This window comes from Choloepus didactylus, chromosome 22 (assembly GCF_015220235.1).
Source record: "Choloepus didactylus isolate mChoDid1 chromosome 22, mChoDid1.pri, whole genome shotgun sequence".
Taxonomy (NCBI): domain Eukaryota; kingdom Metazoa; phylum Chordata; class Mammalia; order Pilosa; family Megalonychidae; genus Choloepus; species Choloepus didactylus.
This window is the reverse complement of record NC_051328.1, coordinates 41,202,577-41,273,519: the sequence shown is the minus strand read 5'-3', so window position 1 is coordinate 41,273,519 and position 70,943 is coordinate 41,202,577. Positions and strand designations below refer to the sequence as shown.

Below are 70,943 nucleotides of genomic sequence, written 5' to 3'. Positions count from 1 at the left end.
TTGCTTAAAGTCTTCATTAACACTGTCATCACCACCATCACCATCACCACCATCACCGTCAGCACCATCACTATCACCACCATCACCATCACCTTCATCATCATCACTATCAGCATCATCACTATCACCACCATCACCATCATCACCATCACCACCATCACCATTACTATCACCACCATCACCATCGCCATTACCACCATCACTATCACCATCATCACCATCAACATCACCACCATCCCTAGCACAAACATCACCATCACCACCTGTCACCATCATCATCACCATCACTATCACCACCACCACCATCACCATCACTATCACCATCACTGTCACCATCATCACTATCACCATTATCATCATCACCATCACTATCACCATCCTCACTATCACCACCATCATCAGCAGCAGCACCATCATCATCACCACCATCACCATCATCATCACCATCATCACCACCACCATCATCATCATCACCCGTCATTATCAGGTACCAGGTACTGAGCATTTGCCATGTGCCAAGCATCCCTCCAAGTGCATTACACATACTGACTTATGTTAACTTTTGTAAATATAATTGTAGGCTAAAAAGTTAGGAAGATCATGGTTAAAATATCTTTGCAAATTGAGTGAGGATGTGGACTTTGCAGAATTACAAACTCACTCAGTTCCTGTCCACTGAGGTTTCCCACCCACTAGCAAACGTTAACATTGGTCACGAGCCCTCACCTCGGTGTGAACGCTGTGCTGTGCACCCCGCTGTGCCAGGGGCCATGGGAGAGGCTGTGCTGTGCCCGAGTTGCTCCTGGCCTGGTGGGAGAGTCTGATTGAAAAACAGGGTCACAGCTGACGTGTGACAGGTGCTGGGTGGTGCCTGACAGCCCAGGTTGTAGGCACTAACTGGGCCTGGGTTGATTTGGGGAGGGGCAGAGGGCAACCATTTCTTCCCCCATCTCAGTTTATCCATAGTAATCATACCTGCGAGGGTTTGGCAGACAGGTACCCTCACCCATCCCAACCCCTTCTACTCTGGAGTGAGGCGGAAAAGCTAAACCCCACTTTTCCCAGATGCCCTTGCCGCTAGAGACCCAGAGGCAAACCACCTCCCACCGACGCGATTTGGAAGAGGAGAGGGGCTCTGCAGCCGTCTTCTGCCACTCCGCCGTTCCTCCTGGCGAGTGAGGTCACGGGGCCATGGGCCTTTCGGGGGCAGCGCCGCAGTGCCCGGGGTGGGGGTGGGGGGGGCGAGGGCGGCTTTGAAGGTGCAAAGGGGCAGTGGTGGCATCAGCAACCTGACCCTGGGTCTTGAACCCCAAAGCGCAGCTATGGAGGTGCGTTTGTGAACTCCACAGCCCCAGCATCTGCCCTCCGAGGCCCTGCCCTCTGGACCGGAGCAGATGAGGGGGCTTTCCTGGAGGCTCGGTCCTGACATGTTCTGGGAGCGGAACGCCAGTCCCTCCAATAATAAGTAAAAACAGAATCTCTTATACGAAACCCCTTTCTGCTTACAACAGCGAGAGTGACTTCTGTTTCCTGCCTTGAATCTCGAGTAAAGCGGTGCCTTATTGGAGATGGGGCTTCATATCTAAGCCTTCTCCACATCATAATCCATAAGATGCCACAGTTTGCAAGCCATCTTCAGATGCAGCAACTCATTCAGTCCTCCTGGGACGTCCACAACCCAGGCAAGGGTGGTGTTACCTGCTCATTTCACAGGCGGGAGACAGAGGCCCACACAGGTGCGTATCACCTGGGCCCACACAGCCAGACCCAGGCCCGGTTCCAGCCTGCACGGGGCTGGCCTTCCTCCCACCGCCTCCCCCAGGGAGCCCGCTGGAGGCATCACATCCAACATCCCAGCCCTGCTACCACTCGCTCTGTAATTATTCAGAGGAAATAAGGACAATCCGAGGCTGCCGTTTTAACACATTTGCTTAATCGGAAATTTAAAACTCGTTCTGAACGATTTGACTGGGAGCACCGAGCTGAGCTTGTGAGAAGTGAAAGGGGTCCCCTGGGGAGGTCTGGTGGCAGGACCCCTTGTTTGGCGTCCCAAGACCCCTGCCTCGTCACAGGAAACGCGCAGCAAGGTGAGGGCTGTGCTTGCTAAATCTTTGAAAGCTGTTCCTCCTGCCAGGAGGGGTTCCCCACAGACCCACGGCTCCCCCAGACCTCCCGGGGCACCTTCTGGAAGAAAGCACTTATTCTAGAGCAAACACAGGCCCCGGGGTTGATACTGCACAGCAGGACTGAGACCAAATGATGCTCCGACTTGGAAAATAAGCTAAGTCACTTTGGAAAAGAGGTTTGGTTAATAAAACAAGCACCTTGATTCAATGCAGCCCAGCCATCTATTGAAAAATTCTGTTTTAGAATGGTATTTAATGGTGTGAGAAAAATCTTGATGGCATGCAAGTAAGTGAAACAAGAGTTTATTATAAAATGGAGGCTCTCAACTGGGGACAGTTTTGCCCCCTGGGGACATTTGGCCGTGTCTGGAGACATTTGTGGATCACAAGTCAGGCAGGGGAGTGGGAGGGGCCAGGGGTGCTGCTAAACATCCTACAAAGCCAGGACAGCCCCCACCCCAAATAACCATCCAACCCCGATGTTGACAGTCCCGGGGTTGAAACCCTGTTGCCAGGGAGAAAATCCAAGACCTCTTGTTAGGGAGTGTGCCCAGTTTTCTGGGGGTCTTAGAAGCCTTGGGGTCTAAAACTGGGATTAGGTACATGCTCGATGAGTCCTGTCCTCTGTGGGACCCGCCTCCAGAGTTCTTGGAAGTGTGTATACTTCGCTGTCTTCTTTCCAAGCTATAAAAGCTCAGCTAATGGAAAGGGTGGACTAATAGAGCTGAAAGCCCTTGCAGCCTCGGGGGAGCTGGGGAGCGGCTCTCCTGCCTTCCTGACAGAGTTCCTGGAGTTTGTAAACTGTCACATGAGTGTCAAACCACACGTCAAACCCCAGGGGCCCCGGCCAAACCAAGCGGTTGGGACAGAGTCAAGGAAGAGAAGGGAAGGTGCAAAAGTAACAGGCAGTCGGTGCCAGAGTGCAAATCGATCAGAAGCAGGATAATTGAGTGGCGAGAAGCAGCCGCAGGCAGAGGTCTCTGCTCAGCTCTTAAAAGATGTGATTTTTCCTTAATCTTTGCACACACTGAGTTGCTAGGATGCATCAGCCCCAGGACCCCGAGGAGTGAAGAGACTGAGGCTCAGAGAAGGTGAATAACTGGCCTCGTCCATCGGCCAGGGTGGTCCAAGTTAGGCTGTAGTGACAACCCCCGAATCTCAGTGCTTGAAGGAACAGCTTTGATTATGCTCACACTCTGCGTCCACCGTGGGTGTCAGGGGCCAAGGAGGACGGAGAAGCCGCCACTCTGAACACTGCTGGGTGCTGCGCCAGAGAACAGGGAGTTTGGAGGGTCTGGGCCAGAAACTAAACAGCCTTAAATAGTCCGACTTCGTGACTCACTGGCCAGGACTAGTTATAGGGGCCAGGAAGTGCAGTCTACCACGGGCTTGGAAGGGCATGTGTGTGAGTGTGCACATGTGTGAGTGTGCACGAGTGTGAGTGTGCACATGTGTGAGTGTGTTGTGTGCCTGTGTGTGAGTTGCTCATGTGTGAGTGTGCCTGTGTGTGAGTGTGCACATGTGTGAGTGTGCCTGTGAGTGTGCTCATGTGTGAGTGTGCTCGTGTGTGAGTGTGCTCGTGTGTGAGTGTGCCTGTGTGTGAGTGTGCTCATGTGAGTGTGCCTGTGTGTGAGTGTGCTCATGTGTGAATGTGCCTGTGTGTGTGTGTGTGTGTGTGTGTGTGTGTGTGTGTATGTGTGCCTGTGTGAGCGTGCCTGTATGTGAGTGTGCCTTGTGTGTGCTCATGAGTGAGTGTGCTCGTGTGTGAGTGTGCCTGTGTGAGTGTGCCTGTGTGTGAGTGTGCTCATGTGTGTGCGCCCGTGTGTGAGTGTGCACGTGTGTGAGTGTGCACGTGTGTGCCTGTGTGAGTTGCTCGTATGTGAGTGTCCCTGTGTGTGAGTGTGCTCATGTGTGAGTGTGCCTGTGTGTGTGCTCATGTGAGTGTGCCTGTGTGTGTGTGTGTGCTCATGTGAGTGTGCCTGTGTGTGAGTGTGCTCATGTGTGAGTGTGCCTGTGTGAGTGTGCCTGTGTGTGTGCTCGTGTGAGTGTGCTCATGTGAGTGTGCTCGTGTGTGTGTGCCTCTGTGAATGTGCCTGTGTGCGTGTGCCTGTGAGTTGCTCATGTGTGAGTGTGCTTGTGTGTGAGTGTGCACGTGTGTGTGTGCTCATGTGTGAGTGTGCCTGTGTGTGTGCTCATGTGCGAGTGTGCCTGTGTGAGTGTGCCTGTGTGTGAGTATGCTCGTGTGTGTGTGTGCACGTGTGTGAGTGTGCCTGTGTGTGAGTGTACTCATGTTAGTGTGCACATGTGTGAGTGTGCACGTCTGGCGGGGGCAGGAGGAAGAACTGGCAAGAATTGTCAGGCAGTGGCCAATGACTTCCATTGTTAGAAGTAGAACCCAAGTTTGAACCCGTCTCTGATCCTGCATCTCTATGTGCCTCCCATAAAAGGGGTTTTCAAAGGCCACCGTCATGCATTTCCACGGGTCCCCCCCGGACCGCTCTGCCATGAACATGCCAAGTCAACCCGTGCTTCTCGAAGGGAAATGAATGAGCATGTGTAGATGGCCACGTGGGCACCAGAGTGGGCTCACCGTGCCTCGGTGAGGAATAAAGCTCATCTTGCTTGCCATGGTAGCCGGCCCTCAAATGCACAGCCATCCAAAGAAAAAGGCAAAGTCCTTTCAAGGCGAGGAGGACAGAGCTCCAGGGAGTGAATTCCTTCTGCTTCCTGCGGTTCCTGGCTCCGGTGGGGAAGGAATCACCGCTGGGAGAGCAGGCGCAGCCCCAGGGGCCACGGGTGGGCTCTGATGACAATTACAGCCGAGGCTGTGCCTTAGCGCGGGCTCCCGGGTGCAGAGCCTGAGGCAGGTATTGCGTGCTGGCGACTTATTTGGGAGGTGAGTCCAGGGGATGGGGTCAGGGAAGGAAAGGAGCCAATCCAGGCATCGGGGGCCCCACTGGGTGGAAACTCTGGGCAACAGCTTGGGACACACCCCAGTCGTTGTGCCCAGGGGAGAGGGTCTGGGTGCTCACCCCACACTCCCGTCCTCATGGGTGGAGGTGGCTCCTGGCGCATTTTGCCTGCCCCCCAAGAGTGCCGAGCCCACCCTGCAGCCTGGTAAGACCCTCTCGGTGCGAGGGGCCCATGCCGGCAGGAAGGGGGCATTGGCAGGCTCAGGAGCGGTGAGCACTGTGGGGCAGGGGTGGGCGCGGGCAGCTGGCACCACCACGTGCTGGGTTCTGTGACAGCATTCCACACGCGTGAGCCCATCCCAGACCCATGAGTCTCCTGAGTCAGCCGTAGAGCTTTCCCAGCTCACAGACAGGGACGTGAGAGCTGCGGGAGGCTGGCTGACTTCTGACGGCCACATAGCTGGTGGCCTGGCGTGGGCACCCGAGCCATCCCGCCTCCCAGCTGGTGCTCCTCGACTGTCCCTGTACCGCCACCAAGTCAGCCGGGCCGCAGAGGCTGCTGTCGACCAGGACCCGCTCTCCCCTGTTCCTTCCAGTCGCCGAAGCACCACGCACACCCCCGCCTCAGTTCTCAGCCGAGCACAGGTCCACCCAGCGTGCGCTGCAGGGCTGAGTTTGGGCCAATGGGGTGCGGGAGGAAATATGTGTGCAACTCCCTGCCCTGCCCTTACAGGGAGCTGCTTGCCCCCCAGCTCCCCTTCCCTCTCCCATGGGCCGGCCTGGGGGAATGGAGGGACCGAGCCGGTCTCGGCCAGCAGGGAGAAGTCGCCCCTTAGGAGACGACGGATGGAGCAGCGAGGAGGAAGGACCTCAGGCTCCCAGGGAGCAAAGAGGGCCCATTGCGCGGTTCAGGTGCTCACACAAGAGAGACGTCAGCCTTCTGTCTTGTTTGTGCCACTTCATTTCGGTTTCTATTGAAGAAACCAATCGTACCCCACTAATGCAGTCGCTTTGGGGTCCAAGGTTGACCTCACTGACCTCGGACGTGGGCTTTAGTCTATAACCTCTCGCCTTGTTCCTTCAGAAGAAGCCTTGTTTCCAATTTCTGCTCTGAGTCCTGGACATCTTCCTTGGGTCTAGGGCATTGTAAGCCTTTTCTGGATTTGCTCCTGGGTCCTAGGAGCAAATCCTCTCCTCTCCCTGCTGCCAGACTGCCCTACCGCCAAAACCATCCTGCAACAAAGTCACCTCATGTATGGGTCAGGTTCAGGCTAAGCTGCCGTAACAAATAGTCCCCTCGGTACAGGGGTTCCCACGGGTGGGGGTTGTTTCCCTCCTGTAGGTGGATGGTTCCGGGTGGAGAGATAGCTGCGCACCACGGGCCATGCAGCGCTCCGGGGTCCTTCTGTCCTGCTCTGCCGTCTCCTGGGGTGACAGTCTCGTCCACATGGTTGTTGCCGAACCAGCGGCACCATCAGTGCTCCAACTGGCGTAGGGGGAAGAGGAACGGTGGGTAGACGACCCTGCGGAAGGGGGAGATGTGGAAGTGGCACATCCCCTGGGTGGGAGCTCCATCCCATGAGCAGGCCCAGCTGAAGGTGCGGCAGGAAGTGGACTCTGTAGCTGTGCGGCCCCGTGTCCTGCTGCACTTGGGAGAAAGGCTCCTATGAGTAAAAGGAGGGAGGGGAGAACCTGGCCTCCGTCCCATCCTCCTGTCGAAGGTTTCTGACACCCACTGCCTGGCACGTCTCTCGGGCCTCTGGGCTCCCCCATGTGAGTCTCCGGGTGTCCAGCCCCAAACCCCATCCAACCCCACTGCCCCTGGAGCCCCGTTAGGCTGAGCATACCCGCACGCAGCATGGGTCTATTGTTCCTGGCAGGAATGGAAGCCAGGCGCCCCGGGCACCAAATTCCAGCCCCCGGTTGATGAATAAACCTCTTTTCCCCGTGGAGCCCTGGCGGATCTGATGTCCAGGAACGCACATTTGTCACAAGCCGGTGACTGTCTCCTGGCTGCACCAAACCCGCCCCTGGCTTCCCCCACCCCCTCCAGCACCCACTGCCAAATTAAACACTTGCCTCCCCTCGGTGGAGGTGCCCCCAGACATCCCAGGGTGCCAAAATAGCAGGAGCCCGCCAGCGCCTGCTCCCACAGAGCAGAGCGGCCCCTCCCAGGCAGCCAAGCAAACCGGGGCTAATGAGGACCCCGGGGCTGCTGAAATATTAGTCACGGGCTCAGCCTCCGACCAGCCTTGGGAACATATTTTGGGGACTGGGGGATAAATGGCTGCTCAGAAAGTTTCCCACCCTCTGCGCAAATGAGATTTCACACTTGGCGCAAAATGCCCCGGGAACCTCACGATAAAAAATGGGCGCTCAGACGAGCTTCCCCAGTGAACGGCTCCTTGTGCCTCGGGACCGGGCCGCTTGGAAAAGCTGCTTCTTGTCCTTCCAGGAGCTTATCTGACGGGCTCGGTCTTCAGAGCTGCGAGCGAAGCAGGCTGCCTTCCAGCCGAACGGCCTGTTCACCGGGGGCCTCGGCTCGGGCCGTGCCTGCACCTCGGAGCCCTTCCTTGCTGCCCGGGACCCCCGACCCCGGCAGTGCCTCCTCTGCCTTCCTGCCTCAAGCCCACGCCACCTCTCCCTGGAAGCCCTCCGGGCTTCGCTCGGCCCCTTCTCACCTGCCCTTGTCTCCCAGCCTGACACTCCGGGTGTATTCTGGGCAGGCCCGTCTCCCAAGGGCCTCCGAACGCTGTGGGGAGAGGCGGCCTGCGCAGACAGACAGAACAGACGTTGGATCCTGGCTCTCTCAGAGTTAGCTGTGTGACCCTGGGCAAGTCACCGCCCCTCTCTGTGCCTCGGTTTCCTCGTTGGTGGGAGGGTCAGATAAGTAAGTGAGTGAGAAGCAGAGGACGGGGCCTTGCTCCAGGCTAGCAGTGTCTGTGAGCGCAAAGCCACGCTGTGACCCTGCTCTGTGCCCCCCGCCCCGGCCTGCCCCCTCCTCTCCTGGGAGGGTGGGACACAAGGAAGAGGATGGTGGAGAGCGAGGCAGGAGGGGGTGGTGGTTTGGGGACCAGTCTTGCAAAGATTAAGGCACCCCAATTAAAGAGCTAAGTCTTTATCCAGGTGACCGGGGCAGGGGTGGGGTGGGGGGCAGCCAGCGCAGGATTGGGGGCTGGGGAGCGACATGCTCAGAACCGCAGATTAAAAGCTCACGCTGGCAGTGATGGGCTCAGCGGGCTGGGGGCTGCGCAGGCACGGGAACCACCAGGCCTGCAGGCAGAGCCCCAGGCACAGGCCCAGCCTGGGGTCATGGCCCCTTGCCCTCCAGCTCCTTCCCCTGACACTGAGCAGACCCTCCTCAAGTGTGAGCCACCATCCTGAGGGGCCGTGGGAGGGAGGGGCGCGGCTGGCCACTGCCCAGGTGGCAGTGCAGGCCCTGTGCTGGAGCAGACCTGGGCACGGAGGAGCCCAGCCTTTCCTTGTGCACGTATAGCTGAACCCTGCCGTTCCCTGGGTGCACGCCCAAGAACCCGGGAGCCTCTGAACTCGGGGATGCCACCGTTAGAAAGGCCTGCTGCTCCAGCGAGGGCTGGGCAAGGAAAGTCCAGGCAGCGGGCCCTGGTGGCTCAACCTGGTGAGGCTGCATGGCCTTGGGTGAGTCACTTACGCTCCCGGCACTGGGTCTCTGAACTGGAAAGCGGTGCCTGAGTTTGGGTCCTCCTGGCAGCAGGCCCTGAGATGAGGGCTCAGGGGAGGCTTTATTTGGGAGGTGGCCTCAGGAATCTCCAGGAAGGGGTGGGAGGTGAGACGAGGAAGGCAGGGAGCCAATTCAGGGTGCCTTACTGTGCCTTATGAAGGTGCTTACCCACAGGGGTGGGTCACTGGAGCATACACCCACTGGAAAACTCCAGAAGCCAAAAGAGAGCACGCCCCTCAGACCCACCCAGAGCGGCGAGGGAGCTGGGGTATGACATGCTCACTCCCCTCGACCGGTGGTGGAGTCTGTTTCTGCTGGGCCTTGATTTCCCAGCCCTTTGGCCTGCCACGTGGGCATCAGAGCCAGCTCTGGTGTCTGGAGAAGCCCCTCGGTCCTGGCGGGCAGGTGCTGGCCCTGGAGGTCGAGTCAGGGGGCTTAGAGTGGTGGGGAAGGGGCAGGGGGTATCCAGAGCACCTGCCATGGAGGGGCTGAGTTAGGTCTCTAGCACCCTCGCTCAGGAGGCGCTGGCCGCCTCTGCCTTGGACTGTTGGACACGCCATGGTGCTGGGCACTGTCCATCATACCACGTGTCCACTCTGCCTTCTCCACCTGCTCTCCGCCCTGAGACTGGCCTGGGTGGGGGCAGCACCGGACCCTCCCCTCTCTGGCTTCCCCCTGGGTTAGGCCAGTGGTGGTCGGGCAGCTACAGGGCAGTGGGAGGAGGGTGGCGGGTGGGTGTCTGTTTCCTCAAGGCCCCCCCGATGGTGGCTGGGGTTGGCTGCTTCCTTCTGCCAAGGTTTCCTGTTGGGTGACCCCTCTGTTCTCCTCTTGGGATTCTAGAACCTGCCTGTGCTGGTTTGGATGTATTATGTCCCCCAAAATGCCATTGTCTTTGATGCAGTCTTGTGTGGGCAGGAAATGTACTGCTGTTGATTGGGTTGGAGGCTTTCGATTGGATGTTTCCGTGGAGATGTGATCATGCAACTGTGGGCGAGATCTTTCATTGGCTAGTTTCCATGGAGGTGTGGCCCCGCCCGTTCAGCATGGGCCTTGATTAGTTTACTGGAGCCCTATATAAGCTCAGACAGAAGGATCGAGCTTGCTACAGCCAAGAGGGACAATTTGAAGAACGCACAGAAGCTGAGAGAGGAGCTGCAGATGAGAGGCAGTCTGAAGACAGCCATTGAAAGCAGACTTGCTCCGGAGAAGCTGAGAGAGGACAAATATCCCAAGTGTAACTAAGAGTGACATTTTTGAGGAACTGCAGCCTAGAGAGGAACGCCCTGGGAGAGAGCCATTTTGAAACCAGAACTTGGAGCAGACACCAGCCACATGCCTTCCCAGCTAACAGAGGTTTTCTGGATGCCATTGGCCATCCTCCAGTGAAGGTACCCGATTGCTGATGTGTTGTTACCTTGGACACTTTATGGCCTTGAGACTGTAACTGTGTAACCAAATAAACCCCCTTTATACAAGCCAATCCATTTCTGGTATTTTGCATCCCAGCAGCATTAGCAAACTAGAACACTGCCTCCCCTTCCCCTTGTCCAGGAGTTTGCATTATGGGGTACACATTATGGGGTGTGCGTTATTACAGCCCTGAGCATGTGCCTCCCTGGGTTCCCTGCACCCACCACACCTTGTGAACCATCTCTTTTTAGAGCCACTGTCCCTGCTGCTCACCTGGAGTGTCCGTCTGTCTCCTGCTGGGACCCTGGCTGGCCACCAGCTCCCCCCACAGCCCCACAAATGAGCTCCTGCCCTTCTCTGTGACCCACCCCCCTCCATGCCTGGGGTAGGGGTGGGTGTCATCCACCTTCTGTGTCGTGAAGGGAGGTGGCAGAGCTTGCTATAGACGTGGAAGATTCCAAGCAGCCTCCATCCCAGCCTCCCTGACCTCACCAGGCCCCAGCACTCAGACACATCCCCTGCAGCTTAAACTGGGGGCCCGTGGCCCCGAGAGGCAGAGTCCCAGGCCCGTTGTCCCTGACAGGGGATGCTGGGCATGATGGCTTCTAGGTGAGGTGGGTGCTGGGATGTGCTGCCCACGAGGGGCTGTATTGTCCCCTGGGGCTGAGGGCATGGCCGGAAGGTGATGGATGGCCTCAGCTAAAGGGGACCTCCCTTTAGATGGTAGCTGCCTCCAGGGACCCGTCCACAGGGTGCAAGCCCCAGCCCCTCACTGCAGCTCAGGATAGCTCTGAAAGGCAGGGCCATGGGGGTCAGCATCTGGTGCTCAGTGTCTGCGGTGGGCAAGCCACTCCAGACAGCCATGGTGCCCCAGGGGCCAGCACAGTGGGGACGTCTAGGGCCTTACATGCTGCAGAGCTTCTGTGTGATTCCCCAGCCCTCCTAGCAATGGTGAGTGACAACAACATTCTCCAATAAATCCCTTTCCCCTTTGATTAGCCAGAGATGGTTTCTGTTGCTTTCAATTAATAACCCTGCCTCCTGGTTGGTGCCTAAGAGTTAAATCCCCACATGCTGAAGGGCCTACTGTGGGGCCATCACAGAGCCCACAAGCCAGCGTCTCCCACCCTCCTGCAGGTGTGTATGAAGCATGCAGGGTACTGCGCAAATGTCAACTGTGCACATCTTTTCCAGGAAGGGGGTTCAGAGCTTCTATCAGATTCTGGAAAGGCTTTTTGTTCCAGCTGTGTCCACCCCAGGGATCCTTCCATGACCCACCTGGGGCCCTCAGTTCCACTCAAGGAGGCCAGTCCTTGTCCAGTAGCAGCCTTGTGGGTAGGGAAGTCAAGTTCCTTGAGCTGGAGCATCACTTTGCAGTGAAAAATCTACTGTCTGCTGGGATGTGTAGCCAGGCTATTATTTAGAGTAACACCAGCTGCTATAACGAATAGGCCCTTGCATCTCAATGGCTGAACTCAAAAGACATTTATTTCTTGCTTGGATAGAGTCTAAAACAGGCAGGCTTCTGTGTCATGAACCAAGGGCCCAGGCCCCTTCCTCCTTGTGGCTCTGCCATCCCCCGGGATGCTGGAGTCCTCTCCACTCAGCGAGTATATAGGGAAAAGAACCTGGGGAAGACATTCCTGCCTCTAGGTTCCTGGGCTCCGTATCGCTTCTCTCTTGCTCTGTTGGCGAGGGCCAGTCCAAGCCCCAGGCTCCCCCATCCTTGCACGTGGGATGGGCAGTGGGTTCCTCCGTGGCAACACCACGTCACAGCAGGTGTCAGATGATGCTTTGGCGGACAACTGGCTGCCTTGGCCACCCCAGGGTTGACAATGAAGCAGGAGCCCCCGCCAGGGACCTCATTTCAACACAATCCCCCAGCACAGGGTGGTACATCTCGAGCGCACATTCAATAAACACCATTGAATGAATAAATGGAGGAATGAAGGAATGAATGAAAAAAAGCCACTAGGCTCTGTTACGTCCTGGGACTATTTCCAGGTTGTTCTGGCTGTTTGGAAAGCACTCCCAATATGGCCCTTCAGTTGAAAAGGAAAAGGGAATTGGCTGAACGGAGGTGCCATTTTTCTCCGAGACAGTGGCAGGAAGCATTCTGACTCTTGTCCGGGATATCCGGAGCCGGGCGGATGGATTCCTTTCCCCAGGCGGCCTCATTCCCCAAAGGTCGTGTGTTTATTTTGGAGGGGTCTGTTCCTCCAGCAGGACAGGTGTCCCGAGCTCAGCCGGCGTGATGTGGCTGCAGACCAGGTTCCTGCACGGGCCCTGCTGCCTGGAGATTGATGGCTTCTCTGCTTTTTTTCTGGTGGGAACTGGGAGTTTCCCAGCAAAAGGTAACAGAGTCTGTGGAATATTATTTCCTGAGAAGCACTGGCCCGCCCCCATATTAGTCATCATAGAATGTATATTATTTTAATTCTTGGAGCTAGACTTGAGCTTGAAGCACTTAGGGCAGGATGGAAAAACGCCGGTGGGGCCAGGTGCTAGACGACTTGGGAGTGGGCGGTTCCGACTTCCTCCCTTGGAGACGCTGAAGGCGCGGCCCGGGCCCTGACAGGTCCAGGGCTTGGCGGCTTCTCAGAAGTGGGGTCCCAGCCGATGACCCCGAGCCTCCTGTGGGCCTGAGTGGAGGGTGCAGAAAAGGGGGGTTGGTGCCCGGTCAGACTCACCCCCGTTCCTCCACCTCCCGGGCCAACTCCCACAGCTTTCCTGGGCCCGCCTGGTGACGGGTCCTGGGGCCCAGGTGGACAGAGCTGGTCCCTGAGGTTGTGGAGACTCATAGAGGGAGACAGACGTGGGCACAGACGATGTAGATGGGATGGGTGGACGTCCACACCTGGTGACTCAGCGCCATCCCAGAACCCGGGCAGCCCTGACCGAGCACTTGCTTCCTGCTCTCCAGGGGCAGCCGGGCTCCGTCCTGCTGGGGCCCCTTGGAGGAACCACATGGAGCTCGCCTGGGCTCAGCGGAGGTCAGCGGGTCGGTGGTGTGGACGCACCGACTCCCATTCCCCATGGGAGGGGTCTACCCTGGGGCAATAACCCCCCACACTTCCAGGTTGAGCCTGTGGTTCTGGAACACCCTCCAAGGTGCCTGATAAACCCTCTTTTAGAGAGGACCTGGGTATCGAGGTGGGAGGCTGGGAGCATGCTTTGACCGCAGATTCACTCAACTGAGGTTGGCCAAGGGGATGTCGACTCATGGGCCAGAGACTGTTATTAGCCCCAATTTACAGATGGGAAAACCAAGACACACTTTGATCTGCCAAAGACACAGCTCAAGAAAGAGCAAATCAGGCTTGAATCCCATGACAACATGACTCCAACAGCCAAGCTTCTAGCACAACACTCCATTCTCTCCTGCTTCAAATGAGCAAGGCAGCTGTCCTCAAGGACCTCATGCAGCACCCCATGTGGGAGAGGAACGCAGATCTCCATTTTACAGATGAGGAGACTGCGGGTCAGAGGGGCAATGTGACAGCCAAGACACAGACGCAAGGAAGGGGCCTGGGCTGAGGTGGAGCCTGGTCCTGCACCGAGGGTTCTTAGTAGCACAGAGAGGGGACTTGCTACCCAGCCAGGGCAGCGGCTCTGTGGGCATCTTGGGCAGACTGAGCCTCCAGGCTGCCTGGGCTCTAAGTGGCAGCCATTGGAGTCCAGAGGATGGAGTCTGGTTTGGGGACCCTCGACCGTCACGGGGTGCCCACGGCATTAGGGGCTGGGGCCAGCAGCAAGTCTTCCCAGGCAGGGGTAGGGAGTTCCAGGCAGGTGGAGGCTCCACCAGGATTCCGGAGGGAATGGAACAGATCCGGGGGCCGGTCAGGGAGGCAAACTGAGCTAGGAAGAGTAGGTGGACGTGCAAAGATTTACAAACTCAGAGGAAGCGATGGCATGTTCCTCAGAGAGAGGAGAACCCTCAGATTGCAGGGGTAGCCAAATGAGGGTGCCCCAAGCATCTGTACAGGCCGAGCAAAGCCCTGGAGGCTGGGCATGGACCCCCTGGAGCCGGCCCCGCGGCGGCACCCCCGCCCCTCCCAGTGCCCGCTGCCTGGCCGAGTGCTGGCTGCCTTGGCGGGAGGCCCTGGGCGGCTGTCTGGCAGAAGCACTGCAGGCTGGGAAAAGACAGTGAACTCAAGAGTTCTCCTTATTGGTGGGAGGAGTCCAGGAAGGTCCGAGGGAAGGCAGAAGGCAGCAGGGGAGCTGGGAGGCTATCAGAGGTGGCCTGGCCATGGGTCGGACAGGGTCCGGCCGTGGACAGCCAAGCGCAGCTTGGCTGGGTCCTCACCGCAGCCAGGTCCACCAAGTCCCTCCAGGCTCCTGGTTCCTTCCCATCCGTGAGGGCCCTGGGAGGGCTACAGACAGACTCTGTCCCCCCCCACCTGCCTCTCTGTGTCTGCAAGAATCCTATCGGCAACTGGCTGCCGAGGCAGGTGCAGCTCGGCCGGGCGGTTAGAAACAGTGCAATGGAGCCAGACCGCCCGGGTTCGCATCCCTGCCCTGTCATCCGCTGGCTGTGTGTCCTTGAGCAAGGTGGTTCTCAGCCTCGGTTTCCCCATTTGTAGAACAGGAATAATAATAGTGTCTTCCTGGTGGCATGGCTAGGACTAAGCAAAGGAGCAGGTAAATGCCTGGTACATTTGAGCTGGGGTTTTGAGCTATTTTGAAGAAGATAATGCTTTAGGATTCTTGATCTTTCCTATCAGGTACCTGTCCTCTTTGTCTTCATTTGCCTGCTCTCTTTCTCTCTCTTCTGCTTTTTTGCCTTCCCATTCTCTCTCCTCCTTCCCTGCTTCTCACTCCTGCTCCCAGGGGCCTGTGCTGTTTAAACCTCTTCTCCAGGAGGAGCTAGCGCAGTGCTCTGTGTTCCTGCACCCCATGGGATTGGCCTGGAGCCCCATTCCCTAGTCAGAGCAGGGAAAAGTCCAAAGGAGGCGCCCCTGCTGAGGAAGGTGGTGGGGCCCAGCTGCAGATAGGCCCTTCCTGCCTCTCCCGTGAGCTCCTACGCAGTTCTAAGGCCCAGATCAAAAGTCCCCTTCTCCAGGAAGCCTTCCCAGACTGTCTCGAGCAGCCGATGCTGCCTCTGCTGCTCACCCAGGGCACTCTGGCCATCCCTGAGCCGCTGTCCCAGTCGGGATCCCGCATTCCCCTGCCTGTGGCCGTGGCAATGGGTGGCTTCCGGTCTTCCTGCTGCCTGCAGAAGCGGCTCACAGGAGGAGCCACGAACCGCAGCTCACTTTATAACCCGGGCCAGTGGAACACCGGTGGCTAGAGTAAAATAATCGAATAAATACTGAGGAGGGAAACAATAAAAACACCCACACCTGACAGTGATGGGGTCCAGGGTTTAGGTGCCTCTTCCGCCCCGCCCTGGCAGCCCGGGCCACGTTTCAAGCCACATCCCACTTGGGAGCACCTACTCCATCCCAGACGCTCCTTTTTCATTCTTAGCTCACACTTGCCACTACCTTCTCTGTCACTCAGTTCCTTTTGTCCAGGGCGGGGTCTCCCGATGAGTGTGTTATCTGTTGAGCACAAGCCACGCACCGGGGCGAAGTGTTTACGTTTTGTGACTCGGACACAATCCTGGGCACACGTGGTTGTGTCCCTGCGTGAAGCAGATTTCCAAGGAGCATGGCCTGGCTGCAGAGGACAATTCAAAACAGAATTCTAACTTTCATGTCATGGGTAGCAGACAGTTTCTGGAAAGGGGCAGATAGTAGATATTTTAGACTTTGTGGGCCAAAAGGTCTCCTTTGCAATTACTCCTCTCTGCAGTTGTGATATGAAAGCAGCCAGGGAGGATTCATAAACTAGCAAGCATCCCCGTGTTCCAATAGAATTTGAGTCACAAAAACAGGTGCTGGCCTGAATTGGCAACCCCTGCTTTATTTGCATCATTTAACGTCTATCCTTCAATTCATCCTTGATAAGCAGCAGTCTTCGTTCATATTCCTCCCTTCTCCAGTTCTCTTTGGCTCTCTCTCTCCAAACTCTCTCCTTAGTCCCCCCATGGGCTTTCCTTCCATACCCCTCTCACTCACCCCTTGCCCAGCCTGTCTTCTGCAGGTTGAGCTGGGCACTCTGTCTCTCCCTCTTTCTCCTTTTATCCATCTCTCTCTCTCTTCTATGCACACATGGAATTTGGGACTTGTGTTGGCACAGGGGAGAGAAGTGAAGGTGGAGGAAAAAGGAAGGATGCCTATTCACAGGTTGATAAATGTTGTCACAATTTATTAACTCATTTCCTTCCCACAACCAGCTCGTGGTTTAGAATTACGATTGCCATTTTACAAAACAGTAAACTGAGGCTCAAACAGCATATGAAGCTTGTTCAAAGCAGGCTGAGGATAAGTGACAGGGAAGGAGATTAACCCAGCTCCCCCCGACCCCAGAGCTCAAGCCCCTACGTGCAACCACACAGACACGCCACACACCCCTGCACCCCCATCTCCTCTTCTCTTGAGCCCCTCGTCAGGACACAGCTTCATCTCCTCGTGCTCTCTAGGAGGATTCGCATCTGGGACAAAGAACATCAGTGGCTGGTGAGGCCCACGGCTCCCAGAGCCTCCCATATCATACAGAGGAAGCCGCCCAGATCTCAGCAGAGGGGGAAACTGAGTCCCTGAGGAAAGAAGCTGAGGGCAGGGAGGTGGTGGACAGAGGCCACAGAGATGGAGCGGGGGGCTTGCCACAGCTCATGTTCCCCCTGAACACCGTGGATTAAGAATACTGATCACGAAAGGCATGTCCACATTCAGATAGCGTCACTGGTGAATTCTACCAAACATTTCCAGAAGAATTAATACTAATCCTTCCCAAACGCTTTCAAAGAATTCAAGGGGAGGAAGCCCTTCCTAGTTCATTCGGTGAGGCTGGCATTACTCTGATACCAAAGCCTGGTAAAGACGTCACAAGAAGACAAAATTAGAGACCAATTTCCCTTTTACAAAAATCAACTAACAATGGATCAAGGACCTAAATATAAGAGTTTAAAGTACAAAACTTTTAGAAGATAACACAGTGTCAAATCTTCATGACCCAGGACTCGGCAATAGTTTCTTAGCTATGACAAGTTGATTTCATCAAAGTTGATTTCATCAAAGTTAGACACTTTCGTGCATTGAAGGGAAGTATCAAGAAAATGAAAAGACAACCTATAGAATCGGAGAAAACAGTTTTAAACCATATATAGGATAAGGGTTTAATATCCAGAATATAGATAAAGAACTTTTACAATACAACAACAAAAGGACAAACAACTCAATTAAGAAGTGGGCAAAGGACTTGAATAGACATTTTTCCAAAGAAGATATACAGATGGCTGATAAATACATAAAAAAATGCTCTACGTCATTGACCACTAGGAAAATGCAAATTAAAACCACATTGAGATACCACTTCACACACACAGGGCTGGCTAGTAACAGAAAATAAGAAGTGCTGGAGAGGATGTGGAGAAATTGGAACTCTAGTGCACCATTGGTGAGAATGTAAAATGGTGCAGCCACTGTGGAAAACAATATGGCGAATCCTCAAAAAAGTTAAATATAGGCATCTACCCAAAGAGAGTGAAAACAGGGTTGCAAACAGACACTTGCACACCAGTGTTTATAGCACCTATATTCATAATAGCCAAAAGCTGAAAACAACCCAAATGTCCTTCAGCAAATGAATGGATAAACAAAATGTGGTACATCACACAGTGGAATATTATTTGGCCATAAGAAATAATGAAGTTATGAGCCATGCTGCAACATGGAAGAACCTCAAAAACATGCCCGGTGAATTAAGCAAGACATAAGGGCAAAAATTGTGTGACATCACTTATAAGAGATGACTAGAAATAGTGAATTTGCAGATAGAAAGCAGATTAGAGGTTGCTGAGGGAGTGGGGGGTGAGGGCAAGGGGAAGGGGGATAGTTGTTTGTAAAATTAATTAGAAAAAGAATAGTGATTACTGTGCATCTGTGTTCACCGTGTCCCAGGTCTGTGCATGTGGTGAAATCTTCACCCATGTCTGGGATGTGGCACCATTATCCCTGTTTTGGGGTAAAGGCTCAGAGAGGTTCAGTTATCTGCTCAATGTCACAGAGCTGGGCCCAGCCCCGCGCCCAGGCTCTCTGCTGCAGACACTGCCTTTGTTCCTGAGCACTGTTACCTGGGGGCTGGCGATTCCTGTGGTCAGAGCCCCCCACCCTGCCCCCCAGAGCTGGACCTTTGAAGGTTGGGCCGGTGGCCGAGGAGGCAGGAAAAACCTGAAAGTCTATCCTGAAGGCTCCCAGAAGTGGGTTCTTCTCTTGCTCTGTGCAGGCCTCTGTTTCCTGAACTCTCCAGAGGCCTCGCTGTGGCCCCAGCTCTAAGGCTTTGTCCATCAGGGGCAGAATCTGCACAGGGTCCCCTCAGGGCACGGAGGTCTGCAAGGGCGTCTGCTGGGGCCAGATCTCCCCATCCCCTGCCCCACTTGAGTGCACCTTGGCCCACACGGGGCCCAAGTGCTCAGTTCCTCAGCCTCTCCCGGTTCTTCCCAGGGTGGCTCAGGAGACTGGAAAGGGCAAAAGGAGCAGGAAAGGAAGACGGAGGTCAGGAGCGAGACAGAGATGCCGGGGGGAGAGAGAGGCAGAGAGGAGAAAATGCCAGGGAAGGAGACAGATCGAGGGATTGAGCGAGCGAGAGAGAGAGAGCCTGGGACAGATGGACGGATTGATACGGAGACAGAGGGAGAAGCAGCAAGACAGAAGCAGAGAGTGTACGAGTCAGGGAAATGGGCAGAGAGAGTAGGAGATGGAGAACTAGACAAAAAGATGTGGAAAGAGACGGGAGAGGAGGGAGAGAGGAGGCAGAGAATATGCTGGAGCAGTGGAGCACGCCCTCTTGCTGGGGCTCAGCCACATCAGCGTCCTTTACCACAAAGCCAGTTCCCGCTGTGCCCCCTGACGTGCCGACTGCAGAAAGTGCCTTTGGAGCCAGCCCCGAGTGGGCAGTGAGGACGGGTTGAAGGAGAGCTGTGGCGTCCAAGTGCACACGCTCGAGAAGCCCCGGCTCCCGGAAACGTGGGTTCTGTGCATTCCTGATTGGCGTGCGTGAACTCCCCCACCAGATAGCAGGCCGTGGCTAATGTTCTCACGTCCACGGCCCCGGTCCCTGGATTTTATTTAGGCATTTAACTGGGAAGACGCAAGGTCTTATACTTTTCCTGCAAATCCAGCTGCCAGATTTATCATGATCCCCTGCAGGACACTGTGCAAGAGATGGGCTTTAATCAAAGATGATGAGGGGAAGGGGCATGTCAGAATCATTGGCGCCCCCCACCCCAGGTTTTGCAGATTGGAAAAAATATGCCAGATTGAGGGATTTCCATGGTGGGAGGAAAGGGCTTTACACTGAGCAGAATTTGAGCTTGCTGAGGTTTTCCAGATTATCGCTCTGACACGGAGAGAACTGGAGGCAGCAAGTCATTGTGTCTGCACAGCTCAGCTGCTTGCAAATGGCAGGAAGTCTGACTCAAGCCAGCTGAATTAAAAACTGGAATGAGCTATTGGCCCAGGTACTTAAATTACCTAAACTGAGAAGTCTAGGGGCAGATTTGAGCTTTCAGGTCTGGCTGAATCCAGGTGCCATGATGTGATCAGAAAGTGCTCTCTTTCTCCTTCCTTAATCCTTGCTTTCCTCTGGGAGACATTTTGTCTTAAGTGGCTTCAGGCTTGCATTTTACCTGCTCATTAACCCCACGGGTCCTTCCAAATGCCCCGGGCTTGACTTTCTTTGGAGGCTCACATCCCATCCTCACCCCTGTGACCCACAGCTACCCTGGGCTGGAGATGGGGCCAGTTCTACTGAAACACATGGCTTGAGAGTGCAGGAAGAATGGTTCTGCAGGAGAAAATTGGTGAGCCAGGGAATACAAGAATCCAATAGAGTTGGAGCTGGTAGTCTGCATGCCTCAGTTCTGCTTTATTGATTGCTACAATATTGAGGTATTTCCACACTGGTTGTAAATAGCTACTGCCTTGAGTTTTCTGAGTGCTTCATCCACTTTGCCATCTCGGACCCCTTGGCCCCTAAAGTTTAGGTTGTTTTGCCTGGGAGGCAGTGTCTGCTCTGATTGGCCAGTGTCTGTGCCGTGCGGTTGATGAATATGTCCAACCTCACCCCTGAATGCAGACGACCAGAGCCCTGGGGCTGGCAATAGGAGAGGCGAGAAGAGTCGGGCAGGGATGGTGGCAGGTTCTGTGCTCCAGCCGCGTGCGGTGCTGGTGCTGGGTGTGGAGTGACCACAGTTAGAGTGGGCAGCTCGGCGGCCGAGACGAAAGTAGCAGGCACCGGCCAGCGAGCCCGCACCGTATGTGCTCGGCCCCCTGCTACCTGCTTCACGTGAACGGCCGCCTGTCAGCCTCACTCCACCTCTGGATGTGGGTTCCACTCCAGCAGCGGGAGGAAATCGAGGCCCCGAGAGGTCAGCCGAGTCTCCCAAGGCGCCCAGGGGTAGGCGTCAGTGCCGGCAATCAGCCCCGAGTCCATCTCGACACAAAGCGCGAGTCTCCCACCACACCGGTCTTTTCCTGGGGTTTCTGGGGTGAGGGTGAGGCATAGGGCAAGAGTGCCAGCGTCGTGTTGAATTTTTCTTGCCCCACCCCAACCACCCATTCTGGATCTCCTAAAGCTTTCCCTGTGGTCTCTGAGGACCAGGGAATCTCCCTGGGCATCCAAAGAGGCTCCCGGCTTCTCCCTGCAGCGTCACTCCTTCCCCCAGCCGGGCGGAGGGGGCGTCTCACATCACGGAACGAGGGCAGCGGTGGCAGCACCAGGGTGCAGTCAAGCGGCCCCTCAGCTGACATTGTCAACCGTCAACCCAGCATCCGGTCCCCCTTCTTTCTTGCTAACAGAACCCCAATTTTGCTCAGACATCAAGGGGAGGCAGCTCCAGAGCTGGCCCCACCTCGCAGTGCTCTCTGGACTCGCTTTACAGGGAAGCACAGGGCTGCCCTCACCAAACTGAAGCTCGGTGATGGGGAAAGCGTGGTGTCCAGTGGGACGAGTTACCGGATGCTGGGATTTGGCATCCAGGTCAAGCTGATGCATGGCAGGTATCATGGTGGTTTGAAGCTTGAGATGCCCCAGAAAAGACCATGTTCTTTTAATCCATTCCTGTGGGTGCAGACCTATTGTGGGTGGGACCTTTTGATTAAGTTGTTTCCATGGAGATGTGACCCCACCCTTCAAGGTGGGTCTTAACCCTCTTGCTGGAGTCCTTTATAAGAGGATAAAGGACACATAACAAGACAGAGCTCAGAGGAGCTTCTGAGAAGCTGAGAGACAAGGACACATCTGGAGCTAAGAGGTGAAATTTAGAGAAGCACACAGAAAAAGACACAGAAACTGAGGAAGGAAGCCACAGACACGGGAGCCAGAAGCTGAAAGCAGTGAAACCCAGGAGAGAAGAAACAGCAGATGGTGGCCGTGCCTTCCCATGTGACAGAGGTCCTGGGTGCCAGCAGTTGTCCTCAGGGAAGGTATCGTCCCACTGTGCCTTAATTTGGACATTTTCACAGCCTTAGAATAGTAAACCTGTACGCTAATAAATCTCCATTGTTAAAAGTCAGTCCATTTTTGGTATATTCCATTTCAGCAGCTTCAGCAAAGCAAAACAGGTACTTTAGAAGTCCTGGTCCCAGCTCTGCCACTTTCAGTGGTGGGAACTTAGGCATATCACTCGATGTCGCCCAGCCTCAGTGTCCCCGTCTGCAAAACGAGCATAAGAACAGCCTCCTCCAGCGCGTGCCTGGAGTCTGAAAGGACTCAGGCAATGTTTCAGAGCACTCTGGGGCATGGTGGACTCGAAGAGATTTGGGCCATTTTGTCCTTAAAAATCACAGGGACGGTTATTGATCCTTTAGATATTGTTATTTCCATTCCTCAGATTCACCCCTGAAATTGTCCCTCGTTCAACCTTCAAGAAAGTTTGGCTGCAGGGAACAGAATAGCAAGAAAAGCGGCTTAAATGGATTTGGGGGATGGGGGGGTTGTTATCTCATTTCTTAAAAAGAAACCCTGAGGTAGTAGGTGTTCCCAAGGTTGGTCCAGAAGCTTAATGATGAGTGGATCGAGTCACAGACTCATTCATGCGACTAATAGGTTTTGAGCGTCTGCTTTGTGCCGGGCACTGGATAGGTGCTGGGGTACAGCAGCAAATGAAGCCAAGCCCCTGGCCTTGTGACATTTACCTCTGAGCTATGCTGTCAGGGACTCAGGCTCTTTTCCCTGTTTCCCCTCTACTGTGTTCACGCAGTGGTGAAACAAATGGGATAAGGATTCAGCCTCTGGGGCTCGGTGCCTCCCCACCACCCCCCCGCCCAATGCCTGTATAAAATTAGCCAGAAGGTAGGAGCACAAGATGTCGAATTGCCAACCAACAACATCTTCCAGAGTGTCCACCGGAATCACTGCTGATGCTGTCGGCGTTGCCATCGTCATACGAAATGTCCCAGGGGATGTCTCCGTCATGTTGGGGACCGTTTCCTCTCTGTACTGTCAAACCCGTCCCAAAATACAAGCACCTCTCAAGCTGCGTCACAGAGTGTGATGGAGACAGGACACACACTGATCCAGGCTCTCCCCGGTACCAATCTGTGACCTTGGGCAGAATATGCAGGTGCTTAGGGACTTGGGTCTAATTACTGACCCCAACACTCCCCTCTTCTTGGATCCACTCTGTTTGCCTGTGCCTTTGCAGACCCCTGAGCTACAAGTGGCACGTACTTCCCCATCCCTTGACTCTGGGCTCACGCGTGTGACTTGATTTGGCCAGTGGGATGCTGGCAGGTAGGATGTGATCAGAGTTTAGGGGTTGGGGCAGCTTGCTGCGTCCACCTCCGCCAACGTCATGAGAAGATCAGTCCCCAGGTAGCTCATGCCCTTTCAGCCTTGGCCCCAGAATGGACTCACATGGGACACATCTGCACCCAAACCAGCAGCAAGGACAAGCACGGCTGGACCTGCCCCTGGAAAGGAGCGGCTTGAGCTAGCTGACCCTCGGCCAACCTGCAGACACATGAGTGAGAATAAACGGGTGATGTTTTAAGCCATCGAGTTTTGGGGTGGTTTGTTTCACAGCAAGAGCTGGCTGATACATGACATTGTTTTCCTTATAAGCCCATTGTGAGAACACAATAAGAGCATGTACACAAAGCAGTATGAGTGCCTGACATGCAGTGGATGCTCAGAAAATTTTAAGCCCAGGGTTAACTCTGAGTGCCATCTGAGCTGGAAATGAAGCCCTCCCTAGTCTCTGTTCACCTGCCTTCTCTAAGGCGTTGGAAATGTGTCTGCTTTTCTTTGTTGCAGCAATTAGTGCTCCTGACTGCCCAGCAGGCTTGCCAGAGAAGCTTCCCTCCCTGACCTAATTGCGATTAGCCGCCATTCCTCCATGGAGACATAAACAGAGAGAGGTCACTGGCTTAGGGCCGGCTCGTTGACCTGCTCAGCGCTGTCCTGGCTTGGTGCTGGGTGGCCAGCGCGGTCCCAGCTTCCTCCATCCCCTCGGAGCATCTGATGTGCTTGTGAAGCTGGCGGCGACTCAGGGGCCCAGACGCCCTGGATGTGGAGGCACTGGGAGCCAGGGCCTTGTGTGGTAAAAATCTCCCACTCTCCAAAATAGGTCAGACCTACAATGGCAAAGTTGGGTCATATTTTTAATCTGTCAGGGATACAAGAGGCTTTTGGTGTTGCGAACTGAGACCAGCCCAGCTCCTGAAGCTTTTCCAGAGGGGTCAGGCTCATGGCGCCTGTCTGATCCCCAAGCTGGTCTCCCATTTCCAGCGTTTGATGACCCTCATAGCAAATCCACATGTCTGCCGCTCCAGCTTTCTGTTGATCAGTGTTGCGGTTTGCCAATGCTGTCATTATGCAAAATACCAGAAATGGATTGGCTTTTATAAAGGGGGTTTATTTGGTTACAAATATACAGTCAGAAGGCCGTAAAGTGTCGAAGGTAAGGCATCAACATAAGTTCACCGAAGGAAGGCCAGTGGCATCAGGTAAACCTCTGTCAGCTGGGAAGGCACTTGGCTGGCATCTGCTGATCGTGGGTTGTGTTCTAGCTTCTCTCTCAGCTCCTGTGCATTCTTCAAAATGTTGCTCTTGGGGTATTTTGTCCTCTCTTAGCTTCTCCAGAGCAAAGTGTTAGCAAAAGTCTGCTTTCAATGGCTGCCTCCAAAATGTCTCTCTTGGCTGTGTCTGTGAGCTCCTTCTGCCTGAGCTCTTATAGGGCTCCAGTGATTTAATTAAGGCACACACTGGATGGGTGGGGCCACACCTCCATGGAAATAATCTAATCAAAACGTATTACCCACAGATGGGTGGGTCACCTCTCCATGGAAACACTCAAAGGATTCCAACCTAATCAACACTAATACATCTGCCCCCCAAGATTGCATTAAAGAACATGGAGTTTTGGGGGACATAATATACCCAAACCAGCACAATCAGTGTTTGCACAGTGTATCTTTTCTCTTCTGTATGCGCTTAACCTATTTGTGTCTTACCTCTAAAGTAGCTTTCTAATAGGCAGCATATAGGTGAAGTTTGCTTTTTTTTTCAGTCTGACAATCTCACCCTTTTAACTGGGTTTAGACTGTTCACATTTGTTGTGATTATTGATGTGATTGGGTTTTAATCTACTATCTTCCTATTTGTTTTCTATTTTTCCCATCTGTTTGTCATCTCCCTTGCCCTCCTTGCTATCTTTTTTTCGGTTAATCAAGCATTTTTTATTATTGTATTTTATCAACTTCTGTTGGCTTATCAGAGCTAACTCTGTTTTGTTATTTTAGTGGCTGCTTTAGGGTTTATAATATACATTGTTAACTTATCTCAGTCTACCTTCAAGTGGTATTATACCACTTTGCAAATATTATAAGAACCTTACAATAGTATCCCTCCATTTTCTTTCCATTTTTGTTCCTACATATGCTATAACCCCCAAATAAATCATTATTATTTTTGCTCTAAACTATGATGTTTTAAAGATGTTTAAATATTAAGAAAACAGTCTTTTAAAGTTAATCCATTTCATTATCATTTTGATTTTCTATGCTTTATATACATTCGTATTTCCATCTGGAATCCTTTTCCTCCTGGTGTCATTTAAGCACTTCCTGTAGCATTGCTTGTCGTGTGGTTCTGCTGGGATTGGGTTTTTCCAGCTTTGGTAAGTCTGAAAAAGTGTTTATTTCATCTTTGTTTTTGAAAGATGAGCATAAAATTCAAGATTGACTTTCCTTTTTCTTTCATACTTTAAACTTGTTTCACCACTGTCTTCTGGCTTGCATTGTTTTATTTATTTATTTTTTTGATAAGAAACCTGCTGTCACTTTTATCTTTGTTCTGCTGTCTGTGATGTTTTAGGATTTTCTCTTTATCAGTGGTTGTAAGCAATTTGATTAGGAAATGCCTTGGTATGGTTTTATCATGTTTCTTTTGCATGGGGTTTGTTGAACATCGTAGCTCTGTGGGTTTATAGATTTTCCTAAATCAAATTTGGAAAGCCATTATTTCTTCAAATATTTTTCTGTACCCACTCCCATCCTTGGGGAACTCCAATTGTGTACATATTGGGCCACTTGACGTTGTTTGATAGCTCTCTGATGCTTCGTTCATTATTTTTTCAATCTTCTTTTCCCTCTGTGTGTTTCATTTTGGATCATTTCTATTGTTAGGTTTTCAACTTCCCCAGTCTTTTCTTCTGCAGTGTTGAATTGGATGTTAATCCCCTCCAGTGGGTATTTCATCTCACATGTTTTTGTTTTTGTCTCTAGAAATTTAATTAAGATATTTTAAAAATATTTTCCACATCTCTACTCATCATGTTCACTCTTTCTCTAACTTTTGATCAAACGATTGCAGTTATAATCACTGTTTAATGTCCTTGTCTATTGATTCTATCATCTGGGTTACTTCTGTTAATTTTATTTTTCTTCTCCTTATAGGTTGTGTTTCTTTGCTTGCTTGTATACCTGATAATTTTGGATTGGATACCAGATATTGTGCATTTTACCTTGTTGGGTGCTGGACAATTTTTTATTCCTATAAATATTCCTGAGCTGTGGTCTTAGTCTCAGGATACTTAGAAACAGTTTGGTTCTTTCAGGTCTTTCTTTTGAGCCCATGTGCTTCCCATTTTCAGGGGTCCCCATCCTTCATTGCCTGATGTCCAACGTGTTGAAAACCATAGCTTCAGGTATTCTGTCTATTTTTTAAGCATAAATGTCTCAGGTAGGAGGACACTTGTAACACCTGTTAATCTATCCAGGCCAGAAGCGGAAGTCAAAAATCAGTTTTTATATGGTCAACAAAGTGATTGACTGTAACAATCTTTTGAGCATGTGGGATATACACAAGGTGCGCTAAGATTTTTTATGATCAAGGAGCTAGGGCAATACACTCACGTTTCGAGCCTCTGTGATGTGTTGATTCTGATCTAAGTTATTTCAAGGTCAGGAGATGAGGCCACCACGGGTGCCTCCCAAGCATGCATGGAGCTCATGATTTGGAAGTAACTTCCTTTGGTTGCCCATGAGACCAAATCACACCCTCCTGTCCCCCCGTGACAGGCAGGACACCCTAGGAATGCACTCCACTGTCAGTCACCCAGGGGCCCATGGCCGTCGCTGGGGCATCCGCTGTGTGCAGAGCATGTCCTCGAGGTGCGAGTCTTCCCTCGGCCATGTGATAGGAAACCGGATCCTCCAGGGCAGTGGGACGGGATCACATCGGCTCTGAGAGAGGGGGTCACTACTGCCCTGGGGGACCCACGGTGAGGGAGCATCAGAAGCATTTCCCACACGTAAACCATCTTCCCACCCAGTGGCCGGTTTGGATCTTCCAGGGACCATTTTGTTCTCGGAGTTAGTGACTTTTGGTTCTCTCTAATTCTCACTCAATTCCCCATAATTTCCCCATTCAACCCCTCCGCTTGTGCTCGTCAGTTTACAGATGAGAACTCGGACTCAGGCTGGACGGGGCGGGCGCGGGACTTGAATCTAGGTGTAGCTGACTCCAGAGCCCCCCTCTCTTCTCGGCCCCCGTCCGTCCTGCCTCGTTTCTAAGTGAGTCAGAAGGAAGACAGGGGTCAGGGAGTGGGCCTCTGCCAGCTGCTCATCAAGTGCAGCATCGTAAAAGGCCGCTTGGCAGAGGACGAGCAATAAATTAGATTACTCAGAGCACACAGGCTGCAATCAAAGGCTCTGTCCTGGACGGGGAGAGTGGGCTGCTCTCCAAGCTGGGCCCAATTATAAGCCACAAGGAGGCTCGGCTCCTCTCGGCACGGCCGGGGCTCAGGCACCAAAAAAGAGAAAACCGTTCTGAGCCCACTTCCCGCCTCCCACCCTTTCCCCAGCACCCTGCGAGGATGGTGCCCCCCAACCTAGGTTCCGGGGGGCCCCTGAGGAGCTGTGTGGCCCTCTCCCTGCCGAGGCCTGGTTCAAACGACACTCTGCCCAGAAACCACAAGTTTATGAATCCCAGAAGTTTCGCTTGCTCAGGTCAGGCGGGGAGCTTGGCTGAACTCGCAGGAGGCATTTTTCTCTGTCAGGGAACAGAACGCAGCACCGCGAGGCCAGCTGCGGCCTCAGCCCGGCTCTAATTGAAACAGTGGAAAATTAGATAACTTCACAGATTCATCACCGCTGCCGCTGGCTGTCAGGGGGAGGCTTCGGGGTGACCCCCCACCTTTTGTTTATACGCTAACGGGGCCCCTCCAGTTGGCCTGAGTGCGTGTGTGTGTGTGTGTGTGTGTGAGAGAGAGTGAGAGAATGCATGTGTGTATGGTGTGTGAGTGTGTGTACACAGGCTTCCACATGCTGTCATGCCTTGTTCTACGTTTTCTGTTTTCCCCTCCCCTCCTCTCCCCTCCCCTCCCCTCGGGTTTTTATCCCAGTCGACACGGTCTTCGCAGCCCACTTACCCAAGTAGGAAACTTAGAAAAGCGGTGACTTTTTTCACTGAGCCTGAAGGGACTTTGCTCCTCTAAGCTGCTTTTGTGCATCAGCCCATTTAGTTCTCCCAGAGACCCCAGGAGGCTGTCCCGTCACCCCCCGTGCACAGACGAGGAGGCGGAGGCCCCGAGAGCAGCCCACCCGGTCCGGGTCACCCAGCGGGGCCTTGAGCTGGCGCTGCCTCCGGAGACGTCCTTGGTTTTCTCCTCCGTAGCATCCGACTGCGGTGCACACTCTGTGAGCTCAGCCTGGGCCGGTGGCCAGGAGACACCCGAGGGTGACTGAGGGGTGGTCGGTCGTGCCGTTTTTCCTGCTTTACGAGCACAGGACGACTTTCCTCGCCCCGGGCAGCCTGACTCAGATCCCACGACTCACCCCATATGACAGAGCAGGGTCCTGCGGCAGAGGTGGTGCAGGTGGCGGCTTGCCAACGGCACCTGGGTCACCGGCCGGCAGCCTGCTCCGGCCACTGGCACATGCTCTGCCTCACCCCACAGACCCAAGGCCTGGGAGTGAAGGGTCCTCAGCCTGCCCCTCGCCCCGTGGGGGATTCTGAAGAAGTTCTCCCTGTTCCACTGAAGCCCCCGGGGGTCAGAGCCCCTTTGCCAGGCGGGGAGTGGCTTGAGAGGACCCCCGGATGGCCTGGCCGCCCAGCCCTGCCTCAACTTCCCACCCCCTTCCCGGGGCACCGAGAGTGTTCTCCCAAGTAAACAGCATGTGCTGGAACCCGGGTCCCAGGAATGCTGGGGACGGCCACGGCCCGAGGGGCGCACAAGGTCACGCCTGCCCACTCCCGAGTGGGGCTTTTCCGGGAAGTGCCAATTTGCCCACGTGGAAGTCAACCCACACATGCTGTTAAAAACAAAATGAATGCTGAGAGATACATTTAAAAATGGTGAAGTCCATATAAATAAAAAAGAAAACAGGGACACTAATAACGTGAGCCAGCTTTTTCTGGGCGTGTTCCGTGCACCAGACCCCATTTTTTGGGTGCTCTAAATGCAGTATCTCATTTTGCCCCCACAAATATTCTCAGAGCTAAAGCCTGAGATGGTTGCCCCCATTTTAGTGGTGAGGAGACTGAGGCTGAGAAGGGTTAAATCATCTCCCAGGATCACCCGCCCAGCGAGTGGTCGAGCCAGAACCCAAAACCAGTTCCCTGGACTCTGGAACCCAGCACCCTCACTGCACGACTTCTACGTGGGACATCCTGTTCCTGAAAATGCCCGTCTGGCTCCATGGAAAGTAAATAAAAGTATGAACAGAAACATGATGATAGCACAGAATGAGGTGCAGAACGTTCATATTTTTTAAGATAAATGAAGGACTTAAGAGACATTTGAGCCTTCAGAGTTGATGTCCCAGGCCGCCGACTGCTGGTTTCTGCTCCTCTGGCTTTGAGGATACTGAGTTAAAAGGTTTTCACAGACAAGGACCCCAGTTCAAAGAGGTTAAGGGGCTTGTGTGAAGCCATGGCAATGACGATGGCAATGACAACCACGGTTTGCCCTCTCTGTTCCACCTGCCCGAAGGCTCTTCCCCACCCCTTCTCGTGCCTCCAGTACTCTCTTCATTCAGGTCTCTTCTATAATGCTGCCTCCTCCAAGATGCCCTCCCTGACTACCACCCCCACCCCCTGCAGCCCCACCTGCGTCGTTGTCTTCATAGCGCAAGCCCCTCCCTCGTTTGGTTTCCCACATGATTTTGTAGGTACGTCTATCTCCCCACCAGAGTGCAAGCCCCTGAGGTCAGAGACTTTGCTTTGTCCTGTGCCTAGAGCTGTGCCTGGGTACTTTGGGTACCAGGAAGCCCTCTCCAAGGAGAGATGGAGTGCATGGATGGATTCAGGGGGCCCCTTAGACGGGCCCAGGCCGCAGGCTTTCAGCCCTGGGTCTACGTCAGAATTGCCTGGGGAGCTGAAGACCTGAGCCCACGTTTTAGGGAGGCAAAGCTGGTCCCTGTGACCATGCAGTGGTGGACTCGTGACATGGTGTGTTTGTCAAGACCCAGAGAACTGCACAACGCCAAGAGGGAACCCCAAGGTAGACCACGGGCTTGAGTTAATAATAACTTATCAGTGTTCGCTCATCAGCTGCAACAAACACGCCCCACTAATGCAGATGCTAAAGACGGAGCTGGCATTGGCAGGAAAAAGCAGGTTAGTGGGAACTCTGCACTGTCTGCTCAATTTTTCTGTAACACTACAACTGTTCTAAAAATATATTTTATAACTAAAAAAAAAACAAAAAACAAAAAACCCCAACCAAACCCCAAACCCCCACAACCTCTTATTTCCCCCTAGAAATATCAGTGCTAACTCAGCAGGCCGGGGGGCCCCTGTTAGCACTCCCCAGGTGTTCTAACACACAGCCAGGTGGTTGCGCCCGGCCCAGGCTGCCCGGCCCAGGGCAGAGCTCGTGTCAAAGGCCCACTGTGCTTGCTCAGGCAGTACGTGTGCTCAAACCGGACCGGTACAGAGAAGATTGGCTTGGCCCCGTGTAAGGATGACACGAATTTGTGACATAGTCCGTTTTTGTAATTCAGGCCTTTTCCAGCTTCTCAAGTGTTTGGATCCAACATAACCAGGGCAGGGCGATTATAAAACCTCTACAGTGTTGAGCATGCAGTGGTGATGTTCTCCTCCTTTTAGAACTAACACCCGCTCGTTTATCCTGGTGTCATACTTTAAGACACATTATTTTTGGAAACAATGCTTTTATGTTTGTAGGCTTCTTATTTATCCTTTCATTGGCCCTGCCTAGCATTTTCGTCTGCCTCCCTCAGTGGGCCCTGGCCGACCTGCAGTGTACAGGAGTGTGAATGAGAAACAAAACTGTTGTCTTAAGCCACACAGACACACAGACACACAGACACACACACACCTGTACTTATGAAATCCCTAGGAGGCCGGCTGGTTTTCTCATTCGTTGCATTTACAGATGGAAACACAGATCAGGGAGGACGGGAGATGCAGCGTGGCCCCACAGCTCCCCGTTTCGGGCCCCCCGGCCTTCTGCCCACCCTGCTTCCTCCTCCAGGCCCAGCACACAGTCGGGCCCAGTGAACACCTGTGGACCAGGCAGGGTGCGAGTCCGAGCCCAGCTCCCTCCACCTCCTGCCCCTGTTCCAGATCAGTGTCCTGCCTTCAAGAGAGGCCCCGACAGGCGTGAAGACAATGTCCTCTCAGCGTGGCCAGGGATGGTGCTTCTTGGTGCCCGGCCCTGCTCGGAGAAGCAGTTAGTTCACAACAGGGGGTGCCTGGCTTCTCCTTACTTTTTCAGATGAGGAAACCTAAGGCACCGAGAGATTCAGAAGCTTGTCTGAGGTCACACAGCCAGTGAGTGGCAGAGTTGAAAAAACGCACAACCGATGACTTTCTCAGGCCACGCCCCGTCTTTGCCTGCTCCCTGCATTGCACCCGCTTTTTAGTTAACAGCTTTATTGAGATAGAATTTACCTACCACAGAATTCACCCACTGTCAGGTAAGCGCAGCCATCACCACAGTCGATTGTAAGCATTTTCATCCCCTTAAACGGAGCTCCACTCCCCTTAGCCGTCCCTATCTGTCTCCTGTCGCATCCCCTGCCCCACCCCCAGCCCTAAGCAACCACTAATCTTTCTGTCTCCGTAGATTTTCCTGTTCTGGACCCAACGTGAGTGTGCACCTGCTCTGAGGGGAGCAGGGGCCTCGGGACCGGAGGCTCCAGGTCTGAGCTGCTCCGAGCCGTGGGCCGCGGGCGCGGGGGAGTCCGGCTCTCGGCGTCCGTGTTCGTCTGTCTCTGGGGCTCACTTTTGTGCCCCTCTGCTGCTCTCCTAGGGTTACCGTGAGGCTGGAGCACAGCAGCTGGGGCTGCATTTTGTACACTTTCACGCTCTGTGCCCATGCCACGTCCGTTTTGTCTCACAGCGCACACGGATGTGGCCAGCTCTCCTGGAACCCGGTTAGACCCCAGCCTCTTCCAGCCCGACATCACCCCCGGCCGGGAGGAGGGCCTTGCTCTTGCTGCACTCTTCAAGTGCCCCCCACATACGTGTTCCGGATCACAGCCACCCTCCCGGCCACGCGCACGGGAGGGCAGGCGGGTCCGGGGGCAGCGGGGGCGCAAGCTGGGATAGGGGTAGGGAGGTTGGGGCAGTGGGTGTCCAGGGCCCCCAGCATAGCCCTGGAGCAGAGGCCCTGAAGCAGCACCAGGAGATGCTGCCAGGCATCTGTGCTAAAATAAAGTCCCCAATTCTGTGGCCAGCAGATATGAGAGCTGCTCATTTAATTTATTTGTGCATCCAACACACACTTACTAGCCCCAGCTCTGTGGCCGGGCTTGCGTTCCAGCACGTGGTCAGGGCAGCCTCTGAGCTGCACATCTGGACTCATATCCCCATCTGCCAGGACTTGGGTGGGTTCTTTGCACTCGTTGGTTTCTCCGTCAGTAATAATAAGAGCTAACCCTCCTTGACGGCTCACCATGTGCTCACTATAAGTAGGGTCCCTGGCGTGCTGGTAAATATTCAACAAGCTCTCCAGGAAAAAGCAAAACTGATTTGTCTCTTTTGCTGATTTCCGTGGTGTAAATTGTGGCTGATTTCAAGCTACCAGCGTGAGGTCACTGGCCGCGGGCCCGGGAAGACGTGCCCAGGAGCACACACTCAGGTAGTAACCCCAGTGACTCGAGAGATATAAATAGCCTGAAGGGCGTAGGTCACAGTAGAAGGCAGTAAAATCATTAGGAAGTAATGTTACGAGCATTTATTACTTTTGTTGTTAGTATAATTTATTTAGTTTAAACTGCATATAATTTCAGTTTTAACAATGGCAAAATAATTTAAAATGCAACAGTTAGCTCTTGCGAGCTGGCATCTGTGGGCTCCGACCCTCCATCGGCGGCTGCCTTGCTCTCCCCATTTCACAGATGAGGCCCCGAGGCACAGAGACGTTAAGTCATTCACTCAGGATCACTCAGGCAGAGACAGGATTCAAGTCTGGGGAGTTTGGCTCCAGAATCTACACTCTTATCCCCTGGGCATCATAATACAACTAGTCTCCAGAGGCTGTTTCAAGGGTTAACACATAAAGGGCCCTTGGAAGAGGGCCTGGCACACAGTGTGTGCTCACTCAGTGCTGGCTTCTCTCAGTGCTGTTCCTGCAAATACAAGCCCGTGACCCGTAAGGGCATAAACCATGATCCCTGCCCATGACAAATTCACAGAGCAGAGCATGAGGCGTGTGCAGGCAAGTCAGAGTGGTCTGCGTCACAGTAAGAGCATCTAGAGCACGTGTGTTTCAGGGGCGCAAAGGAAGGGCTGTGCAACTGTTTATGGGGACAGGGAGGACTTCATAATGGGAGAAGGATTTCAGCTGGGTTTTGAAGGATGAGTAGGAGTTCACCAGACAGTGCAATGAGTCACAGTTTTCAGAGGAATCAAGTCAACTGCTTGGCTAGCAGAGCCTTTGCTAAGTTGCTGCCCCCATTCCCAACTCTTACACAGACTCTTACGCTCTTACACAGACCAGGGAAACTTCCCACCCACTGTTCTAACCTTGCCTGAGCTTGGGTGACTGCATTTCCCGAGGCTTATGAATGGAGGAAGCGAAGCCAGGTTGCTAAGATGGATGGAATCTTGGGGTTTGAATCTTGACAGCTGGGCAAGCCAAGTAACCTCCATCTGTCTCAGTGTCCCCACCCATGAAGGGGGCTCCCTCACAGCTCCCACCTTGCACGGCTACATGAGAGAAATGAGATCGTGGACCTCAGCTGCTCAGCACAGGGGACAGAAAAAGTGCTCAGCGAAAGCCGGCTTCATGGCATGGGCCAGCCCTGGATAAGGCGGTCCTCCCACTCTGCCCACAGCTGAAAAGTCTGCTTTGCACGTGTCCTAGTTCCTTAGGGGCGCTGCATCTGAGCACCACAAGCTGGCGGCTTACAGGGGGTCAGAAGTCCAAAGCCAAGTTGCCAGCAGGGCCCCGCTCCCTCCAAAGGCTTGAGGGGAGACTCCCTCCTGCCCCGTCCAGCTTCTGGGCACCCCTTGGCTTGTAGAAGCACCCCCCATCCCTGTCCCTGTCGTCACGTGGCCTCTTTCCCTGTGTGTCTATGTCTCTGTGCCCAAATTTGCCTCTTCTCACGAGGACCCTGGAGCCCCCCGCTCCAGCCCCGCGGTTCTCAGCCCGGAGTCGGCCTGGGAGTCCGGAAGCCGCGGCCGGGCCATGCGCCCCCGTGTCACCGTGACCCTGTTCCCACAAGGTGAAGGCATTAAGGGGTGATGCCGCCCCTCGGTGCCCTCCGTGCCTTTGAACTCTGACAGTAATTCCACGTGGAGACGCGGCTGCTGAGCAAGTGTGTTTGAAGTCCTTTCCGGCTTTTGTAACGCTGCTTCCTGCGGGGAGGGAGATTGTTATTGATGTAGAAGAGCCGCTTGTTGGCATAAAATTCCCAAACTTGTAGAAAACCAGCATGAATGGACCTTTTGACTCAGAAGTTGTCGGCGGTTTGTGTTGGGCTTTTTTGTTTCTTTATTTTTGTTTTCTTCTGCTAACTTGGTCACCTGTGGGATTATCCGTTTGGTAAATGGACCTGTGGAAAGAGGGGAAGGCCGTCGTTGTCAGGGAGCGGTCGGTTCCTTGTAAGTTAATTGTTGGTTGATTTCATTTGAGAATAGATACGAAGCTTTTAAATATTCAATGTGAATGGTAGCAAATACAGTAAATGTATATGCTATACTTAATACAATACAGTATTTATATTAGCACGATAGAACAGGGGTCAGCAAACTTTTTTTTGTAAAAAGCCAGATAGTAAATATTTTTAGGCTTTGCAGGCCATACTTTCTCTGTTGAAATCAGCCAACTCTGCCTTGGAACAGGAAAGAAGCCACAAACAATACACACGAGAATGGCTGTGGCTGTGTGTTAATGAAACTTCATTCGCTCTCGAGAGAAATCTCCTTTCCTGGCTGGTGTGAGTCTGACCTGGCTGTGGTCACTGACAGTGGGCCAGATTCGGCCCCTGGCCTGTGGTTTGCGGGCCCCTGGCTTAGAGCTCTGGCTTCAGAATCTGAATAAATGAAATTAGAACCCCTGCTCCACGACTTAGTAGCCATGAGAACTTGGAAGTTACCAGGCGGCTCTGACCCTCAGCCTCACCCAGTAAAATGGCGATGGGCTGGTGCGTAGGGTGCCGGGCAGTTGAGAGAGTAAATTGAAAAGAGCCCATCACAGTGCCTTCTCTGGACCTTAGTTCTCTCACCTGAACTGGATGATGTCTAAGCTTCAACAGTGTGACTCTGGGGTCCTGGGGGTCCCTCTTATGGTGCCAATGCCCAGAGGACACTAACTGGGGGCTGGTGTCATCCAAGCCATCTCACTGCGGGCCCAAGAAGGAGCCAAGGGCTGCGGTGACCCAACCTTCATGGGGGACACCCATCCGGTGCTCTGTAAAGCTTGAGGGAGCTGCTGATTCATTCACTTGTGCATCATTCAAGAGCCCTGGATGTCCGCCACGTGCCCGTGAGATGCTGCGGCAAAACTGACGAGAATGGCCAGGAAAGCTCTCCCGCCTCGTGGAACCCACTCGGGAGGAGTGTCCTTTTGTTGGCGGAGTGCGTCTGAGTTGGCCATGGTCACTGGGAGGCTTGGATTGTGTCCCCTGCTCGTCCCTGACGTGTGCGGAAACAGGGTCTTCACGGATATGATTAAGGATCTCAAAATGAGGCCATCCTGGATTTAGAATGGGTCCTAAATCCGATGTCCAGGGTCTTGTTAGAGAAAGGAGAGGGAGATTAGAGACTAGAGACAAGGGGGAGCCGTGTGGAGACGGAGGCTGAGCCTGGAGGACGCGGCACGAGCCATGGCCGCTGGGGGCCACCGGAAGACATAAGAGGCAGCCAGGAGCCCCCGAGACTTCCGAGGGTGCACAGCCCTGCCCACACCCTGACTTAGGGCTCCGGCCCCCAGCGCTGTGCGAGAAGAAACTCCTGTTGTGTGAACCCCCCTGTTTGTGGTCATTTGTCACTGCAGCCCCAGGGGACTAAGGCAGCCACCGAGAGTGAGGGGGCTGGGGAGAATCCCCCCCGTTTCTCCCTATGAGGCTGTCGGCATCAAGCATGGCGTTCGTGGCTGTCGAGGAAATGCCATCTCTTGATAAGTGCAAATATTTTCTCAGTGGAGAAGTTGCAGGTCCAGACTCGTTAATGAGGGTTCAATGTCCTGTTTCAATCCCTGGGTCAAATGCTGGTGTGGAAAGGATGTTTCAAATTCTGGGAGATGCACAGACCCACAAATTCAGTCCAGTGTGTGTCGAGTCAAGAAGTGGTTTCTGTGTGTGAGTGCCCACACACATGTTCATATGTTTGTTTGTTCTTGTTTTGAGTTTGGATTGGGCCTTTTCATTCATTCCTTCATTTAGTTTTGGTCAACAATTTTGTATCAAGTGGGCATGGGGCTTGGAGAACCCCTCTGATTTAGTAATTTAGGCCCTGGAGCCTCAGTTGCACTTTTGATGTAATGGAGCTAAGGAGAGTGGGCTGTGGTGCTGTGGAGATTAAGTGAGACGGTGCATTGGGGTATCTGTTACTGCACCAGCCCACCAGAAATGCCTGATGTATTTTTTCTTGTTTGTCTTTAAGACGGAGGGTGGTACAGCTCACCGAGATGACACCGCTGGCATTCTCTCAAGCTGCCTGTGGGGAAGAGGTCTTAAATGCCGGCCTGTCCCCTTCAAGCTCAGACCCCTGCAAGGAGCAGCTCAGGCAGGGCTGGAACCCAGCTATGCCTGACTTCTAAAACTGGCAGCCTTGCTCCCCAAGGCCCCCCAGATACAAGCTCCAGCCTTGGCTGGTTGTGACAAGCAGCATCTCCGGGCTTCCCAGCCACGAACACGGCTGGGCTGCAGCTCCTCCTTCCCCTGGTTGTCAAGCTTTCTCTCTGTTACGTTGGCAATTCCGAGGACCTTTTGCTTTCTCCTGGGCGTGCTGAATCACCTGCCATCTCTACCTTAGATGCAGCACACAGCTTTAAGGGAAACACCTGATCTTGCTGGGCAGGGCTTACTAACACCTTGATTCCTCGATGGCAGAGCTCACAGAATAATGACAATGAGCTTCTCCAAGGACAACATGAAACTTGGGTTTGTGCACTAAGAAGCATCCTTTGCATTCAAGTGGGAAACATCACTCATTCATTCAACAATGACTGAGCCCCAATAAGGCGCCTGTGCTTTGTGCCGCCCAGAGGATGTGATGCCCTAAATTTCACTCCTGCCTGACTCTCCTAAATGTCCCACTGCAAAGCCCTGTCAGCCTTCCTTATAAGCAGGTCTCTAAGGACTTCCATGAGACAAGGCTCGTTATCTTAACTCGGAATTCAAGAGGTCTGCGAACCTGAGAGCGTCTTGTCTCTTTAAAATCACATGCTGCTGTTTTTAATCAACTTGTATCGGTTTGACAAGTTTTCTTTTTCTCTTTTTTCCCTGCACTGTGGCCATGACTCAGGAAATTTCATTATTGACCTCTAATCTTTTATTTTTTTTTTTCTTTTTCAGTGAACATGAGCAAGGAGAAGTGGAAAGTACAAAGATGCAAACAGAAGGCCCATGATCTTATTAGTTCCTGTAACTGTGATTGACATGTTGGTAAAAGCTAATTAAGACTTCGTTCCCATGTCCAGATGCACTTAATCGTGGGAGAAAGTGTACTTGTGTGTGTGCGTGCATTTTTTTTTTTAAAGAAGGATCAGGCCACTGTTTCTGAAACTTGCTGTTCACTCTCAGCAGAATAGAATGGAGATCTTTCCAGATGAAAGCCACAAGCCCTGACTATTTGCAAGCTCCTAACCCACGCAGGAAGCAGATCTTTGCATCCAATGGCTAACATGCTCCCAGGATACCAGCCTTACCTGCGTATCCAACAGGAGCTCCTTGAGGACAGTGCTGCTTTGCAAACTTTATAGTGCACAGGAACCAAATCAGATTCTGGTTTAGCAGGGCTGGGCGGGGCCCGAGAATCTGCATTTCTAACAAGCGCCAAAGGAAGGCTGGTGTCCCCGGTCCTGGACTTCACTTTGAGTGGTCAGGCATTAGAAGGCAACAGGTTAAAGTTTACACCTGTCCGTGCACAGAAATGCAGACTTCATCTGGCGACCATAGCAAATAAGAGTTTTCAGATCACTGGATGTTTACTCCTCTGAGCACCATGGGGTCTCCTCATCTCCTACTGCCGTCAAACCAAACCAACAAAGAAAACCAAAACCCATTTTCATAAAAATTCATCTCACCTGGAGACATCTCAGGACAAACGCGAGATGGAGAGCTTCTTGTCTGCCCCTGAGATTTCGGCCTGGCCCAGGGGCCCACTGTCCCTCCTGCCCAGACAAGGATGAGCTCTGCATCAAGGCCCGAGGTGTCCGTCCTGGGCCCCGAGCGCGACTAGGAGATGCAGGGGACCCCAGGAAGACCAGGGTCTCACAGGGGAGAAGTGTAGAAGGCTTTGGAGCCTCACGCAGGGCTCTGGAAGGTGATGGAGCAGGGAAGGAGCAGGGAGACACGCAGGTTTTCAGCTTTGGACACAGACGGAGCTGGGTTTGGATTTGACTCGCCGATCTGAAGCAGTTGTTAGCTCCTATGGGTATCAGTTCTTCATTCACTAGCAGCTGAATAGGAAGACAACCACCTCTCCCCCTGCCAGGGCAGGTGGAGGGCTGGGGGAGGCCAGGTACCTAAAGCCCTGAACACAGAGATGAGCGCTCAACAAACACCAGACCCTCCCCTCATTCCAGCAGCCAGAACTGCTCAGCCTCGCTGCCTGTGTGCGTAGTGAGCTCTGCGTCAGGGGAGGGAGCCAAGTTCATTGGGGGGTGTTGTGGGGAAGTGCACCACACTCTTGCCCTCGAGATCCCACAAGCCCGTGGTTCTTGGGCTCCTCCTCTCCCTCACGTGGGCAGGCAGCAGCTCCTTGGCGCCCGAGCCCCGGCCACCCAGCCCGCACGCCCCGGCTTTTCCCACGGCCCCTGCTCGTCCGTGTCTACACAGACAGTGACCCCCAGGCAGAGGTCATGGCTGCTGCTGGGTCCTACCCGGCTTGCTGCAAACCCACTTCTAAATAATGCTCCCCACTAACCAAAAAACCAGCAATTTAATTTTATCATATTTTATTTGGGTCACTTTTTTTTTAATGCCAGCCTTGGTTTAAAAAACTCTTAATACCAGATTGCTCCACTTTCATGTCGGTGGTCATTTACTGGATGAGAACCCTGTTTTGTCCCCACTTATTGTAACGCCCCCTTGGCTCCTTAAGTTTTGCAACTTAATTTTTCTCCTAGATGATAACACCTTCCTCATTCTTTATTCGTCACACGCGCGTACGGCAGCCAATCAGAGCGTGAGGCAACGCACGGCCACTGCCAAGAGCCCTGAAACTTGGCCTTTAAGCTGGTCTGGTTTGGGGTCATGACCAGTTTCCATCAGGTTTTGTGACACTGTGGACAGAGCTTCAGGGTCACCATTGTAACCTACTTCCAATGGCGGAGAGGCAGCCTCTCCTCCTCTTTCCCTCCCTGCCTTTCGCCCATGGTTAGATCCCAGATCAAGGCGTCGGCAAGGCCGAGTCGTCTCTGGAAGCCGGGAGCATGCGGGACGGCTGCCCCCCGCCGCGGCACTCACCGTCTCCTCTTGGCTGGCCTCTGTTTCTCACCAGCTTCTGGTTGCTCTGCTTCCAAATTTCTTCTCTTTATAAGGCCTGTGGTCAGATGGATTAAGACCCAGCCCGATTCAATCTGGCCACACCTAAACTGATAATAATATCTTTAAAAGGCCCTAATTACAGTTGAGTTTACACCCCGGGAAGGTGGATTAAGATTATGCTTTTCAGTCCCCACCAACTACATTTAGAAGCAGCTCACATCTTGACACTAGACAGCTAACACTTACGTCGTTCAGAAACCTGCCTCCCTGAAACTTCATGCTTTGTCCTGGATCTGGAAACCACAGTGAGATGTCCAGCCCCTCTTCCAGAAGGAGACGCTCCCATATCCAAAGCCAGCGCAGCAAGGAGAGCAGTGCACTCCCACCCCCACCCCAACTGCTGCCCTCTGCACTCCCTGCACTAGGGCCATGCGGCTAGTTCTGGCCAGCAAAATGTGAGTCCCGGAAACAGAGGCCGCTTCTGGGTGGATGCAGTGAAAAGCCCCCACAGAGAGCTCCTGCTGGATGCTTCCCTGGCTTTGGTGGCCACAGAGGCTGTGATTTCCAGATGGCACAGCTCCGAGATGGTGGAGCTGCCCACGGTCCAGGTCCCCGGACGGCCACATGGAACGGAACGCCCTGCCGGTGCACGCTGGACATGCAGCACGAGTGAGAAACCAAACCCTGGTTGCGCTAAGCCACTGGATTTGGGATTGAATTTCTTCCCAAAGCGTAATCTAGCCTCTCCAGACTAATGTAGAAATCAGTGCAGGAGAAGAGGGTCTCTGCTCTAGCTGCCTGATATTGACATTGGCAGGGGAGGCTAGGAGACGGATGCTGGGGACCAGGAAGGTGGCAGCCCGTGTCCTGTGGAGGCCAGACATTCAGCCAAACCTGCAGAGCCTCTGGAGGCAGGCTCTGCACACAAAGAACTTAGGTAAAGAGTTTGGAGACAATGCTGAAAGCCTATGTTATGATTGGCCGCACTTTGCAAAGTGGAACAAAAAAGAGTGGGGTAAAGAAAAAGTGGACCGCAAAAATGAAAGCCAATAAAAAAAACTCTCACAACATGGAAAAGTCATATTCTTCTCAGCCCCAGCAACAAAAAGGATCTTATCAGATAAAGACCCAGTAAAACCTTTTAACTAATTAAGTTGCCTCAGGACCCAGTGCAGGCTAATGGCGTGGTACCCAGTAAATCAGTTGGATAAAATGACTCATGGCAAAGATTAAATTAATGGTAAGACCATCCCAAAGAAGCCCAAAAACTTCCAGAGAGGAGTACGGGAGGTGAGGAAGCAAAGAGCTCCGTCCTGGAAGGCACCGTGAGTACGTTTGTGGGCCCCTGGGATGGACTGGAGGTAAACAGATAAGAAGACGTCCAGGTTTCCGCGAGGGTTGCATTGCCAGGGACACCAGGGAGCAGGGATACACGAGAGTGGAGATGTGGCCCCCAACCTTCCACAGGCAGGAGGGGGCTGAGGGAGCTGTTTAGCCCCCAGGGGGGAATGTCCCCCAATGTCCACTTCAAAGGGGGCCAAGGAGGGCCAAGGGGAAGGAGCGTCCTCTGGGGGTGCAGACAAGAGTGGGCCAGGGAGCTCCTCAAGGGACCCTCCCCACCCGGGGCCGCGGCTGAGTCCAGAAGTGCCGCGGAGGGGTGCCTGTGGGCTCCGTCATCCCTCCTCCTTCTGGGCCAAGTGCAGCCGGTGCTTCCCGGCCTCCTCCAGGCTGCCCCTAGGGTGCAGGCGGAGGGCAGATAACGTGTCCTTTTAATTTGGAATCTCCAGTTGGAGAGCCCCCGTGTCTGGATCTGTCATAGAGACTCAGGTGGATCCTCCAAAGAGCTTGCTGGGGTTCTGAGCTGGATTAGATTCTAGTGGGACTTAAAAATTTCCTTGTTTGGGGAGAGGTTGAATACATTGGATGTGCAAGAAGGAGGGAACAGAAGTGATATTTGGTGATGAGAAGGCAGACCATAGTGGAGTCAGTAAAACTCGCTGTTACATATGCCCACTGCTGGGTAACAAATCAGCCCAATGCTGAGCGGTTTAAGGCAATTACTTGTTATTACTGTATCTCACTCCTTGGGGGTCAAACATTCAGACAAGACACAGCAAGGTTGGCTGGTGTCTGCTCCGTGATGTCTGGGAGCCCCAGCCGGAAAGGCTTGAGCAGGTGGGGGCTGGAACAGTGGGGAGGGGCCGGGCAGCTCTCCCTTTCTCTCTCTAATCTGCTAACTCGGGCTTCTGTAAACACCATGGCCTCGGGGAAGTTGGCTTTCTCATGAGGGCATTTCAGAGCTTCCAGAGGATGGAAGAGGAAACTTCAGTCCTCTCGAAGGCTGGGCCTGAAACTGGCACAGCATTACTTTCACCATATTTATTGGGTGAAGCAGTTCAATCTGAATCACCCAGATTCCAGAGGACATGGGCCCCAATGTTGGTGGGAAGTATGCCAACGTATCTTGTAGGAGCTTCTATATTCCCAACTCCTGACCATTAGCTGGTGTCTTAGGGTTGCTGCTAGATTATGCCGTGTAACAAACAGCCTCAATGTCATAGTGGCTTACAACAAATGCTCTTCCTGCTGTGCTCCCAGCTGTGGGCCGGATTAGGGTCCTCTCTGTTTGTGTTCTCTTCCCAGGATCCAGCTGAAGGAGCAGCCCCCATCTGGGACTGGCCTTCCCGTGGACAAAGAGAGAAGCAAAAGGCTGAGCTGGACCACACCATCATATTTAACACCTTGGCTTGGATATGTTGTGCATCACATTTGTTTCCATCCCACTGGCCAAAGTGAGTCAAGGGGGAGGGAAATAAACCCCTCCCCTGGAGTATTTGCAAACACAATGCAGTCTACTCTTGGTGAGGTTGTATGATTAGTTGCCTTGTATTAAACGTAAGCAGCAGTGATGTGTGTCGCCCTCAGGATGAAGCAGTGAACGGCCCATGCACAAGTCTTTTATCTCTTACCAGCCACATCACAAATGCCTCCTGGCTCCTGGAGTGACCCTCCAGCACCCCTACCCCTGCAAACAGACAAGTAGCTACATAGGAAACACACCGTTGTGGCATTAAGCCACGGGGATTTCGGGGTCACTTGTTTCTGCAGCACGCCCGAGCTTATCCTGACTGACGGTGTTGACAAGCATGGCCCTTTGACATCTTCTGCAGCTGGACAATTTCCTTGTGCCTTGCTTAAGGATGTGCCCCACCAGGCCTGGAGATGGGGTCTGCCCTTCTGGGTGGAAGCTGATGTCAGTCTTCTAAGGGAGGCCATGAGATCTGCCCCAGGCTCCCACAAGGCCACAGGGCATCTTTATGGCACCTCAATGTGCTCTGCAGGACTTTTTAGGTTGAAAGAAAGAGAAAACCCAACCCACATGGTCTTAAACAGCACGATAAATTAACTGACTTAAAGCCCACAAGCAACACCTCACCCAGGGGTGGTGACTGAGCCCCCATCCAGGGCCCCTCCAGGCACCCCTCGCCCCACCTCTGGAGCGCACCTTCCACACTCATAAAATGGCAGCAGGAGCTCTGGACAGCACATTCTCCTCCCCAGGGACAGTGGCCCCCTCACCTCAAGGGGGTGGACTTTTCTCCCTCCCACAAGCCCCAGCCGGTGTCACAGGGGATCATCGTTTCTGTGGGTGACAAGGGGCGTCTCTGTGGTCTGGACCAGCTTACTCCCTCTGGGGCCGGCTGGAGTGGGCACCTGGGGGAGGAGGGCCTGTCCAGCAGAAGCCCGGGGGCCGGGCTGAGGGAGGTGACCGGGACCCCCTTCCCTTCGGATGAGAATGCCCCCGCCCCTCTCGGCTCTCTGCCCCATGTCTGCCAGGAGGCTCGCTGACCCTGGGTACCTGCTAAGACGCTCTGCTTGGGCTCTCCTCTGTGCTCAGGAGAGGTCTTGCGGGGGCTCGGGCCCCTGACACCAACTCGCCCTCTGACCTTGGCTACAGCCCCTTCCCTCTCCTGGCCTTAATTTTCTCATCCGTGTAATGGGGGCCATTGGGCCCACAAGGGATGTCCTGAAATTTAAACCAAACAAGGAGAAAGGAACAGAGGCCAGACATAATTGAAACATTTGAAAAGCAAGGTCCTGGGGAGATGGAGTGGGGGAAAGAGAGGCGGGCAGCTAAAGGGTGTGGGGTTCCTTTTTGAAGTGTTGCAAATCTTCTAAAATTGACTGTGGTGATGGTCACATATATCTGTGAATAGAATAAAAACCACTGAATTGTATACCTAAAAAAAGGTCATTGAAGTTCAAACTACCTCTCGATTACAGAAATAATAATTGACATATTTTTTTTAAAGCAAGGTATTCTCACCCCTTCATTCCCTCTTCCCCTGGGACCTTGGACAAGATGAAAATAGTGAGGGCTTGGGCTTTGAGCTCAAGCCATGGCTCTGCTGTGTGACCTTGGGCCAGTGCCTTAACCCCTCTGAGCTCCGGCTTCTGTCAATGGACACAATGGAATGCTAATGGCACCAGCCTCAGGAAGATTAAATATGAAGATCCAAGGCAGCACTCTGCAGTGCCTGGCAGACAGTTGGTGCTCAGGCACGATGCTTGTTATGCTTGTTGTTGTTTTGCGTTTCAGGGGATGTGAAAATAGAATCTGGAGAGAGGACCCAGGGACCCAGGGCCAGGCCCTCCTCTCACCTCCCTCCTGGATTCTGGCCGCCGGTGGCATTGGCGAGTCGTGCCCGGCTGCAGGGCCGGCTTGCCCGCAGGGCTGATGCCAGCTTCTCAGCAGGCCTGCAGCTGTGGTTTGGAGAAATAAATGACATGCTGATTACTTAATCCTGAAACAGCAGGAATTTTCTCTCTTTTAAGGGGCAATGACAGGAAGCTGGCAATTTTGCAGAAACAGGCACAGAAATCTCCAGCTCTTTTCTGGGGGCCAGGGGGAGTGTGGAATACAAAGCAAAAGCGAATTTGGGTTTTGGGGTGGGGCCTCCTCTCTGCAGTCTCTGTCTGGGCAGTGGTCCGGCCACACCTCGGAGCCTATCTGCTGATGTCTGCCCCCTGCTCCTGGCCGCCCGCTCTCTCCCTGCGTCCTTGTGGGACGCATTTCCTGATGGAATTGATTCCCTGGCCCCCAGACCCTGAGCGGCCCAGATGATTTGGACTTGCCTTCAGGGCTCCAAAAGAGACAAGGTTCCTAAAAGGAAAAAACCCCTCACACAACTGCGGCCTCCATTCACAGCTCTACCTGGAGAGGTAGCGGCCTTGTGTCACCGCTTGGCTTCCTCAATTGTTCAGCTTTGATTTGTTGCACCAACGAACCGCGTGCAAGGAGCTGGGACCAGAGACTGCCCACGCAGCCCCGGCCCTCGTGGAGCTCAGCATCGGGTGGCGGGGACCGGCTTACGAAAGGGCTGCCCAGCCCTGACGGGGACACTGGGTACATGTAGGGCAAGCGCCAGGAGAGGGGGCGGGCCAGCGGGTCATCTCCAACACCCACCGCACCCCGAAGAAGATGCCCGGGCCCCACCCTGTCAGGTGCCGTGGGCGATTGCCCCCCATCTCCCCCTTGCCTGACCCCGAAGACCCCTGCAGCCGCGGCTTCCTGTTTGCTAGGCCGCAGGACACTCTCTGCTGCTGGGTAAACACCACAGCCACTGGCCGCCCCCGCGGGAGCCTTCCCAGACGTGGTTCCCGCAGCCTCCCTGGGGTCCTCAGAGGCCCAGTGATGACCGCTCATGAGCGGACACTTTTTGGCTCTGCTCCCCTCCAAGTCTCATGGCCTCAATGAACTCCGGGGCTTGGGTCTGCCTGGGGGGAGCCCACCCGAAGGCCACATGTTCTCCCAGCACCTGGCTCGTGCGGGAGGCCCCGCTGAGTCTGAAATCTCCCCAAAGCAGCACGTGGGCAGGGGTCTGCAGGCGCAGTGGCGTCTCTGTCCAGCTCCATGCTCGGGGGTGCCGCGCTGTCAGCTGAAGCCGGCCCTGGAGGGAGAAAGGGCACCGTGGAAGCCAGCCCGGCCCTGCAGCTCCGTCAGCACCCCCGGCCCAGAGAGCCGACTGCTGAGGTGCCACCAGCACCCATGGGCACCAGGTGATGTGCCCCAGAGGGGAGGCGTGACCCTCTCTGCTCAGAATTGGATGGAATCTTCCCTCCACCCTGAACTTCTCTAAGGCTCCCGCGGCCCTGTCCACTGATTGGGACAAGAACAGCAATTGGGAACAGCGGCTTGCCAGCCTCCCCGCTGTGGGCTCAGAGGCCATTGTTCCATCCTGGGTACTGGAATGCAAGTTGTGCCAGTTTGAATGTATTATGTCCCCCCAGATGCCATTATCTTTGATGTAATCTTGTGTGGGTGGACCTATCGGTGTTAATTAGATTGTAATTCTGTGAGTGTTTCCATGGAGATGTGCCCCACCCAACTGTGGGTGATGACTCTGGGTAATACCCATGGAGGTGTTACCCCTCCCATTCAGGGTGGGTCTAAATTAAACCACTGGAGCCATATAAATGAGCTGACAAACAGAAGGAACTCAGTGCAGCTGAGAGTGACATTTTGAAGAGGAGCTACAGCCAAGAGGGACACTTTGAAGAACGCACTGGAACTGAGAGAGGAGCTTCAGCTTACAGAGACATTTTGGAGACAGCCTTTGAAAGCAGACTTTTGCTCCAGAGAAGCTAAGAGAGGACAAACGGCCCAAGAGCAACTATGACTGACATTTTTGAGGAGCTGCAGCCTAGAGAGGAACGTCCTGGGAGAAAGCCATTTTGAAACCAGAACTTGGAGCAGACACCAGCCACGTGCCTTCCCAGCTGACAGAGGTTTTCTGGACACCATTGGCCATCCTCCAGTGAAGGTACCCGATTGCTGATGTGTTACTTTGGGCACTTGATGGCCTTAAGACTGTAACTGTGTAACCAAATAAACCCCCTTTTATAAAAGCCAATCCATTTCTGGTGTTTTGCATTCCGGCAGCATTAGCAAACTAGAGCAGCAAACGCTGGGCTGACTGAGCGGCAGCCCCTTCCCCTTCACGCAGGCTCACAGAGCGGACAGCAGGGAGAAGCAGCGGTGGCGGCAGGTGGCTCCTGTGGTGGCTGGAAGACCCAGCCCTGGTCCTGTTAATTGTGCAGCTGGAAAGTGGTCGATCGGTGCCCAGACCTGACAGACTCCATTCCTAGGGAACCTCCCGCCTGCCCACCCCTCTGTCCCTCACCCCTGTCCTCTGGCCTCCATTCCGCTGCCTTTCCCTCTGCCCAGGACCCTCCTCTCGGCCTCTGCTTGAGTGTCCCTCTCCGCTCCCCTCCCAGCAAGGACAAGCCCCCCACCTCCTCCCCATCTCATAGGTCTCCACCGCTGGCCCCTGGGCTGCCCGTGCAGGGGTTACACCAAGAAAACAGGTATTTGTGTCGTTCTTTTCTCACCATCCAAGAGGGCAGGATTGTGTCTGTCCTGAGCACAGCTTAGGCCTGTGCCCACCCCGGGGCCCGGCGCCCGGCGAGCACCCAGCAAGTAGCTGTCGGATGAACGGGCAGTCCACACAGCATGGTGGATGGCAGCGACTCCCAAACTGTCATCTGGGTCCCATTGTGAGAAATTTATTTTACATCATGATCCCATTCACACCCAGACAGAGAACTGCAGTGACTTTCCCACCCAAGCCTCACCCCCACGGCTGGGACATGCTCCTTTCTACCTAACGCTGTTTGGTTTCTTTAAAAATGTGCTGGATGCCACCCCCAGACTGAGTTCAAGACCCATTCAAGGGTGGAGGCTCACAGTTCAAAGAATGTTGGTGTAGCAAAGCAAATAGGTTTAAATCCCACCCCCCACCTCTTTTTTTTTTAAATTTCATGTGGGGTAACTGAGGCTCGGACACAGGCAGTAGTTTCCTAGGGTCCCACAGCCAAAGCTGAACCTAGGGTCCCTGGCTTCTGCCCCTCCCTAGGGGTCCTTCCAACCTCCCTGGCCCCCAACCCACTCCCGTGACTGACTGTAGAATCGGAGACAGGCAGGGCCTCAGCAAAGGCTGGTGCAACCTTCTCTCTTTTTCAGAAGAGGAGACCAAAGTTCAGAGTGGTTCAGTGACTGGCTCAGTCATTTAGTAGAAAGCGGGCAGATGAAGATACAGCAGCAAATCGAGAGAAACCCTGGGCCAGGGTCCCCAAGCCCTTGGCCCTGTTTTGCATCCTTGAATTCCTTTGTGGAGAGGGCTGTGTTCATCTCTGCAGAGAGGCCCTGGCGGGCTGACCCCAGATACCAGCCTTTCCCGGGCAGCCTCCTCGGCTGGGAAGGTGGCTGAGGTTGGACAGAGCTCCCGGCGTTTCTGACAACCGAAATGCTGGGTGCTGATTGACAAACGAGCTGGTACCTGAGCATCTTAAGCAGAGTATTGACACCAAGTGTTAGCCCGAGGACGCGGGGGCAGCCGGGTAAAAACAGGCCGGATGGAGAAGCCTGGCTCCTGCACATGAAGCCTGGGCCTGCGCGGCGTGCTGGGTGGTCCTGGGCAAGCTGCTTGTCAACTCCTGCTTCCCTGACACCTCATCCCCTTCGCTGGGCCCTGCAGACGTCATGATTACCTCCCGCCAATCACTCAGCAACTCAAGTATTTATTAAGCCAGACACTGCCCCAGGCCAGTAATAATAATTGTGACAATCACGACAGTGACAATGATAATAGGAAGGGTCTTAATATCTCCCATTTTTGGTGCACAAAATACTTACATTTAATCTTCACAACATCGTTGGAGAAGGATGGGACTGTTATTCGCTTTACAGATGGGAAGGCCGGGTTACAGGGGGGTGAAAGAACACACCCCCTGCCATGTTGTAGGTGTCGGAGGCTCATCTGTCTGACTTCAGGTCACTGTGGCTCGGCAAAGGACGCTTGGGTAGAAAGTACACAGTCCTTGCCTTCTAGGCTTTCTTGCTCTTAAAAAGGGATACAAAGAAGCAGCAGCCTGTTTTCTTCCACTGGATGCTGTCACATCTGCAAGTGATAGTGTGAACCGTGGCAGCCACCTTGCAGCCTTGAGGAAGAGGCCAAAATACTGAGGATGGAGGAGCAGCAAAAGGGAAGAGCCTGGGTTCTTGGTGACGGCACTGAGTTAACCAGCCCTGGAGCCACCGAGCCCCCAAACATCTTGTCCTGCAAGACATATATTTTCCTTGTTATATAAACCCCTTGAGCTGGGCTTCTGCTACCTAGAACCAGACACCCCCTCTCTGACTCATGGGCTAAGGAAGGAGACACCCAGTGTAGCCACCAGGGTAATTTTCCTGCAGGCAAACTTTCTGACAAATCTCGGTAAGTGGGGATTATCATGATGATGAAGATGTTGAAAATGATGGATGGCACTGAGGGTACTGATGATGAGGATGGTGGTGGTGATGGTGATGATGGTGACACTGGTGATGTTGATGAAGATGGTGATGATTACGGTGATGGTGCTGATGATGAAGATGGTGATGGTAGTGATGGTGATGGTGGTGATGGTGATGATGCTGCTGGTAGTGATGATGATGGTGACGGTGATTATGGAGGTGATGCTGGTGATGACGATGGCAATGATGGCAATGATGGTGACGATGACGGTGATGGTAGAAATGATGGTGACAATGGTAATTATGATGGTGACGGTGATGATGGAGGTGATGGTGGTGATGGTGATGATGGTGATAGTGGTGGTGGTGGTGGTGGTGATGGTGATGGTGATGATGATGTTGATCATGATGCTGCTGCTGATGCTGGTGGTGATGGTGGAGGTGATTGTGGTGATGGTGATGATGGTGATGATGGTGGAAATGATGGTGATAATGGTGATGGTGGTGATGATGGAGGAGATGATAATGGTGATGATGTTGGTGGAGATGATGGTGATAATGGTGACAATGGTGATGATGATAATGGTAGTGATGATGGTGATGGTGGAAATGATGGTGATAATGGTGACGGTGGTGATGGTGGTGATGGTGATGATGGTAATAGCGGTGATGGTGGTGATGATGCTGGTGATGGTAGTGGTGATGATGATGGAAGTGATGATGGTGATGGTGGTGATGACGATGGCGATGATGGCAATGACGGTGATGATGATGGTGCTAGCGTTGATGGTGATGAGGGTGATGGAGACTTCTCCATAGTTATTTTAGGCTTGGTTCCATGCGTATCATACCCTTTGCCTATCTCCCTCTCACCACAGTCCTGGGGAGGCACTGTTGTTTTCATCATCATAAACCTTGCACAATGAGGAAATGAAACCCGGAGAAGTACAACTACATGCTCCAGGCCAAGCAGCAGGAACTCAGACTTTCTGTCTCCAAAGCCCAGCTCTCTCCTGCTGCACCCTGCTGCCTCCCAGCTGGTGGCCAGAGGCAATTCAGCAGGGCTGGGGTCCAGGCCAGGGATCAGTGCACTGGCTGTGGGCGTGAGGAAGATCACACAGTTAGCCAGAGGTAGAACCAGCACCGAAACCCGGGTCTGTGTGACTTCAAAGACTACCCTTGTCCCCATCTCCTTGGTCTGAAGGGATCACCTCTTTCCATCCATTCACCCACCCCACAGAGGCCAACTGAGCCACTCCTACATTTATGGGGCCATGGAGTTGGGTTGTGAAGGAATGAGGAACTCCAAACTTTCAGAAACAATCAGTGCTCAGCAGTGACCTGGATGTCTGGATGTTCTGCCATCAGCCCCTCCCAAGGTTGGGGTCACTGAGCGTCTCAAGACCCAGGCAGTAATCATGGCGTGTTTGGTGCAAGCATGTCCGTGTGTGGCTGATGCTGCCCCCCAGGGCCCCCTGACCCACTGCTGCAGAAAGGTCCAACCCCTGCAGACTGACCCACAGCATTCTCAGGCTGCTCCATGGCCTGCTGGCCTGTGCTCTTGACATTCCTTGCTAATGAGAAACCCCAGAGAAGCCCAATCAGCTTGCTTCATTATCTTCCTTCTCTTTCCAGAGGATCCGATTTCCTGTCAGTGTCCTGCCTGGCTTGTTGCATGTTGGCACGGAGCATCCAGAGAAGCTCAGCTTCTCCCCGGGACGATTTATGGGCCCCTTGCTGGGGGCTCATCCGTCTCCTCAAGACCCCTCTCCTCAGGCCAGGTAATGCTGGGGTCATGACCCTGGGGAGGTCACAGAGGTCAGATTAGGATGCTGTTGAGTCTATCAGTGACTCCTCAAGGCAGACCTCAGCCTGATAGGGCTTGGCTTGCAGAATTAGTGAGATTTGTCAGATTTGTCATGGTTTGTGAGGGAGGGGAGGGGCATTGAGGGCTGGGGTCACAGGGTCAATTTGCCTCAGTGACGGAGGGTCTTAGGGGTGATGTACATACCCTGCAGCTCCCGCATAGTTGCATGGGGTGGGATTGTACAGAGTCCCACATAAACCTCCAAGCCCGGCCCCATGGCTGTGCAGAGTCCACTGAGGCAGGAGTCAGGTGACGTGAGTTGCAGCCCAAAGACAGTGCCCAGCATGTAGTAGAGGCTCAATCAGCAACAGCTGAATGGATGGATGAATGAATGAATGAATGAATGAATGAGTGAATTTGCTACCTGACCATGAGGTGGTGCACGTGGGTAATTCTGAGGCTGTCTAGCACCCACTCCATCTTCCTTTGGTCAGAACACTCTGATTTTTCCTTTAAGGAGAATGGTTTATTCCAGTAAGTAAAGCTCTGTTGAACCACAGGGTCCTGCCCTCTCAAAGCCAAGGTCAGGGGCCCATGGCTCACCCTTAGCTGTTGGGCCTTTTCCTCCCTAGAAATGGAATCATGAACAGAGACGAGAAAGGACCCACGATGATTAGAATATGTTCATTCCAGTGGTGATGCCTGGGGCAGTTTCCTGGCCCAAGGCTGCCCCAGTTCCTGACCATTTCCAAAACTCAGTTCTCCAGACTTCCAACGTGGTTCCTGGTGTTTCCCCAGTACATTCCTTTTCTTCTACGTAACTGGAGTTGGTTTCTGTTGCTTGCAACCCCACACAGCCACTCCCTCCCCACTACCAACAACAAAAAAGAATAGATTCAGCTGGCCAGCTACTTTTCCTCCCTGAGCCTCAGCTTTCTCATCTGTCAAATGGGTGCCACGATTCCTTGCCCAGGGCGTTTGAGGCTCACGTGTTTACGAAGGTGCTCCGTGGCTCACCTTTCTCAGGGGTCTACTCAGCACAGACTGGCCACCCTGCCCCTTATCCTGACACCTGAACAGGAGGGAAGGAGCAGGAGCTGGTGGGCGGGGCTTGTGGAAGCCCTCCCCTGCCCCTTCTCCAGCCCCTCTCCCCACACCCTGCTCACCTGTCCAGGTGTGCCTGGTCCATAGGTAGACACAGATGCAGAGCATTTCAGCATTCTGAGAGCCTGGATTCAAACCCTGTCTCCCCCACGTATGAGTTATAGGGCCTCAGGCAGCTGATTTAACCTCGCCAGGCCTCAGTACTCCTGTTCTAAGATAGAGACAATGGGGCAAATAACACTTCTCACCTCTGGGGATGGCAGGGGGTGGAATGGACCACAATCAGGGAGTCTGTGATGTTGGCCAGAGTCGTGATTATGAACTGAGTGATGGCGGAAGGCACAGCCAAGGGAGGATTAGCCTTAGGTGGGCACAGGGGCCTTCCCAGGTGGACCGACGGATGGAAGGGGTTTGCATGGGGCTCGGTCCTAACAAAAGACCGCGACAGGGGTGGGGGCTGGGGGCTTAAAACAGAAGATGCTTCTTTCCTTGAAGCTCTGAAGGCCGGAGGGCTCCTTCCCTCCTCTCCCAGCATCTGGGGGTCCCAGGTGCCCCTTGGCTTGTGCTGCATCCCTCCAACCTCTGTGTCCATCCTCACACTGTCCTTCTATTTCTTCTAAGGACACCAGTCCTTGGATGTAGGGCCCAGGGTGACCTCATCTTAACCAACTCCATCTGCAAGGACCCTATTTCCAAACGAGGCCACAGCTGCAGTACTGAGGGTGGGGCCTTCGTTTGGGAGGTGCACCCAGGGGCACGCACGGCAGGGGAGGGGAGAAGCTGATTCGGGGTGCATTACCAAGCAGGCTCCCTCAGGAGCCCACTGGGGCTCAGCCGGGGAGCTTGGGGAACGGTGTGGGCACTCCCCAGAGCGGGCCCTGGGGTGGCGGGCTGCTCCGGGCATGCCTTCCTGGCACTGCCGGCCTCTGTTTCCCAGGACACAGGTGCAGCTCTGGCTGGAGAACCCCCTGGGCTTTCAGCACGGAGGGCTGGTGGGTCCCGGCGGGCACGGGCAGGGTCTCCTACCATTGCCCACTCCCCTTTTGGCCATTCATTCATTCATTCATTTATCCAACAGGCACCCCACCTGCACCCCCTGCTCAGAGGAGTTGGGGGTCATGGGGTGCATCTGGGGATGCCATGGGCAGGCGGGCAGGGGGCTGGCTAAAGCACTGGGCCCCTCCCCAACATCCGTTTTCTGTTGCAGCACAGCTCGGCCTTAATTCATATCGAGACTCACCAGGAAGCCCTGAGAGGCCCGAGGGTGTGAGACCGGCCCCCCCACCCCACCCCAGCAGCTCCAGCTTCAGGAATGCTGCTTCTAGAAGCAGCGCCCAGCCAGTGGCCGTTTGCACACCCCGGCCTGCGTGTGTGATGCGAGCCCTCGATGGGAAAGAATTCTTGGGAGCTTTCCGTTTTCTCTATAAGCAGCTCCGTCCGAGGGGATTTTCTTAGCCGGGTTTGTTCTGTGCTGTTGTGTTTTCCTTGGGGGGCGACGGGGGCGAGAGGGGGCAGCGGTGGCTTTGAACGCTCATCAGCGGTCGTTACCAAACAGTTCTGCACCCCCAAGGGCCATGCACGCAGTTCTTGGAATTGCCCCGATTTCCCCACTGTGTTACAGAAAGTGCAGCCCTGGAGGCATTTTCTTAAGAATCAAGATCTGAAACCAGCATTATCTGATCTCTTTCTGCTGGCATCGGAGAAGCCCCAGCCCTGCCAAGGGAAACAGGCCGCCTGCCAGGCCAGCCCCCAAGGTCGGAATCTTTGAGACGGGCTGATTTTTATTTCATCTTAGGAAAAATCAGAATGCAATTCCAGTACATGGTGAATATTTTAAGTAACTTTACATATTATTTAAAAAAAAAATTAGGAGATCCCTGATGAAAAACCCAATGGGGAGGAAGGGGGAATACATAACAAAATACAGCAAGATCCCTTAAAATGCCAGGCCTGCTCTTTGCTCTCTGGCTCGGCTATTCTTTCTGCTGGAAACATCCCTGCTCTCCACCTGTTGGAATCTTATTTATTCTTCAAAACCCGGATGAGAGGCCCTGGCTCTGCGAAGCTTTCCCAGACACATCTGCTCCAGAATAGCCACACCCCTTGCTGCAGAAGCATGCTCGTTATATATTTATATGATGTGTAATATTATTATTTTGGCCTTGTATTATAATTATTCATGAGCACACCTGACTCAAAAGCTCCACACCTGCTTATTCCCCTCACCGTCCCATCCACAGGGCACCAGCATCCACGTGTTCCATTAATTAATTACTTAGTTTTTAATAACGATCTTCCCCCACGGCCAGTGACCCACAGCACTGGAAGTGTGTTTGCACTAAAGTATGTGCATATGCCTTCGTTATCTATTAGCCATCAAATGTAAAAAGGGATTTGAGCTGGTTTGCAATCTAAAAACACACAAACCATAAGAATGCAAAAGTAAAGACTGATCAAAACTCACTTAGGAGCAGACAGATCGATTTCTAGGGATCTGGAGTGAGTTAGGTGCCGAAACATACAGTTTCACTCTGAACTTCCCGGCTGCCAAGGCCAAATGGAAATTATCAAAATCGTCGGGTCTTCCTGTGATTTAGCTTAGGAGCCCTCGACGGAGCGGATCCCTGTTTAAGGGGCAGCAGACATGGTGGTGAGAAATGCCTTCGACTTCTGTTTCGTTAAAAATGCAAAACATCCAGGTTTTGTATTTTTGTATTTTGTACTTGTGTGTTCTGTATTTTTATATTTTGTATATTCTGTATTTGGCCCTTGCTGAATCATCCTTAGGTGACAGGAGGAGGATTTGGGGGTTCCAGGGATGCAGACAGCTGACAATGTTTCTAGACCGGAATCAGGTAACGTTTTAATCCTTGCTAGCTGCTGCGACAACCATCCCTCCAGCGCTCAGGGTTATTTCTTGCTCGTCTGAGTCACCCGTCGGTGATTCTGGGGGGTCCCCTCTGTGTGGTCAGGGCCCTGCCAGGAGGTGGGGGCTGAGAAATGCCCCAGAGTCAGCTCCTCATCAAGCAAGGGGTAGGGTCACAACTCCACACGAGAACCTCAGGGCAAGGCTGTCGGAGTCCCCCTGCCCTCGCCCAGAGTCTCGGGCGGGGACGCGGGGATTCTGAGCGCACTCTCCAGGGGATTCTGATGGACACCTGGACTGAGGATTTCCTCTCGGACTGTCCCTCTCCACCACCAGACCTGTCTCTGTCCACCCAACGCTCTGGTGACAAAGGTCCTCAAAATGACAAATGGGGGAGTGGAGGATTCTGGAGGAGCTCTGTACCGAGGCAGGGCAGCGGGCCTGGGCGCGTTGTGTAAGAAACCAGGCAGCGAGACCGGATTTGGCCCCCACTCTGGCAGTGAGAACCTAAAAGATGTCCCCACTTCTGCCTTCCTTTTCCTCATCTGTGACATAAAGGAGGTGGCCTAGGAAGGGGTCCTCAAAATGTAGGGCGTGAATCACCTGGGAATATTGTTAAAAAGTGCAGATTCCTGGCTCTGCACAGGCCCTTGGAATGGAGCTATCAGGGGTGTGGCCCAGAAATCTGCATTTCAACCAAGTCCCAGGAGTTTTCAAGGTATACAAGCCTGTTTTCCACAGACCCAGAGGAGCCTGTGGCTGCTGATGGGATGTGCGTTTCTACAGACGGTAAGACGTAGTCTCAGGAACCAGGGAAGAGGAGCGGACTCGCAGAAGCTTCACCTCAAAGCTGAGCCCTTGGGGTCCAGGCGGGAAGTGAGGTTGCAATGACGACCCTCCTACGTGAAGGTGGCTTCTCGGCACCCATTTTGCAAAAGGCTCAGTTAAGCAAGACCGTCATAGAGTGGAGTACGGAATCTCCACGTTCTGGGGTGTTGGGAAGGTTCGTCACGGGGCATGACTGTGGGAAAGCAGTTTACATATTTCAGCAGCTAAATGTTTCTTTCCTTTATCTGCCTCGGGAGCTGAGCTGTGATATCCTCCATGTGAACATGCTTAAAAAGCTGCCCTGAATTATGGCGAAAGAAGGGCTGAAATCTCTCATTATATTAGAATAACAGTTTCAGCAGCTGAGTCAAGCCATTCTGAGAAGGGATTTTTGTTTGTTTGTTTGTGTTTTTTTGTTGTTGTTTGTTTTAAGGTAATTGGTTTTCTTTCTTTCTTTTTTTTTTAAATTAAATTCAGTTTTATTGAAATACATTCACACACCATACAATCATCCATGGTATACAATCCAGTGTCCACAGTATGATAACATAGTTATGCGTTCATCACCACAATCTATGAGAAGGGATTTTTAAAACATAGACTCAGGAGCCAGCGTCAGTAGCAAACAAAACACACTGAAAGCTCAATCCCAATGGATTCTAAAGGCCAAGTTGAACTTTTTTTTTCTAGAACAGAAGGTTAAGTTGTTGCCCGTTTGTTTCTCTCCCAGCTGAATTTGCCACATCTCAATACTTACTAATATTTTTCCACTGCAGTTGGGGAAAATTGCATTTCCAATCTTTCTAAAGTTCAAAAATAGAGAAAAAAATGTAATATACTTGACTGTGTAAAAATTTTCAAAAAATCTATTACGAAATTAGAAAGTAAAGAACACATTGGGGAAAATGTTTGCAATGTATATGAAAGGTAGCCTGTCATTTCTGATTGGCCTCTAGAGGACTAAGAAAGTTGTAATGAAAGACTACTAAGAACTAGTATTCTTAATGTGTAAATAACACTTGTAAATCAATAAAATACAGGCAATTACCCCAGTGGACAAAAGGCAGAGGATATTATCAAGCAACTCACAAACAAAGAAATTCAAATGGCCAACTCACAGATAAAAATGGCCTTCTGCAGTAGCAATCGAAGAAAACAAACAGAAACACAGATGTCCTTTCTTTCTTGCCTGCCAAATTGGCTAAGAGTTAAGAAAACCATAGTAATCAATTTGAAATTTTTGAGAAAAGTCCTCTCATCATATATGTTGCTAGCAGGATTGTAAATTGAGACAACTGTTTTGAAGGGAAATTTAGCAAAAGATATCAGATGCCTTAGAAGTCTATACCTTCTGAAGCAGTCATTATATTTCTACAAATTGATTCAAAGGAAATGCTCAGAAATGCTACAAATATTTATATATATGGATGTTCATCACAGTATGATTTATACTTCTGAAAAAAACTGACAATTACCTGAATTCTAGTAACAGGGTATTGGAGAAATGAAGGGTGGGACTTGCCCACAAAGAAAAACTTTTCACTGTGAGAAATCATGTTCTTAAAAAAACGATTTAAAGGTATAAGAAATGTTTACAACACATTGTATAGAACAAATAGATTACAAGGCCTTCCATGTGTTACGATTTAAAATTAAGTATTTTACATAATGGCCTAGGGGGGAAAACACTGGAAATGAATCCAAATGTTAAAAGTAATACTCCCTGACTTTATTTATATGCTCAAGTTATTTGATGTGGGGTAAAGACAACTTATGTGATTTTTATTTTAGCTTATGTGCTTTTCTATCTTCTTTTTTTGTTTTAAGATGTGAAATCTTCCTGTCTCCTTCTAGTTCCTTTTTTTGTTTGTTTTGCTTTGCTTGATGGTTTGTGTGCTAAGGTGGGCTATTTGAGGTAAGATGGGACAAGGAAATTAGGAAGTAATTGCTACCTGATGGTAGAATAAAAACCGTGGAGGCCACCTCTGGTTGAGTTCATCTCCACTGGCTGTTGACCAAAGGCAGGTCAGCCTGAGCTTCAAGAAACGGCCCCTCCCAGGGCAGGGACAGGCTCTGCCTTGGCCACTGAGCCCTCCGCCCGCCTCAGCCACCAGCTTCAGTCACAGCCGGTCCTCTGTCTGCCCGGCGTGCAGGGTTTTCTGGAAATACATTTGATTCAAGGGTGCTGTGGATTTAAATAGTTACCCAAGTCTGCTCTGGAGTGTTACTCCGTCTTTGATCCTCAAGAAGCACGGGCTGAACCTCGGAAGTGGATATGAGAGTAAAAGGTTGCGAATCCAGAACCCCAAATGGGGATCTTGAAGACTTAAAGAGCAAGGCCACATTTACTCAGCGTGTGTCCTCCCTGCTGAGTAACTCTTTCAACTGCCCTGGGGTATACGTACTTTAATTAGTCCAAGTTGACACATGTGGAAACTGAGGCACCGGGCACAGGTCCAACATTGCATGGTCATAAAAGGTAGAGCCAGGAGCTGAACCCAAGCCTGTCTTCAGGGTCCCTACTCTTAACTGGTCTATGGACCGATGCCCATCGAGCTGGGGAGCACTAGGGGCCTCTCAGGGGCGGGGTGGGGAGGGGTCCCATGGATTCCTGGAGGTGCTGGTGATGCACCCAGGTGTGGATGGATGGCTGGCTGAACGTGGGGGCTCGTGAGCTGGGCTGTTCCCGGGAAGGTGTGGGCACCTGCTGACGAGGAGACCCAAGAAGGCAGTTTTTAGACCTGTGTGTTTCTCTGGACTGGCTTGGCTCTTGCTGCTGAGAAGAAAGTGCAGACCCTGTGGGGTGATGCTGAATGTACCGGAATCCATAAGGCTGGTTCTCCTCAAACCCTGGCAGGGCACAGAAATAGCTCAGGCTGCAGCGCTCTTTTTTGGGTAATGGATTGGGCTTGCGGTGCCTGCCACTTAAACAGCTTCCCCAGGCCAGGAGGCCGCAGGGAGCTTGGCTCCTTCCCTCCCTGCCACTTCTTATCGTGATGGATTGCCACTCTGGGAGTGGGATGGAAACTTAAAATGCTTTGCTTTGCACAGCTCCTGGCAATGCCTTGCTGATTTGACTCGCAAATCCAGGGTCATAAACTTTTAAAAATAGGCACTGGGCTGCCAGTCTTGTTAAAGGAGACTCACTGATTTATTGAGATGCAAAGTCATCATCTGTAGATGGTTCTGGAACTTGCTGGAAAGACCCGACTATTGTGATACTCATGAGTTTTGCCCTCAATTCTTCTATTTCTCCTTGTCTGTTAGTTTTCCTCCCCTAAGGAGATGGTGTTATCTTTGAGGACTTTTTGGATCTCCTCCATGGAAGGCAAATGTCTGGTGTCCTCTAAATGTTTCCCTGATGGTTTGAGCCTTAGGAATAACAAGCTCTCTTTTGGGGCGGCTAAGAGGAGCCTGTTGGATTGGGAAGGGAGAACTGAGCAACTGTCTCAAATCATGTTTGATGGAGTATATCAGAATGCAAGCCTTCTGTAAAAGGGGGTTTTCCTAGACAAAGGGGGGGGGGCATATGCAATCTCTAAGAGTACTGTTGTTAAAAGTATATTTAGCTAACTCTATGTGGGTAATGGTGGAAAATAAAGTTTGCCAGGCACCCAGCTGACCCCCTTACAAATGAAATTAGATCCACCAAGCTGAGTGCAAACTGCACTCTTTTTTATGGTGATTGTTTTACTTTTACGAAGGCAGAGAATGTGGAGACAGAGTAAAGTAGACCTCTCTTATAATCCCATGATTTAAGGAAAATCCCTGTGAAACTTTTGACACAACTCCCTTGTCTTTTTTGTTTATGTGTGCCATGCATATCCTTAAAAAGTATATTCTACCCGGCTGCTCATAAGCATTTCTCCCCACTGAACCTATTGGGAACATCTTTACATGCATTAAATGTGTAAGAAAATCATTTTCAAAGAGTAGGGTTTCAGGATTTCAATATATCATAATTCATTTCTGGAAATGAGTTTCCATGAGTATAGCAACACCTGGAAACAGGGTATAGCCAGGAGAGTGACTGTGAGGGCCTCCTTTTGATGGAGTATATCATTCATAAATTGCATTTGAATGCTACCAACAGAAACCCCAAACAGTAAGGCTTGACACTTTGTATTTCATTTTTCTCTGGAGTTGAGAAGTCCTGAGAGAGTAGCAGACAGCATGGTTCTGTGCAATGCCTGCAGAGCTCAGGCCTCGTCAATTTTCATGGGCTTTCCTTTATAGTGCCTCATGGCCTCAAGGTGACTGCCCCATCTCCAGTGTCATGTTCATGTTCCAAGTAGAAAGAAGGGGAAAGGTGAAGGAAAGAGGGACCAATTCTATCTCAATCTACTGGCACCTTCGCTTGCAACTCCCTGACCCACACTGTGTCACATGATCACATCTGTCTGCAAGGAAGGCTGGGATATGTAGTTTTTTAGATGCCCGTTACAAATCTTATTCTGCTGATATGGAATAAGAAGGGAATGAATACTGGGTGAAAAACTAATAGTTTCTATCACATGAGACTACTTGGGAAGAGTCTTGAGTTGTTTTGAAGGTAGCCGGACATTCAAAGAACTCACTTTCAGACATACTGTTCCTCCTATAATTGGGCAAAGAATGCTCCTGTTTTTTAGGGACCCACCATTTGTTCGGCCGATTCCAAGTCCCCGTCTGTCATCAGGGGGCTGCAAGCCCTGCGCGGAGAGATGAGAAATGATGACATTTAACTCACCACGTTGCTGACGGAAAGTGCCCTCTCTTCTACAGCTAATCTCAGCAGGAGGAAGGAAAGAGGCTTAAAACGTGGCTCCATGTACTCAACGTAAAGGCCTACCATTTAGGGGAAACAATCCTGCCTCTAGCTCAGCCCCTGGAATCAAAATTAGTCCTTAATCAGATTACTACACCAAATATGTAACAATCAAGGGCTGTCAGATGAGTTATGGTATATCCATAGCCTGAAACCCTATTCATTGACAATGGTGTCATAACACACTTAATGCATAGATTCTGTGGGGGAGAGGCTTACAAGCGGACGGCTAGAATACTTTTTTTTAAGTATACACCCACAGTACACGTAACAAAAAGTAATCCACAATCCAAAAAGCCAAATACACAGGCACACGTTTCAATCCTAGCACTTGCCTAAATCTGTGCCCCTGTCTCACAGAGGCTTTAGACAGTTTTCTGTAGCCTTTAACCACTTTAGGGGAAAGTCTGGTGACCAAGGAAAGAAGACAAGTGACCAAATGGCATTCGCTTAGGGAGGGATTTGATCAGGCTCCCAGAAGCAGATCCCAAGAGGAGGATCCAGGTGCAATTGATGGAGAAAGACCTCCCGGGGGAGACGGGCAGGGACAGAAAAGGAGAGGCCGAGAGGAGGTGGGATCTCGGCGAAGTCACAGCATCAGCTGATCCCGCAGGGGAGCCCCGGAGGGTCAGGAGCTCCTTGGACTTGGCCCTGACTTGCGGGAAGGAAGGTCAGGGCCACTCAGGAAGGGTGCAGACTCTGAGGGGCGTTCGGACGTCTGTGCCTACAGGCGAAGCGGTTCCAGGAGCTCGAGGGCAGCTAGACGGCAGCCTTCTGAGAGAGCACCGGGCACCAGAAGACACAAAAGACCGGGGAGAGGGCTGGATTCCAAAAAATAGCAAAGCACCACCAGCCCCTCCACAGGGAGGAGACAGTCTCCCGAAGGCTCTGGGTCACTTCCAAGAAGGTTTCTTTGCTGTTATGAACAGTGCCACAATGAACATCTTCATAGGTAAATCCTTGTGCACCGTTACGATGCTTTCCTCGGGTAACTTCCCAGAAATTAAACTTCTGGATCAAAGGCCATGGCATGTTTTAAATTTTAAAATATTTCCTCTGAAGATGGCCACCGGAATGCATGTAATCATTTTTACACTTGGCATTATCATTTTTGAAAGTCTTTGCCAACCTGATCAGTGAGAAGATGTTGCCTTATGTTTTTATGGTATATCTTGGATTACTGATGAGATGGCAGAACGTTCCTCTCCAGTGCCCCTTCTTTGCTTTATCGAGTTGTCTGTCTGGGGCCCTGACCCAGTTCCTACAGGGCTCGTCTTTTAACCTATACACAGCCCAGCTGATTCTTGCAAAGTGTCGGGGTCCTTGCGCTTAATCCGATGAGGAAGTCCTGGAAAGATGGGGCTCCCCCCAGAGGGGGCTGCTTGCCAGGGTCACAGGTAACACACCCAGCACCATGGACCCCCCAGGAGAAGCAGCCCCGGGAGAGAAATGACCAATCCTACAAATCTCTCACCTGACCCAAATGGCAGAAACTCCATGGCCCTGGCATGGGCCTGGGGTTAAAAGAGGGTCACTATTTCACAGGTGAGAAAATTAAAATTCGAGAGCATGGTCAGGAGGGCTTTTCCCCCATCAGACAGACCTGGTTTTCTAGTGCACGCCCCACGTCTCGGCTTCCTTATCCGTCAAATGCTGTAAAATGCCATTTACGATGCGGTTTCAAGGAGAGGGTGTGGGCAACGCTCCTGGCTGCAGGAACACCTCCTCCCATGCCAGCTGGTGATGCTAGGCAGCCTCCCTCCCAGCAGAGCCTGTCTACTCTCAGGCTGGGTCTCTGGATTTCACCTGCTCTTGGAGGTGCTTCTAAAACCCTTATGGGATCCTCAGAGCAGCCCTGGCCAGGCTGTGAGTCCTTTTGGTCGCCTGAGAATAAACAGCATCTTGAAAAAGATAAATATGGGTAGGTTTCCCTGAGTACCCTGGAAACTGGCCCATCTTGGGCTTCACTGAGGGATTCTAAGCAGGGTGACGGTATCAGGAAGATGCAATGAGAAGGAAAGGTGGACAGCTGGGGGCACGAGGGGAGGAGAGGTGTCTCCCCACAATGAGCACCAGCGCTGGAGCCTCAACCCCCAGCCATCTGACTCCTAGTCCAGTGCTCGCCGCGCTGTACCCACACATCCCAAACTCCAGCGTTCTACGAGTCACGTCCGGGGTTCTTGTTGCAGCCCATGATAGCTGGGCTACTATTTCCATTTAAATCCATTTGACTTTTACTCAAACAGATTTATTTTAAAATGAAAATTTCAATCCGTTCTGCAAAGGGCACCCAGAGCCTCCTGCCCCATGTAGACAGGTAACTCTCCAAGACAAATGTGCCCCAGACCATGCTCTGCCTGCTGGCTCCAGATCTCCTCTCTCGTTGGCGCAAAGGGAGATGGGCGAGCAGTGGGTGTCAAAGACCCATTAGCCCCCGGCCAGGGTCTCTCTAGTGGGAGGGCGTGCGAGGGGCAGGGTCGGGTCCCTGGGAGCCCGCACTGCCAACTCGGTGCCGTCCAGGAGTCGCCACACCTACCCCAGCTGCCTTCTGCTCCGTGGGCTCCTCTGTTGAAGGCCTCCGCGTAGGGAAATGTTCTTTCCTAGAGCAAATTGTTTCTCCAAACAATTGCACTTCTTTCCTTCTGGGCTTTCCTTTGCAGCTCGGCTCCCAACACGTGAAGCCCCAAGAAGCTGAGCCCTGTGGATTCAGGCTGGGGGCACGAGGGTCACAGGGGCCAGCAGCCAAGCAGCCTTCCCACGACAGCACGTGGCAGCACCTGGTCATGCTGGAGGATGGGAGCGAGCGGGGGTCGGTGCCCAGGAGGCGGCTGGTCCGAGCGCCCCGTGCTGAAGTTGACCCTGGAGATGTTGCTGCCAGGACAACCACACGAGCCTGAAACGGGAGGCTCCAGCCCTGCTGGGATGACGGAGCAGGGCTGGTGCAACCACCTCAGAGAACTGCGTGGCAGCATCCACTAAAGCTAGTGGAACAGACCTGAGCTCTGGCAATTCCGCTCCCTGGTTTGTCCCCAACAGAGGTGGGTAAATGTGTTCATCAAAGGCAGGTACTAGAATGTTCAGAGCAATGCTGCTTATTATACCCCCAGATTAGAAGTGACCCAGACATCACCAGCAGCAGAGCAAAACTTCAGGGAATATCCACACAATGTGAGTCTGTCCTGCAGTAAGAATGAGCCATCACAACCACCCGTGACGATACGGGGACATCTCGTGGATGTCACGTTGGGACAGCACGGGAGAAGCCACCCACCTGACACTATGGATATAAATGACAAGGTGGGCAGAGCTGGGCGGTGGTGTTAGAGGTTGGGGTAGTGCTTGTCTTTGGGGGTACAAGGGGTCTCCTGGGTGCAGGTTGTGCTCCGTTCTTGATCTGGGTGCTGGTTTCACGAGCAGGTTCAGTTTGTTGAAAATTCATTGAGTTTGGCACGGATGCGCCTTTCTGTATCGTGTTACATTTCTTTAACATTTTTAAATGAAAAAGAATTCGTTGCCCAGAGAAAGGGCTTTACTTAAACAGTCTCCCTTCCTAAGAGGTAGTCCCCCGAGACCTGGCAGCTGGGGGCCCTCTCCTGAGCCCCACGCCTTAGAGGGCTCTGCTCTGCTCTCTCTTTGGAGCTCGCCCCTGCAAATTGGGGTGAGGCTTCTGCCTAAAGGGGAGATGAAACTGCAGAGAAAGGGAACTCCACTGCAGAACACACAACCCCACGTCACTAAGCACCTCTAACTCCTTGTGACAGCCCCCCAAGTTGTGTGGCTCCATCTCCATGTTCCAATAAGGAAACTGAGCCCCAAGGGGCGGCAATTACGCAAGGATGCTGAGCCAGGCTTCCCCACTCGAGACCCTCTGGCTCCGAAGTTGGTAGAAGCAGAACCACGCTGCCTCTCCAGAGGCTGTAAACCTGATGGTTTCCTTGGTCCATTCAATGTTGTGATCATTTTAAAGCTAGGTGTTCACATTCAAAAATTCAGAAATCTCACATATAAGTCTCATTACCCCATTTCGTTTGGGAAAAAAGCCAGGCACTCTAGCCACCTTGAGCTTTCATTCCCCAAATGCCCCACCTGGAGCTGAGGATGGGCCCTTCCCTAGCTCCCACCTCATCTCCCATCCTCGGCCCCTCAACATTTGCCTTTGGGACCCCGTTCTCTATTATACAAGTCTTGAGAAACTCTGCAAATGCACAATTATGCATAACCACTCTTTCAATTTGATACATATTCCGGTAAGGGAAGATATTCTGACCCAATTATGTTCTTTTCCTAGTCCTTACAGAGATTTGAAAAACATCCCATATATGCACATGTGTAGATACACTCACGCACGCCGTCTTACCCCAACCCCACAGAATCTCCTCCTGAGAGCACCTCTGTTTCCCACCCCCGCCCCAACACCGTGGCACATCCTCTTTCATTTTCCACCCCTCGTGCTCAGCCACCTTCCTTACCCTCACTGGAGAGCAGAGGCCACTGTCCGTCCACGGAGGGGAGGCCACCTAATTGTCACAGGGGAGCAAGGGAGGGGTGCCGAGGAGGGCTCCCACCCAGGCTGGGGGCCGGGAGGGCACCAGCCAAGCAGAGGAAAACCCGAGAGCTGGGTGGGAGTGGACACAGCTAAAGAAGAGGTGGAAGTGTTCTAGAAGAAGAAATACCACAGGCAAAGGCCCTGGGGGTGCACAGTGCACTTGAGGGATACGAGGAATTCCTCGTGGAGCCAGTGGGCACAGGAATGCACGGAGGGAGACGAGACTAAAGGGGTAATCTGGTTATGTAAGATGTGCATGCTGCATCATCTCTGCTTGGAAAATCACATTCGGACATACAGCACAAAACAGCAGAAGAAAAGAACAAAATGTTCACAGGGATTATCTCCAGGTAGTGAAACCAGAGATGACTTTGTATCCACACCTTTGTACAATGGACATTGTAGCAGTTATCTATGTCCCACAAAATGCCGTGTAACAAACAACCACAAAACCTTGGCCACGTGCGACAGGCAGCCTCTGGTCAACTCACCACTCTGAGGTTGGCTGGAGGCGGCTGACCCGGGCGTGGCTCGGCTGGGATGGCTGCTCCACATGGCTCTTGTCCTCCTCTGGGCTGATGGGCTAGCCTGGGCGAGCTCCTCTTGCAGCGATGGCTGAGGCACAGGGCCTGGGCTCGGAGCCGACACGTCGTCCCCCCACCTCAATCTAGTGCCCAAAGCAAGGCACAGGGAGCAGCTCCAAGTCAAGAGGAGGGGAAATAGATTCTGCCCCTGTGGTGGAAGAGGCCACAAACGTCATGTGGCAACGGTCGTGGATTGGAAATCAAACTGATGTAAAATGCGTGAACACTGCAGGAATGCCGTTGAAGAAGAGGGAGGAGGAGGGGGGGGAGGAGGGAGAGCAGGAGGAAACCAAGCTCCCGCCAGCGTCACTGATGGCTGGGGGAAGGTAGAGCAGGAATCACACTCCCCGCCAGCAAATCCAGACCCGAAGCTCGAGCGCGGGAGAGTGACGGGAGGAGATGGCGGAGCGCAAACCCAGGGCAGCCCTGACAGTGAGAAGCGGGCTCCGGTGGGGTGGACCCGCCTCGTCCCTGCGGTGGGGAGGGGACAGCCCCTGCGTTACCTACTTGTCAGGCTCCCAGCTCAGGGCCTGGCACGTCACGCGCGTGCGATATGTCGTTTTCAAACGTAAAAATGAAAAGAATGGGCCCTTATGCCTCTTTAATTCCTCAATTTCGAATTGGCCCAGTCTGCAAAGGAACTATAACCCCCACCCACCTCCCTGCCACCGCTGTCTGTCTCTTTACTAGGCATCTTGCACTCTATCTTTCTTTTTCTGCAAAAGCAGTGCATTACATCCTTCTGGTGAAAGAGAAATAAAAGCAGCTCTTCTCTGCTCAGGAGGAAAGTGTGGAAGACATTCTGGCTTGATGGTCCACAGGTATGTTTGTTTGGACGGGCGCGTATGAACCAGCGCCTGGCTTCCATCAGCTCGTCCCAGCGCGGGCTCTGGGCCGGCCGCGCCTTTACAATCTGTTTACGAGGCGGCTGAAGCGAAGCCTTCGGGCCCGGGCTGCTGCCTAAGCCTTTAAAAGTTTTCCTAATTGCTCAGCCAGAGCGCCCGGCACTGGAGCAATGGGGTCCAGGAAACCTGAGAGCCCCTCCCGGGCACCGCCCCAGCGCCTCCAGGGGCCGTCCCGCTGAGCACAGGGGTTTGTCTTCTGCTGTTCCTCCCTGGGTGTACAAAATGAAGTTTCAGAACACGCATGCGGTCGCAGTTGATTTGTCTGGGGGGGGGGGGGGCGGCCGGTTGCTGAACCCTCGGCTCTCGGCGTTGCTCGGAGGGTACCGGCGGCGGGGGCTCTTTCCCGGAGGTGAAGGCGAGGCGGGGGACTGGGCCCGGTCCCCGGCGGAGGCGTGCAAGGTGTGGAGGGCGGCGAGAAGGAACAGGCGGGACACGGTTCTTTGAGGGTGAAGAAGCCAAGAGAGTTTATTAGGGGTGAGCACAGGTTATATAGGCTGGCATAGAGGGCGGGGGTTGTTACAAGTCAATGCTGAGGGGATAAAGGATAGGATTGGTTCTGAGAGGGTGCGGAGGTTAGGATTGGTTCTAAGAGGGCACGGAGGTTGTTTGAAAAGGGGCAGGAGTTGCTCTGGCAACGGTGTCTGGCAACAATGTATGCACACTGGTGGTGATGGGAGTTGCACTGGCAACGGGGAGTGTCCGGGCAAGATAAGGGGGTGGGGAAAAGGCGGTTCCCTCTGGCAAGCCTCCCCTAACGGTGGTATTTTGGGTGAGGAAATGGGGCCTGCCTCCGGCCTCACTTTCCCAGGTCTGGGGGGCTGTGGAGGGCGCTGTCGCCCGTGCCCACCACCCTCCCCAGGGGCGGATCCGGTCCCCTGGCCCAGGCCCGCCAAGTTGAAGCACGTAATCAGTGTCCCGCATTTCCCCCTTCTTTTCTAATTGAAGGAAGAAGCTTACCGGAGAGGTCCGCTAAGGGATGAGGGAAGGGGGAGGCCGGGGAGGGGAAAAGGGGTTGACGGTGGCTCAGCGAGGCTGGAGCTCGGCGTTGGTGTGGCGCCCGGGCGCTCGACAGGGGCCTTGCTGCTTGCGGGATGGACGAGGGTGGCGACGCTGAGGAGGGTTAGCTTCTTCAGTGGAGGCAAGTTGTTGATACTGGACTTGCACAAATGATGAGAGGACAGCATTGGTATTGGCCTGGCTTTTAGCAAGTTGGCGAAGTCTGCGGATAACCCAGGGTCCTAGGGTGAGAGCTAGAATAATTATTAGTAGGGGGCCTATGAGGGGGAAGAGGTAAGGGAGGAGGGAGGTAAAGATGTGGGACCAATACTTGGCAGCTTCACGGTCTCTTTTGCGTTGTTCTAGTCCCTCTCGGACCTTCTTTAGGCTGTCTTCGGCGAGACCTGTGGAATTGGCATAAACACAGCATTCTTCTTCTAGGGCGGCGCAAAGGCCTCCTTCTTTGAGGAGAAGAAGGTCGAGACCTCGGCGGTTTTGGAGCACGACCTCAGAGAGGGAGTTAACAGAATTTTTAAGATGGGAAATAGCGTTTTGTAGGTGACTAATATCTTCGTCCACGGCTGCCCTGAGGTGAGTTAGGGCAGAGTTTTGTCGGGCTAGCGTGGCAATTCCAGTGCCAGTGCCTACAAGACCTAGGAGGGTGGCGATCGTGAGGATGGTGATGGGCTCTCGCTTTTGCAGAGGGGCAGGAGCTGCAGTTTTTTTCAGGCGGAGGAAGAAGTCTTCCTCGCTGTGGTACAGGACCCTAGGGATAAGGACAATTAGGAGGCAAGTTTCTTTAGTTATATTGATGGTTTGCACGTTAAGGCAGGGCGTAAGTCCTGTAGAGGAGCAGAGCCATTGGGAGGAGTTGTGAGGAATAAGAAATTTGGCAGGGCTGCTGGGAGATGAGTAGTTGGCACAAGCTGTGAGGTTGGGAGAGTTACTTGAGCGAGGGCGGATGCACTTTCCTGTAAAGGAGACTGAATGAAAGGTTAGGGGGACGGCAGAGGTATTCCAATTGCATTTCGAGGGGCTGTCCTCTGTGTTTTCTGAAAAGGAGAGGTTGGAGGCAACTGGCTCATACAGGGGGAAGGAGGTGGAGAGGCAAAGCCAACAAGAGGAGGTAAGATTGGGGTTGGAGGAATTCACTGAGGTGAAGGCCGCTTGGATAAGGCCGAGGAGGGCAGAGGAGTAGCGAGAGGAGTAGCGAGAGGGGGGTAGAGGAGGTCGGGGTGGTGGGGTTGGCGATGCATTGTTTGCAGCTGAGGTGCGGCTGGTTGGAGCTGAGGTGCGGCTGGAGGGCTGTGGAAAAAGGGGGTTCACTCGGACTGGGGTCCAGGCCCAGGTGTACTGTTGTCATCTGGTGCACTAGGTTGCGGAGACGACGGCATTCTCGTCTCGTTAGACGCGTGGTTGCTGGTGGCGGGCCGGATTGCCCTTCCTGGGATCCAGATTGGTTGTGCTGCATCATCTGGGAAAACACAAGCAAACCCGCGCCCCTGGGCGAGGAGTGGGGAGGGACCCCTCCAGGCATTATTCTCTGGGTCCTTCCAGTAAACCATCGGGGCCTGAGTAGGCCTGTATGAGGGCCCCCAATGTTTATGTAGGGGCGAAAGCCCTTCCTTATTGAATGTGAGTAGATTAAGGTGAATAAGGGCTGCTATGATAAGGTCCCCTGGAGTTGCCTGGGGGAGCATTGCCCTTTCTTTTTCAATTTGTGTTTTTAAGCGGCGATGGACTGCTTCCACAATGGCTTGCCCCTGAGGATTATAGGGGATGCCGAAATGATGGGTGATGTTATATAACTGAAGAAAGGCCGCAAAGGAGGCACTGCGATAGGCAGGCCCATTGTCTGTTTTTAGGTCCCAGGGGACTCCCATGAAGAGAATTCCCTGTCTCAGGGCCTTGATACAGTGTTTGGCCGTTTCCCCGGCGAGGGGGGCTGCATAACACATGGCCGAGAAGGTGTCAATCATTACATGCACATACTTGAGGCGCCCAAAGGACGGTACATGAGTTACATCCATTTGCCATCTAGAATTGGGTTTTAGGCCTCGTGGGTTGACTCCCTGAGGTTGCAAGGGGCCAAGCGGCGCAAAGGGCGCACAAGTTGCACAATTGCGGACAAGATGTTTACAGGTGTCTAGGGGGAGGCCACATAAATGATGTAACGATGTAGCCGAAAAGTGAAACCTGGAATGCAATAACTTGGCCTGGTTAACAGCGTCCCCCGGAGGGGCCGCTGTGTGGGTCAGCATAGCTTGGGTATCTTGAGCTGAGACCGCTTGGTCTACTATACTATTGCCATTAGCCAAGGGCCCCGGAAGGCCTGAGTGACTACGAATGTGGCTAATGAACCAAGGATCCTGTCGATGCTCTAGGATGCTCAGAAAGGGCTTTATCAATGGCCGAGTTTCCCGGGAAAAAGGTAGAAAACGCGAGGACTCGGCAGACCTGATACGTGTAGAGGCTGTTAGTGAAAATGTTTACTGGGTGGTTACAGTGGGTGTTTAGCGCGTATGACACTGCCAGAATTTCCCCCACTTGGACTGAATGAAGGTTGACATAACTGAATAGGCGGGGTTCCGGGTGGTCCTGGGAATAAGAGAGGAAGGCGAAACGGGTTCTGGAGGCGTCAGTGAAGACGGTAGTGGCACCCGGGATGGGTGCAGAGGAGGGGAAAGGATGGAAGGGGCTGTGGAAGGGAAGTTTGGCGAGCCCCTGTAACAGTCGATGGCTAGGATAATGGCAGCTGAATTCCCCCTGAAATCCTTCTAAGAGGATTTGCATGTCCGGGTTATCACGTATAAGCAGGCGGGTTTGGCCTGCGTTCAGGGGCCAAACAATTTTTTCCGGCGGCTCTTCAAATACATGAATAGCCAGGGTGACTAGATGTGAAGCTAGGCTGATCCAGAGCTGCACTGCGGGGCAAATTTTCCTAAGCCGGCTTTTAGCAGGGTGCACCCAAAATAGAGGGCCTTCCTGCCACAGGCAGCCCATGGGTGTTCCGGGCGTAGGAAGGATGAGTGCTATAAGATCGCCCTCTCTAGTGCTGAACCTGTTGAGACAGCAGGCGGCGAGTGCTTTGTTAATGGCGGCAATGGCTTCTTTTGCCTCCTGGGTGAGCTTAATGCGCCGGGAAATTGCTAGCGGCGGGGCTTTAGGGACACTCAGCAGCATAAAGAGTGGTTGGAGCTGCGCGGTGGTGATTGGCAACGCAGAGCGGAGTCAATTGATCTGGCCACAGAGCTGTTGGAGCTCAGTGATAGTGACCCGATCCGGTATGTCCAACTGGGGAGCGGACGGAGCAATAGTTTTATCAATACTAAACCCTAAGAAGGCCAATGGTGGCACAATTTGAACTTTATCGGGCTGA

General features: G+C 52.9%; 1 non-coding gene across 1 annotated transcript; it reads left to right on the top strand.

The window, feature by feature from the left end:
* Positions 1–30,592: 30,592 nt before the first annotated feature.
* On the top strand, positions 30,593–30,696 carry LOC119519071. Its single transcript, XR_005213931.1, has one exon. It is a non-coding gene; the product is annotated as a U6 spliceosomal RNA (small nuclear RNA).
* The last annotated feature ends 40,247 nt before the right edge of the window (positions 30,697–70,943 follow it).